Source organism: Amphiprion ocellaris, chromosome 7 (assembly GCF_022539595.1).
Source record: "Amphiprion ocellaris isolate individual 3 ecotype Okinawa chromosome 7, ASM2253959v1, whole genome shotgun sequence".
Taxonomy (NCBI): domain Eukaryota; kingdom Metazoa; phylum Chordata; class Actinopteri; family Pomacentridae; genus Amphiprion; species Amphiprion ocellaris.
This window is the reverse complement of record NC_072772.1, coordinates 357914-429730: the sequence shown is the minus strand read 5'-3', so window position 1 is coordinate 429730 and position 71817 is coordinate 357914. Positions and strand designations below refer to the sequence as shown.

The window sequence follows — 71817 nt, the reverse complement described above, 5'->3', positions numbered from 1 at the left end:
GATTTATTGATTGAGAGAAACTTTCCTGTAGAGGTTAAATTGACTGATGGTGGAGGAAGTGCAGACTCTGCTTAAAGCAACCCGTTTCTGACTCCTTAAAACAGGGTTCTTGTGTTTCTTTCTACACTTTCTGCATGGTTTTGGGTTTTTTTGTTTAACCTGTTTGTGGTTGTTTTCAGTGTCTCTGTGGTCATTTTGCGGCGTTGTGGTCATCTTGTGTTGTTTTGAAGGGCATTCTACCTTGTTGTGCAGACATTTACGTGTCTCTTTGTGATCATTTGCATCTCTTTGTGGTTTTATTGTGCTATTTTGTTGTCATTTTGCGTCTCTTTGTGGCACTTTTTGTCTATGTAGACATTCTACCTTGTTCTGCAGTCATTTTCTTGTCTTTTTGTGAGTGTGCTGCATCTCTTTGTGATCATTTTGGATCCATTGTGGTCATATTGTGTGGTTTTGTGGTTATTATGCATCTGTTTATGTTACTGTCCGTTCTGTCTGTGGTCATTTCATTTGTGGTGGCTTTGTTGTAGTTTTGCATCTCTGTGGTCACTTAGGTCAATTTCTAGACATTGTGCTTTGTTTTGCATTCGTTCTCTTGCCTATTTTTGATCCCCTTGAATTTTTTTCTCAATGATTTTGCATTGCTTTGTGGCCATTTTGAACCTCTTTTCCATCCATTTGTCATCTTATTGTGTTGTCTGAGGTCATTTTACATTTCTTTTTGGTTATTACTGTGGTCTTGTTGCATCTCGTTGTGGTAATTTTGTAATGTTTTGTCATAATTTTTTGTCTGTTTTTGGACATTTGTGTACTTTGTGTACTCATTTTGCATCTTTTTGTGGTCATTTGTGCTGTATGTGTTTACGGTTATTTTACATTGTATTTTGGTCATTTGGAATCTCTGTGGTCATTTTCTCTCTTTGTGATGGTACTGTGTCCATTTGTGTCACTTTGTGGTATTTCTGAGTCTATTTGCTGTCATTTCTTGTTATTTTATGATCGTTTTATAACTGTTTGCAGTCATTTAGTGTCTTTGTGGTCTTTCTGGATCTATTTGTGGTCATATTGTGTTGTTTTTGTCTCACTTTGTGTCTCTCTGTATACACTTCACAAGTAGTTACTCAGGAACCAGATAAACATGGCAAAAACTGCTCCCATTTCTCTGACTCACATTTTCTGTTTGGGTGTGAGGAGCTGCAGCCTGGTGCTGGAGGAGATCCTTTGTGTCTGGTGTGTATCGCTGAAAATGCTGAGTCAAGTGCTTTGCCAACATTTGTGCATCTATACAAATGTAGGTTGTGCGTGAAAGGATGCTCATTAACACGGGAGAGAAGGTTGGTGGTGGCTGACAGTCCTAGCTAACCTTGGCTGTCCTCTGGACTGGAAACTTCTCTCGCAGCTTGAAAGCAGACTTCTCTCATCGAAACCTCCCCATGTTCTGTCATTCACTAAATCAGACTCTGGTGATTTTAGGGGAACAGTAGCTTGGTGTTGAACATGAGACCTCTGCAGTCTTTACACACACCATCACGTACTGCAACACAACATTTTGCATACCATAAATGAGTGTTTTAATGACACAATATCCATATTGTCAATATGTGCATTTTGCTCACTTCCTGCTGACTGAGATGAGTCTGCAGCCAGATTATAGATTTTATTTCTACACAACAGCATCAAAACCAGATTAACAGACACAAAGCTAATGTGTAAAGAGAAATAAAAAGGAAAAACCCAAGATTTTAAGGGAAAGTTTGTCACATGTTCAGGGGAAATGTCAAGTCTGACGTTCTTGCAGCAACAAATGAGCATCCACCCTGTATTAGATTTCACACACATGTAATGTTGTGCTTGTGGCCTCTAGTGGGCAAAACTTGAAAGGATGTTAAATAATGCAAAAATACATGAGTAATGTCTGTATAGGGATGTGTTCATTCACAATTTGTGACCATGAAATGACACTGTTGTATTATATTTGAATAGATTAAATATAAATTTAAAGCAGCTAACACACACACACACACACACACACACACACACACACACACACACACACACAAATATATATATATATAGTTCTGAATGATGTCAGTTTAGTGTTTGTGAAGAGCCAGGTAGAGTATAAGAGGAACATTGGACAAACCTGGAGATTTCTATGAAGGGAGTTCCCCTTTTTATTATATATAAATCTCCAGGACATGAAGGATTTACTTTCTACTGCTCCACAGGCCGCATCTGAATGTCTCCTATCTGAAAGAAAAGGTACGTTTTCTAATTATAAGTAAACCACTGATATTTCTACAAAGAAAGAGCACAGACTGAAAATATGTGGTAAAAAATAAAGCACAATAATAAGAGAAAATCTCATACCTGCACATGTGGAGGGGCACTCAGAACGTACGGAACAGCATTTGCAAGACCTGTTGCTTCCAGAGGCTGTCAGAGAGGTAGAAAGTGCTTAAATACTTTTTTGTTGCAGTAATTATAGTGTGACACACCTAAAATTTGTTGACCACATTTTGTATGATAAGATTTAATTGTACAGTATTCCAGCCAGGACGATATTTTATTTCAAAGAAGAGAGAGGAAAACAGCAGCGGTCTGAGGTGGAACTGTTGACATCGGCACTGTTGCACCGGGGTCACTTTAGGGGGAGGGAAACGACGGCACCCCAGATATAACCTGGAGGACAGAGAGTGCGGAGTGTCTTCATTGCTGCTCATTATCTCCTGTATTTTACAGGTTAGTACGGTTAAAAACTGCTGAATGTGCTACGACTTGTCAAGCTTCAAATGTTAAGTCGCTGTGTATCAGTGAGATGTTGTTTTAAGAGATGAAATATAAAAATAAGGGCGTTAAAAATGCGCGACAACTATGCTCGCGGGCTAGCTGCTAACCGCGGTGTGTGGGTTTTTGCTACCTCAGCATTGTCTGGCAGGGAGATCGTCACCTTCTTTTATACACTCTTTACAGTTTTATTTGGGCTCCTACACCTGTTGTAGTTTTAATCTGGTCTTTAGTAGATGTTTAAGCAAAGAAAACTGTTATCAATTGAGGATATGTTTTATGTTCTAATAGTTTTGATAACAGTAACTCTATAAAATGTTTCTGGTATTATGGTTTTACACGACCTGGAAGTGCCTTTGTCCTTCTATGAGTCTAGACAGCTAAAGGAAGCTTGTTTGAGACGGTGGTTATACTGTATTGATTGAGATGATTGTATCCATCACATTGAAGTATTGGAATGTGAACATCTGTATTAATGGAGAAAAAGAGAGACAATATTGTACTTATAAGGACATTGATACCATGATGTTTGTACAAAATTATGAATGTTTTATGTTCTGTGGAACCAAAATAATAGAGATGTAACCTGGAGGACAGAGAGTGTGCTGAGTGTCATTATTGCTGTGCATTATCTCCTGTATTTTACAGGTATTCATTTTTGTTGCTGTGGTCCTATTCTTGGGGCCCGTAACAATAGCAAGAGTAATCTACAAATGAAGTTCTAATACTTTCACCTTAAATTCAGTGTATGTATCTTGTGATAAATAATAATGGTGATAATGGTACTCATGGAGCTGGTGACGGACTGTGTGAGATTTAAGAATCAGCGCAGTTTTATTTAAATGCCGACAGCCTGAAGTCTTACTGTGGAACGGATGTGGCTCTTGGCCTCATGAAGCTCCTGCCTGAGGCCCTCAGTCAGCGTGGTCACTGCAAACTTGGTGGCTGCGTAGAAATGCATTTCAGCTCTGGGAACTATGGGATGTCCACTCATGCTATAAGAAAAGAGTCAGTAGTACTCTGTTCTGACAGAAGAGCTTACATTAGACTGACAGAGCAGAACATTTTCTGACAGCACAAACAGCAACTTGAAATATTAAAATGTAGTAGTTGGGGTAAACTCAGTGTGAAAAACACATAAACATGAATAAACACATTAATATTCTCTTCTTAGTGTGAATACCAGTGATTTTGTACCTGTTTTTGCAATTATCAACAATTTGCACCTTTCCTGTAAATATCACCAATTTCAGGACCTTATTCTTTCAACCAGCACGATTTGTAGTTTTCTTGCACGTTCTTTTGTACATTGGTTTTCTTATCTTTCTTTAATATAACATATATGAGCTACTGCATACCTTCAATTTCCTCAAGGGGATGAATAAAGTGTCTATCAATCAGCATCTCCTCTGTTGTAATTCTGTCCAAAGGAGAGAAAAATCCTGACTCTGATTTCTCCTGAAATCTGCAGAAATGAAGTTTTCACTTCAGTCCAAACCTGGATTTTGTCCACGTTCCTGGCGCAGCCCACCACCTTCATCCCGCAGCGGACCAGCTCTTTGGCTACGGCCGCCCCGATCCCCACCGAGGCTCCGGTCACCAGAGCCACTCTGCCCCTCCAGCGATCCATCACAGCGATACACCGGTAAGCTGCTGCAGACACACAGGAAGAAGAGAGGACGGAGAGTCTGACAGCCACGGAGCCTGAATGCAGCACACTGGACACGGTGCGTCTCCACCACACTTAAATGCACCACTGTGCTGCGTTCAGGATCCAGGTGCACTGCAGGAAATCAGAGAACGCAGCTCTGTTTCAAGAAGATTGTGAAATACAACCCAACTACCAAACTGTCTCTGTTTTACCCAGTTTTGCCTCACAAGAAATGTCAATTCTAGTCCAAGGTGGTCTGAAAAAAGAGAATGTCCTCCTCTGGGACAACTGGCTTGCAGCGAATCAATGCACAGTGATGCTCATGTTGAAGGCAGAGAGTCTGACTGTCAGCAAACTGGATGTTCTGTTTTTTCCAGATGCACCCGCATTTATTAGAATAGGAGCTTGAAGTTAATCTTTTACAGAGGTTCCATAAATATACACCCTGACTTTATGCAGAGTCCACCTTGTGACTTTGGTATAGAACCGACTTTATTGCCAATGAAACATAAAACTTGAGAAGTTATTTTAATCCCATCAGTTTCCAAAAGCAGACAGCCATGACGTCTTACCGTGGACTGGATGCAACCTCTTCCTCTGGCCCTCCGTCAAGGTAGTCACCATGTTCCTTGGAACAGTGCGATGTCCGCTCATACTGTAACAGGAGATGTACAAGCTGCTACCAATATCTGTATTTACCAACATAGACTGAAGTGATCTCAGGGCAAAGAACTAGAAAAAATGCCCTATGATTAAAGTGACTACTGTTCATTTAAAGCCAGATTTACTGTAAAAGGTTGAAAGTTGTAACAGTTACTGTAGATTGACTGCTAAATCGAGAGCTTCACCTTCCAGGCTCAGCTCCCTCTTCATCACAACATTCTGGTGCAACGCCCTCTTAGCTGCTAATGCTGCACCAAGCTGCCTGTCTCCATCTTCTGGTGAACAAGAGCCCAAATACTTGAACTCCTTTGCTTGTGACAGCAACTCCCTCCAAACCCAGAGGGATCAATCCACCGGTTTCCAGCAGAGAACGATGATCTCAGACTTGGAGGGGCTGACTCGCATCCCAGCTGCTTTACACTTGGCTGCAAACAGTTCCAGAATGTGCTGAAGGTCACGGTCTGAAGCCAACACTACCACTCTGCAGCAAAGATGCAATCCTGAGGTCACACCCACACCCACAAGAAACATGTTTGACTTTGTGGTGAGAATGCGCAAACAGCTTTGGTTGTACAAGGACAGGACGGCTGGAAACTATGACCCCAATAGCCCCCCATACTTCCACAGTGTCCCCACAGGGCCCTTGAAGAGACATGTCATAATGATTTGGTCTCATTTGTCACTATGGAAGCACCAACCCTGATGTCCACGTGACAGTAAAGAGACGTGTCATCTAAGACAGTCCAACAATGTCTCCAGACTTCCACATCTTTGTACAAATCTCCACCACACCTAGTGCCTTACCACCAAACAGCTTCTCGATTACCTCGGCACCCTCTACCACGAATGTGTGTGAAGCTACCCTCAAATCTTCTGGATCTGCTTCCTAAGCAGAGAAACTGTTAATCAGGTTGAGGAGTTCCTCAGTCCTCTTTCCTTCCCTTCCTGAGGCATCAGTTTACCGGAACCTCCTTGAGGCCCACTGAATCTCCTTCTCCATACCTCTCTGAAGTCCTTTCACATGCTGGCCCCTGGTACCTGTCTGGTTTAGGGACACTGGGGGCCCCCTCCAGGAGCCATGTGGGAGGGGTGCTTGCCATTTTGGGCATCTCCTGAAACAGCAGACAAAGTGGGGCTGTTCCTTGTGCACGTTCTCACCAAGGTTCTATAAAGAGCCCTATGAAGAATCGGCACTTCATCGTGGTGGAGGGTTCTGTATGTCTCTGTAATCCCAGGTGATCTTGTAAGTAGTCTCTCTCCTGAGGCAAACTGGTCCCAGAGGAGGGGCCAGGCTAAAAGCAATTCATAGAACCTCCATCTATGTTTGATGCTGGAATTTTTTTTTGTCAGATTTGTTACTGACTTTTTACTGGCATATTAAATAACATAAATGTGAAAGATTTTTAAAGGCATATTTTGAGTTCAATATTTGTGTATTTTAATAGTTTGTGTTGCATGCATTGTTTCCACTATAGGCTGTTGAATAGTGTGATCTGCAACCAGAAATCAAATTTCCTTTTGTATAATAATAAAGCTGGAGTGCAGCAAGTTTCATGTTCCAGTCAGTCGTTTTATTATGTTGATATGAGTAAAATTACAGCACAAGCTTCATAACCAAAGTTATTTCATGATTACATGAAGTTATTACTTTCAGAAATGCGGTGAACAAATAACATGAAGCATTTGTCAAAACAGTAATCCAACTTTTATATAGTGAAACTCTACAACGCCTGCTCCACAGGACGCATCTGAATGTCTCCAATCTAAAAGAAAACTTATGTTATCTAATTATGAATAAACTGCTGATATTTCTACAATTGAACAACAGATGTCAAACATGATAAAATAGAAAGTCATGTACCTGCACATATGGAGGGGCACTCAGAACGTACGTAACAGCATTTGCAAGATCTACTGCTTCCAGAGGCTGTCAGAGAGGTAGAAAGTGCTTAAATACTTTTTAAAATTCCAGTAATTGTTGTAACAGTATTCAAGAAACGTAGAAGTAATGTGTTTACTGTAAATTGAGCGTATGAAGCAGCGGCTCTGTCTGGATCGTGGCTGTAGAGTCGCGGAGCAAATTCTGTCGCTACAACGCCAGGAGAAATGCACTGCAGAGAGAGTGGGTAATATTTCAGGATGTATGTGTTTCAGGATTCATAATTGTGCTGATGGTACTCGTGGAGCTGGTGATGGACTGTGAGTGAATTTAGCATTGGCTTAGTTAAAAAAAGAATAAGTGATAGTTTGGGGCTTTTTAAGCCTTTACTATAGTTGAAAGTGGAGAGACAGGAAACATGGGGAGAAGAATGAGGGAAAGACATGCAGCAAAAGGCCGAGGGTGGGAAACTATAGCCCCTGTTTATGGGTCGCCCGCTCAACCAGCTGAGTTACCCAAACACCCAGCTTAGTTCATGTTTAAATTGCAGACAGCCATGAGGTCTTACTGTGGCTCGGATGTGGCTCTTGGCTTCACGCAGCTCCTGCCTCAGGCCCTCAGTCAGGGCGGTCACTGCAAACTTGGTGGCAGTGTAGAAATGAATATCAGCAGTGGGAATTACACGATGTCCACTCATGCTGCAGCAGAAGATGCACAAGCAACCAGGTCAGCATTCACCAGCATGTACTGAAATAATCTCAGGGTACAGAACAGGAATTCTTTCTAAAGATATATCTTTTACTCATTTAAAGTCATGTTTACTGCATACGGTTCAAGGCTGTAACAACACATCCTGTCATATATATTTTCAGTTATTTGGCAGTACCTGTTTATGTGGATGATGTGGCCGTCATCAACATTTCTTTCCTTCATCAACTGATACGCTTCACGTGTGCAGATGGACAACCCAATAACATTCACCTGGAAGACACCGAGCAGAAAGAAAACCAATTAAGAAAATATCTTTCATTAACACCTCAAACGTCACACGAAGTCACCGCTTCTTTTGCACAAGGAAACACTTTTTCAGTCTCTTTAGGAAACTGGGAATGAAACACCCTGATGGTGTCACAGATATTTCCATATTTATTCAAGAGTTCACAGATCAATTTGTTGCTTGTTCTTGTTTTAAAACAATGTCATGTTTAAACACATTTGACTTGATCGTGTGCTTTTCACTTTTTCCAGTAGGAAAAGTACAGGTTTTAGCATAATTATTCATATTAACTCTTGGTCAAATGTCTCAGTAGGTCTTAAACTCTGATTTCTAAATTAACAACACTGAGTTCTTACATCCAGCATGTTCCTCCAGCCGCTGGTTTTGCCGCCTAACAGCGGCTCTGGATGAGCCAATCCAGCGTTGTTGATGCAAACATCCACACCTTTGTGCTGCTCTTTGATGGTTGCAAACATGGACAGAATCTCCTCCTCTTTGGTTAAGTCACATTTGATCGGCACTAAAACACCGCTGTAGCCTGCTTTCTTACACTCCTCTGCCAGTTCCTGAGATCAGAATGAAAAACATAGCTTCACATTCAACTTTGTAGTTTTAGTAATCTGCCACTTCAATGTTTGATTTTTATTAGTTGATTCTTCTTAAATACATAGTATGGTATTTGGTTAGTTAAAGTGAATCCCTTTACATAAAAAAACAACACGAGGACAACAAAATCTGCCACTGTTTAACCAACATATTATTGCCTTATTATTCTACGTATAAATTTATGAACGACAGTGAAGGCTACTCAGAATTATATGTACACAATGATTTCACAGTGTGGTTGAAAAAAAAGTTTCAGTATTTGCCATTCTTCAGACTGTGTGTGGAACTGAAGAATTTGTGGCTGGGTCAGTTCTCATAAACTTTGAACAAGAGTGAGTGAGTTTGGATTCAGTGTGAACACAGCTGGTTACTGATGAACTAAAAAAACATAGCTTACAGAAGTCTGACAGCAGTAAATGATTTGCACAACTTGAAACATCAAAATGTGTTGTTTGTGTTATGGTTTTATTTGCCTCTAATATCTCATGCTAAGTTTGAGAGACACATTCAAATAGTTTTGCAAATATATTAAAATATCTAGATAGCAACTGTTGATAAATGCAATGTGTAAGTGAGTTTCTGCACCGTCCTGGACTCTGCACAGGATTTCAACATATTCAAATAGAGCTGCATTTATCAGCTGTTTCCTGTTACAGTAACTTCCGCTTGTTTCTCTGAAAGTTTTTCTCTCGGCTGCAGCTTCTCGGTTAGTATTCCTCTCCAAATATAGACTCTGAAATCCGCAGAAATGAAGTTTTCACTTCAGTCCAAACCTGGATTTTGTCCACGTTCCTGGCGCAGCCCACCACCTTCATCCCGCAGCGGACCAGCTCTTTGGCTACGGCCGCCCCGATCCCCACTGAGGCTCCGGTCACCAGAGCCACTCTGCCCCTCCAGCGATCCATCACAGCGATACACCGGTAAGCTGCTGCAGACACACAGGAAGAAGAGAGGACGGAGAGTCTGACAGCCACGGAGCCTGAATGCAGCACACTGGACACGGTGCGTCTCCACCACACTTAAATGCACCACTGTGCGGCGTTCAGGATCCAGGTGCACTGCAGGAAATCAGAGAACGCAGCTCTGTTTCAAGAAGATTGTGAAATACAACCCAACTAACCCAACGCAGCACTCGTGAGACGGTTCATTATCGGCAGCTACTTCCTTCCGCCTTCCTCTTCTTCTTCTACGACTCCTGCGTCTTGTGACAGAGTAAACGCAGCAGAGGCGTGTTGCTGCCGTACAGGTCAGTTTTAGAACTGCAGTGATATGTTGAAATCCTGTGCAGATTCCAGGATGGTGCAGAAACTCAATCACACGTTTTGTTGCTGCATGTAAACGGCTTGTTGCTGCCACCTTCTTGCCTGTTGTTGATTATGGAGATAATGTTTACATGAATGTCCCAACCCCCTCTATGAGACTGTTGGATGCTGCTTATCATGGAGCTCTTAGATTTATAACGGACTGTAAACCTCTCATATCTCTGCTCTTTGTACTCCCTAGTTAACTGATCATCACTGTCCACTCCCAGACTTCTCCACTGGGATCATTTCATTTACAAATCCATCCTTGGTCTGCTGCCCACATATTTATCCTCTTTCATGTCACGTAAACAGTTCAGTCATAGTCTACGTTCCCAGGACTTCATTACTTTCACCGTCCCCTCAGTCCAGTGGTTCTCAAATTTTTTCTGTCGGGCCCTCCTTCTGAGGACAAAAAACTTCCGCGCCCCCCCAATAACTTTGTATATATATAAACTGTGAAAACGTGACTATGCAGGGCTGTGTTATTTAATCTGATTCCATTTTGTTGTTTTTCCCAGTAAAGATCAGGTGTGTCAAACTCATTTTAGTTCAGGGGCCACATTCAGCCCAATCTGATCTCCAGTGGGCCCCACCTGTAAAATCACAGCATAATAACCTATAAATAACCACAACTCCAACTTTCCCCCTTTGTTTTAGTTCAGAAAAAGTACATTCTGAAAATGTTCACATTTAATGAATTATCTTTTTACAAAACACTATGAATCTGCAATTTCTTATGGAAAACAAGTTCAGTTTCAACAGTAGCCTATTATGCCTCAGTTCATCATTTACACATGCATTGTAACTGCCAGACCACAGTTTATCTACAAAAACACAAAACATTCAGTCACAGGGATCTGGAACTGAATAATCACGGTCTAGAAATTATTTTAAATTTACAGATTGACAAATTTACAATTTACAGTTAATGTCGTAATTTTTATCCTGTGTAAAGTCGTCCCGTGGGCCGACATGGACCATCTGGCAGGCCGGTTTTGGCCCGCGGGCCGTATGTTTGACATCGCTGGTAAAAATAATCTGAGTAGATGAGCAGAGTACATGACGAGATCAAGTACGCAGGTGTTCCGACTGCACATTAAGTACAGCTAAACAGTTTTTCAACGTGGAACTCACTACAGCAGAGTCTGAAGCTGTCCAACCTGATTCCCCTGGAGGACTTCAAATGTCTCTTAAACACTATGGAAATATCATCTTTTAGGACCCTTTCTTAGTGTTTTTCCATTTTAACTTCATTGCTTGGCGCTTTGCACATCCATTTCGATGTCTATGGTGTGTTTAGTCATGACCCTGTCTGTCTGGAACTCAGTGTTATATTGTTGTAAATGTTATTATTTAAGGTTTGAGTTCACATAATAAATAAGTTCATGTGGTTTTAATTTAATGTAATAAATAATATTTCATAGCTTGTATGTCCGTGTAGTTTCTCATTCATCCAGGTCATGGTTATCCAAAGTTGTTTACATCAATCCAACTGGACTTTAAGAAGGTTCCTTGAAGACGTTTCACCTCTCATCCAAGAGGCTTCTTCAGTTCTGGTAGTGGTTGATGTTGCCTCGGCTTATAACCTCTGTGAGGTGTGGTCAGTGTTATTCACATTCTGACGACCATTGCCAAGGCCTACCTGGCTCCTCAACGATGGTCGTTGGGAGCCAGGGAGTGACAAAGGGGGTCGTTGAAATGCGAGTTTCACCGAGCCCTCATATGCTAATGGTGGTCGTTAGCATGAGCCACCTCACCTGAGTCATTCTGCCGAGTAGTTCTTTTGGGGAGTTTAGAAAGGACCTGATTGTAAAATGGCGAAAGATGATGTCACAGACCACCCCCCCCAGTTCAGAGATGGCTTCTCCACTTTGACATGGATGGCTTCTTTCACGCCTCTCTCAAACCATCTGTCCTCCCTGTCCAAAATCTGAACATTGGTTTCCTGAAAAGAGTGTCCCTCTTCCTTGAGGTGAAGGAAGACCGCCGAATCCTGTCCTGAGGAACTGGCTCTTCTTCAGGACACCAATGTTCAGATTTTGGACAGGGAGGACAGATGGTTTCTTCGTGGGACCTTTGTAGCAAGGACCCAATGCGAGGTCCAGCGGAGCAGATAGACCTTGTCTGTGTGTCCGGTCCTGTCTGGTCCTGTCTTTGGTTGCCTGGTTACAGACGCTGCTGCTCCCGCGCATTTAAAAATGTCTACCCCCGAAACTCCACCGCGTCTAAAGAAGCAGAAACGTTTGCAAATGTACAGACTTGAGTGGGAAGAGTGGAACCCCTGGCAATGGGTAAAAGGCAAACTGTGTTTTCTGTTGCTCATGGACTGGCTGAAGTAAGGCAGCATCAGGAGACCAACATGTAAGAAACATGAGAACAGAGAGAACCCAACCAGCAGGTCACAGTTTATCATCATCTAATCATCTCCTGAAGTCCATATGGTGAGAGACATCAGTATCTGGTTGTTAATTTACCAGAGGATGCTTATAATCATGCTGATGTGGTCTATAATCTACAGTAGTTTAGTGACTCAATAAATGCCTAAGTTGTTCTTTAATTTTTAATGCTTTATAGTTTTCAATAAACATTTATTTAACAGCATATATGTGATCAATAAACGGCCTTTGCCTATCTAAAGAAAAACTCAGAACTCTGATATGTTAACAGTACTAAATAAATCAATCAGTACATGCATACACACATAAATAAGTTAATACATTAACTGTGTTAAGATAAGATTTACATTTAAATGAAAGAAAAATATCTCTGGAATTTCTTTATCCAGTATTTTGCGTTCAGTTTTTTATGTTTTTGCAGAATCCAGTATTGCACACTGGTTGGTTACATTTTATTAGTATGGTTTCACTGTTTAAAGTGATGCCACTTCTTTTCATGCAGAACCTGTGATCACAAAACAATACAAAATTCTTAGTTTCCTGTTAATAAGGCACTTAAAGCATTAAGTATGGCTAAATGCTTTTTTCAAAAATATATGGCCCTCTGGGTGATAGTGGCCCCGAGTTCAGTAAAGTTGGAAAGATATTCACAGATTCAAACTTCTGGCATCAATAACTCATTAAATATATGTTGTCAAAACAAAAACGATGCCTCTTTCCCATCACTGTAAGCTACACAATGTGCTACAAGCCCAGTTTAATCAAAAGTCGCTGTCTTTCCAGTTGCAGAAATAACACTGATGTATATGAGCAGCCGGCTGTGCAACGAGTGAACAGGGACCGTCTGCAAAATGCACAACTGCTGCGACAGCGAAGAGAGACACAGATATTCAGTAACTTCACTCTGATACACTGTAGTGTCACCAAAATCACCGCAGCCATCCACTGGTTCCTGTTGACACCAATGTTATTCCTGCAGCTTGAAAGACAGCTACTGTTGATAAAACTGGGCTTGTAGCACATTGTCTAATTTCACTGAACTGTGGCTTCTGAGGAGCCGTGGTGGCTGTCCTTTATTTTCATTTCTGAAAGGTGGCAACCCTACGTGTGAGGATGAAATCACTCCAAGGACTGTCATGAATAAACGCCCGTTCCAAAAGAACTACCTGTGTCTGTCATGGAGAGAGTTATAATTATTATATTGTCTAGTAAGGTCCCTTAGTGTTGTTTGTCAGTCACTCAGTGTTGTTGTGTTTTTGAGGACAGGTCTCTCTTGAGAATGAGACCCAGTGTCTCAATGAGACTACCTGTATAAATAAAGGATATATATATATATATATCCTTTATTTATACAGGTAGTATACCCAGATCTGATTGGTCAAGTTTAGCCTGACTTACTGAATGTAGAATGTAGGTACATTAGTTCTGAGTTCTTTTGTGCAGACATAGAATGAGTAGATAGATGTTATTTACCTTACTTGACAGTTTCTGCGAACACTCTCACCTTCCTCAGAAGCGTCTCACCAACAGTGTGACGTGTCAGCCGGCAGGTTTTGACAACTGGTGTTTGCGGCCCAGTAGGGTCGCCAGATTCGCCAGCCCAACACGCCCACACCGTAATGGCATGTCATAGTGAGCCCAACGGACCCGACCATCCCACCAGACATGCTGCATCCCCCCATTTTCTCAGTGCAGAAACTAACAGTGACGTCACGGGTGCTACGTCCATCTTTATATACAGTCTATGGTCTGAACAGAAGAACTCAAAACTAATGTACTAACAAGAAGACATAATGAACGTTTTTGAGTTAGACTGCAGGTAGCTTTGGCCTGAGCTTCATCATACATTGCATCCTTTTTTTTTTTACTGTATCTACTACAGCTGATCTCACAAAGTACTTATTGTTTCATGCAGTATGCATATGTAACAGTGTATATGCGGTAAATAATTCCACTTGCTGTAATTTGGTTGTATTTATTGTTGTTGGCTCAATAGCACCCTCTCTGGAGCTGTAGTCTGCAACTGGAGTTGGTGACACACTGTAAATTCCTGAGAGCATAGACTGTATATACAGTTTATATGTATTTATATACAGTCTGTGCCTGAGAGGCGTGCACGAGGTAGGTGAGGGGCGTGCACGAGGTAGGTGAGGGGCGTGCACGAGGTAGGTGAGGGGCGTGCACGAGGTAGGTGAGGGGCGTGCACGAGGTAGGTGTGAGGGCTCAGCATGGCTCATAAATGGCTTCTTTCTTGTTGTCCTTTTGTTTATTTTATGAGTATATGTACACTATGATCTATCCAGATGTTGATTGGAGCGTGTTGACATAATTGTAATGTTTTTATTTGTTTAAATATGTAATTAGTGAGTCTGAGACACTCCATGAGCTAGCTACTCAGCTCACTCATTAGACTAACAAACGTGCTGCTCCCTTTTCAGTGTGCACGAGACGCCTGAGCGCGCTTGTAATATTCTGACAAGAATATGTATTATTTTGCCTTATGCATCATTTAATTATAAATGTAGCCACCTAATTGGATAATGGTGTCACATGGTTAAGGAAGCACTGTATTGTGACGTATTAGCTCCACCTACCTGTTTTGCTGTACTTATTACAAGCTCTGCTCAGTAAAGCGCCCTTTTTCTCTCCTGCTAAACGTGATACCTGCCTCCCTCGTTTATGTACGCACTGTACACCCTCAGAAACACAACAGCGCTGACCAGTTTTTCTTACATTTACCAGAATAAAGGGCACAAAGAAGACGTCTCAGCCTTCCGACTTCTTTAGTTGAGGATTTTGAACCAGCCAGTGACAGTGTGACTGCATGGTTACGTATACAACTGGAACATACTACTTAGACAGTAATAATGAGTCTTTAAATGAGATGTCATCTGCCTGAGCGATCTCAATAGCTCAAATTTGTTCATAATCGTACATATAATGACATATCTGACTAACTGTGCAGAGGATTGCGAGTCAGAATATCCAGAAATGCATGCTGGATTAAATACAGCAAATTTCAACTGGAAGTAGGACGTCCTGGTAGTTTTGGCATACTACATTTGGCACACTGTGCTGGGACATACTGAATCTTTTCTGGCATACTATATAGTAAGTGTGGATATTAGAATGTACTGTTCCTCTTTCACTGTCTGTGAGTTACTGTTTTCTTCCTTCCATGAAACATCAACAAGCTCCAAGCAGCAACCAATTGTGCTGAAAATATGAAGTTCTGCAGAGGATTTGGAACAATGCAGTCAGGCAGCCCTGCCAGTTTAGTTTTTGTTTTTGTTCCAGTGGATTATCCATTTTGTCCACAGAGCTCAGGGTCTCCCTGCATGCAATGTTCCAAACAATTCCACCGTTCACTATTTTAAGGGAACACTGAAGCTGCATTCTTTGTTTAGCCGCATCCATGAAAACTGTAATTGGTCTACAGAAATACAAACAAGCCAAAGCCTTTTTTTCCTTATTGTAGAATACTACCAAGATACATCCACATCATTATGTTCTAAAGAATGCACTGGCAAAGTGAGATTATTTCAAGTTCTTTCACTGATCTCCACACAGACCTCAAAATATTACGAAGGGCTGATGACATTTGTTGCTTCCAGTTGTTTGCAGGAGTCTTTCCTCTGAGTACTAATTTATACGCTCTATATTTATATAACAGTCATATGTTTGTTGCGCTGTTTGACGTTGTTGTCCTCGTTTTGTGTTCCTGTGTGTTTGTTGTTGTGTGGAAGGGCATAACTAAATTTCAATCATGCTGTTTCATCATTATTCAGATACCCATTGCCATATTTTGATAGTTAATTTAATGATTACAGAGGTTACATTCTGCAACACACCTCTGTGGATTAATGTCACTGCTGTAAATTGTGAAATGGAAAAATCGACTCAGTAAAGAACCCTGAAATGACAGAATTTTTTTTTTTTTTAATTTTAGGCTTCAACTTAATGACAAACTGTGACTTTGTGTGTAACAAAGGAAAGTACACAGAGTTTCTTACTGTTAGATCCTGATTATTCCTGTCTCCATGTTAGTGACAATTTATACAAGTAATGAATGAAGTTACTGCTGTTGTTTCATTAAATTTGTGCAACTTTGCTCTTTGGAGATGCTCATATCAATGCTGCGGTCACTTTTACATTTCGTGGAGCTTGGGCCTTGGAGTTTCAGTGAATATTTTTGAAATATCAGACCTGTAGTGGCCACAGGAATTTCCAATGAGATTTCAGTGTCCCTATCTGACCCTCTGTGGCCCTCTTGTGGAGACAATTTCATGTGTTTTTTTTTTCGCGTTCTTGTGCTGTGTTTTCATGGTTGTAATTTGAACTGCTTATCTGCACAGCTTTTGCACACAGCAGGCATTCCTTTAGGAACACCATACAGCTGCTGCTGAGATGATCTTGATGAGATGATGGAAACATTCCTGCTCCGTGTTGGAATAATACATCATTTATTTCTGCAAATGGTCAACAGCAACACATAGCAGGCATTCAAATCATGACTGATCAGTCTTATAAAGCCCAGAGTGTGCCTAGAAAACATTCCCACCAACATTAGTGGCAGCAGCTTTGACACACGGCAGGTTAGGTACATGAATTCATGATGCCAAAATCATCTGCAGCCATAGCAGAACTGGAAAGCGATCAACCAAGAAACATTTCTCTAGTATTCAACCGTCCAGTGTTACTGAGCCAGAGATTTCCTGAGATGCTTTGTTTCTGATCTCTGTCTTTAACGAGGCTTTTCCATGTGCAGAACGGCAGTTTAATGGATGTGTTTAGTTCCTTCTCATTCTGAGTAAGCTGCGGGGAATGTTGTGGGGAAAATCCAAGAGATTAGCAGTTTCATAAACACTCAGCTCAGCCCATCTGTCACTAACAGTCATGCCACAGTCAAATTCACTAGGATCTCATATTTTGGGCTGTTATGACTGATGTGAACATTAAACTGCAATGGCAGAATATTAGGTACTGCAGCCACACAGTTGCAGTTTAGTTAGTTGCACGTATTAGCAGGTGTTCTTCAGAAAGTGCTCAGTCAACAGACGTGTGACTGTCAGATATTCTGCATGTTCACTCCTGATTTTTAATTGTTTGTATTCGTTTATTTGATATGTACCAAGCATGTTGGGCACAAAACAATCTCAGCTGATCATATGAATAACATGAATTTATCTTCATAGTGCATTTCTGTATTTGTGTATGCACATTTCATCAGCCACCCTTGCCACCAACACCTCCATTATTGCTGCTTCTAATCGATGACAACAAACTTGAAAGTCTCGCTGAAACGGTTTGAAATGTTGCATTATCACAAACACACCATGCCCATCATGAAGTATGGTGGTGGCAGCATTGTTGTGGGGATGCTGGAAGCAATGGAAGAATTGTACAGATGGATGAAAATGCCCCCATCCAGAGGGCATCAGAGGGTCTCTGAATGGTTTAATGGAAATGATACACATCTTATGGCCTCTGCCTCTATCTAGTTCAACACCTAGGGGAGATTTTGGAGTGGCATGTTAGACAGTGCTTTCCAACACAATCATCAAAATACCAAACGAGAAGATATCTGTTGGAAGAATGGTGTTGATCCCTCCTACTTGGAGGATCAGTGCCATAGGTGCATTGCAGTTGTTTCAGCAGCATGTTTACTAAGACACTCTAGGTTGGTTTTAAGTGAGTCACCCGTCTGTATGTTTTCCACTATAGCATTGCTGAATAGTGTGATCTGTGGTTACACATCACACCATCTTCTTTATAGCAGTAAAGCTGAAGTGCAACAAGTTTAATGTTTCAGTCATTTTATTGTATGAAGAAGAGCAATTTAGTGTTTCAATTGTTTGACCAAAGTGAGTCCACGATAATATGAAATTATTACTTTCATAGCTGCAGTGAAGTATTCACATGAAGAATTTGTCAGCTGTCACACACTACATCACTGGAATGCAGATTCCACAGGAGCGACCGTGAGTTCTCCAATCTGAAAGAAAAGCAAAGTTAATGAATTATGAGTAAACTGTTCACATTTATGTCAAAAGTGTAATAAAAATGAACACCGAGAAAATCAAATACCTGCACATGTGGAGGAGCACCGAGGACGTACAAAACAGTCTCTGCAATGTCCCTTCCAGACAGATTCTGTCAGAGAAGCATAACGTGTTTAAACACAGTTTTGTACTGGTAATTACATCAGCAGAACAATCAGAACAGTATTTGTACCTTATGTTGAGAGTACAGCATTTTAGCCTTTTCTGGTTCTTGGCTGTAGGCTCGATAAGCAAATTCAGTCTCCACAACACCCGGAGAAATACTCTGTAGAAAAAGCAAACTTCAGTTACAAGCATCATATATTCATTAATAATGATGTTAATGCTACTGGTTTAGAATCTAAGCCACTACAGTCCATCATCTAAACTTCATATGACAGACTGTAGGAGATTTACAGAAGCACAAAGCAGGCTGAATGGGCAGCAGCTATTTTTCTGAAGGCTGACACCATGAGGTCTTACTGTGGCTCGGATGTGGCTCTTGGCTTCACGCAGCTCCTGCCTCAGGCCCTCAGTCAGGGCGGTCACTGCAAACTTGGTGCCAGTGTAGAAATGTCCTTCACTAAAAGGATATACAGAATGTCCAACAACACTGCAACAGAAAAAGATGTACAAGTTGTTAACCAGGTCAGCATTTACCAACATGTATAGAAGTGATATCAGAGCACAGAACTAGAAAAATGCCTAATGACCCAAGTGTTGGTTGATACTTTACAGTCATGTTTACTGTACAAGGTCAAACGCTGTAACAATTAGTTAATAATTCATGGGCAGAAAACTGCACCTGTTGAGGTTGATGATGTGGCCGTCATCAACATTTCTTTTCTTCATCGACTGATAGGCTTCACGTGCACAGATGGACAACCCAATAACATTTAGCTGCATGACACCAAGCAGAAAGAAAACCAGTGAGGAAAATATCTGCCAAATTTCACACTAATTCTTTTCTTGTGCACAAAGAAACATGTTTTTATTGTCTTGAAAAACTTCAAATAAGTCAGTCTAAAAGTAGCTGTGACATTTCCATGTTTATTTGAGATTTTACAGTCCACTTTGATGCATGTTCCTGTAGTATAATGATGTCATGCTTAATCATTTTTGACTTGGTGAAGTGTGTTTGACTTGTCACTGTATGAGGCACTAACATTATAACATTAATGACATTAAGTCTTGATCAAATATCACTGTAGGTCATGAGCTGTGCTTTCTAAAATAAAAACACTGAGTTCTTACATCCAGCATGTTCCTCCAGTTGCTGGTTTTACCGCTTAATAACGGCTCCGGAAGCATCAGTCCAGCGTTGTTGATGCAAACATCCACACCTTTGTGCTGCTCTTTGATGGTTGCAAACATGGACAGAATCTCCTCCTCTTTGGTTAAGTCACATTTGATCGGCACTAAAACACCGCTGTAGCCTGCTTTCTTACACTCCTCTGCCAGTTCCTGAGATCAGAATGAAAAACAACATACGATTAGCTTCACAGTCAAATTTTTTCTTCAGAAATTCTTCAATGACTGCAGATTTCATTGAAACTGCATGTTAATGTGACTAAAACACACGTTCCATGTGAGCTTTATAATAATAATAATAATAATAATAATAATAATAATACATTTTATTTATAAAGCGCTTTTCCAAAAACTCAAAGACGCTGTACATAAAATACAATAAGATAAAACAAAACTGTTAATTAAAATCAGTAGATAGTAAAACAAGTTCAAGCTTTACATAATCTTTTTAGGCTAACTCAACAAATTCTGATTTTTTGGTTCATTGTATTGAGATTTATAAAGCCTAAACTGTTTAAGTTCACTTAACACATTCTCTGTGCACTTGTTTCTACATCATTTTTAAATGCAGTGTTTCTGTGTAATTTTCCTTCTCAATACAATGAGTTATTTGTGTTCAAAATACTACATACTTGTAAAAGTTGGTTTCTAAGTATAGACACACTTATTTAATTGCATTGTTATCATTCATGATGCAAATTTAAATTAAAATTTTATTCTAAATGTTCAGAACTGTCAAAATGACCTGGAAACCTGCCTGTTTATGTGATACAAAAACATACTGCATGGCATGTTAAGTGAACAAGTTTTGATTTTTGGAGTCATTGTATCACAATTTATTTATGTTCAATGAACAATATTTCAGGAACTGATTAATTTTTTTAAAAAGCAGTTGTGCGTTTTGATGTGATTTTCTAGCTCAGTAATATGAATCCTTTGTGTTCACTTTGCATACAATTCCAATAAAACAACAAGATCTGCAGTGTTTTCCTGTGTACATTTTTATTTATTTATTTATTTTTGTGCTGCTTTTACATTTAATTAAAGACTAGTGGAAGCTCTGTGGGATTCTCAGTACAAAAACACGTTTTTTCCAATTGTGTGATAGAGGTTTAGTTGACTCATGACTCAATAGTCAAACTTCATGTCTCAGATATTTCCAGTAAACTTTTAAATGGAGCAGTTGTGTTTGGATTTACAGTGAAGATGGATGATGTATTATTTTATAACAGAGGAGGATCAATGCCATAAATGGAGGTTTGTTGGCAGAGAAACTAACCGGACCTCCCCTTCATCTTCTGATTACATAAGTCTGATACAGCAAAAAATATCTGTATAAAAGTATTGATAAACATCAAAATGTAGTAAAGACATAGTTTATGTTACAGTTGCGTTCATCGGCTGTAGTTAACTTACTGTGAGAAACACATAAAAATGCCTTTTGTATCTCCAAGAGCTACTTTCACTTGTTTTTCTTGTGTACAGTGTTTATCTGTGTGCAAAAAAGAAAAGTAAAAAAAAGAAAAAAATCGATCTGACCCTCTGATTTCTCCTGAAAACTGCAGAAATTAAAATAATAATAATTTAGTGTCTATCAATCAGCGTCTCTGTTGTAATTCTGTCCAAAGCAGAGAAAAATCCTGACTCTGATTTCTCCTGAAATCCGCAGAAATGAAGTTTTCACTTCAGTCCAAACCTGGATTTTGTCCACGTTCCTGGCGCAGCCCACCACCTTCATCCCGCAGCGGACCAGCTCTTTGGCTACGGCCGCCCCGATCCCCACCGAGGCTCCGGTCACCAGAGCCACTCTGCCCCTCCAGCGATCCATCACAGCGATACACCGGTAAGCTGCTGCAGACACACAGGAAGAAGAGAGGACGGAGAGTCTGACAGCCACGGAGCCTGAATGCAGCACACTGGACACGGTGCGTCTCCACCACACTTAAATGCACCACTGTGCTGCGTTCAGGATCCAGGTGCACTGCAGGAAATCAGAGGACGCAGCTCCACCTGCAGATCGCTGCAAAGAATTCAAACTTTCTCTGTCTTACACGGTGTTTTCTCATGAATTATCTCCATGTTTATCCCTGTTGGCCGCAAACGTGATGCATAATTTCTTCCTTTTTGGACAAATGGCTCTTTAGTTTTAACTTTGGAAAACAAATGCCCTCCACTTAGGGGTTACATCAGATCGTATCCACAGTGGTGCGTTCAGGTGCAGAATGACGGCAGAGCAATGAAATCCAGGTCAGATGTCAACTACAACTGAATTAACTAGAACTTCATTTCTGCAGTTTGAGGTGGAATCAGAGCCGGAGTTCATCTTTCATAGCTTTTCTAGAACTTTTATCAAAGAGAAACAGGTGAAAGTCACTGTTACAGGAGGCAACAGCTGAAAATGTATTTTTATCTGTCTCTCACACAAAGTTAAATGAATCTATTAAAACAAATAAAAGCACAATGCAAAGTGGAAATGCAAAGTAAAACCCTTCATTATTTATATTTGCTTTTTGCTATCATTTCAGTTTCTGCTGTGTCACTCTGATGTAAGCAAAAGAGGAAGGGCGTGTACGGTCACAGACTATTTACATTCAACCTCTTGTCTGTTCTAAAATAACACATCATCCATCGTGTCCAATGATGCAAATACCAGAGTCAAAGAACTCGTCTGACTGAACATTCCTGCTGGTTCATTCCAGAATCTGACCATAAAATCATTGTTGGTCACTATATTGAATCCCAGCAGCAATAAATTGATTTTAAAATTGCATTACTTTGATATAAAGGCAGCAAAAAACATTATGTTTAGGAGGAACATTGCAGATCTTGCTGTCATAATTGAATTTTCTGTAAAGTGAACCAAAAGAATTCATGATACTGAGTAAGAAAATTATCGCAAAACAATGCATTTCTTGACAATTAAACTTGAACAAATGAGGATTTGTAAATCTTAATGCAATGAATTCAAAGATCAGAACTTGTTGAATTAACCTAAAAAGACTATGTAAAGCTCTTAAGGGTTGTGTTTGTGTCACATAAACACAGCTTTAATGTGCACACTAACACAAAAATTGTATCATGCATGATAAAATAAAAACACTCCCACTGACATTGTAAAATAAATGTGAGTAGAGGTTACCTGCAACCAGAAAACAATAAAATGAGTAAACAGAGATATAATGAACAGAGAATTAATCTCTTAGTTGTCAGCTATCAAATTAATCATCAACTATTTTAACAATCATCCAACTACGTGGAGAATAAAAAAAAAAAAACAACTCTAAATGATCTGATTCCAGCATCTTAAATGTGAATATTTTCTGACTTCTTTCCTCCTCTATGACAGAAAACTGAACATCTTTAGTTGATAATTTCTTGGGATTTAATCTGTAATAAATTGTCCAGAGTTTAAATGAAATCAACAGTTTTCTGAGAAATTTCTCCCAAAGCACACAATAAAACTTCACCCCTCAAAATAAAGACTTATTTCATCAAAAACTGTAAATACTAAACAGTTATACTAACAGTTATTTTAAAAATGGTGTTCGGAGACTTTCTCCAAATCTACTAATTTGTAGTTCTGTTAATGTCAAAGTCAAGTTCAAAGTTTATTGTGAAGTCGATGGTTGTGATTTTTTATTCTGATTTCAGAGTGCAGGTTGACTGGTTCACAGTATTTAAAGTGGTTAAAAACATGTTTTGTTGTGCACAAGAAGCAATGATTTCGTGTGATGTTTGGGGTGTGAATGCATGAGGCTTTATATATTTTTTGACTTTTCTGCTCGGTGTTTTGCAGGTGGACGTTCCTGAAAGCAATGATGATGATGGAGACATCTTCAGCATGAACAGGTGCAGTTTTATTTACTGTTGAGGTACAAGATCGTACAATGGACTTGTCCTGTTTTAACAGATATCTGTGGTAAATGATAAAATGATCACCGTTAAAATTTCAGTTGCAACTAGAATTTGAAAATGTTTTGCAGGAAAATCTGGTGTAACTACAAACGTATATGATGTCTCTGTTCCACTAAATATTGCAGAAATCCTCTCTAGTGATCCAACATGCACAATGTTTATTTAATCTTTCCTCCCCTTGACTTAATATCTGCTGTGAAAAAGCTCTACAGAGTTCAGGATTTCCTCATCACGCTGGAATTCCAACATTTAGGAAGCTAAATAATGGATCACCTATTACTAGAGCTGACTAGGGCCACTAATCAATATTTTCATTCCTGGTTAATTGTTGAATCAAAGTTGTACAAATATAGTTAAACAACACTTCCTATGCATCAAACAGCAATGGGAATATGTGCGGGGAAAGAAGAACATTCGCTGGAGCAAAAAAAGGTCATCTCAAAGGTAAATTTGAGCACAAATTTGATAAAAATCATTTGGCCTTTAACTTTTTTGATGCAGTGCATGCTGTCTGTACTGTAAAACGAGGACATCAGAGGACTAAAGTTCAGCGTTCAACCCAGTCATCTCCACTGTATTAACAGAAAAACTCCTTGTATTGAACACTGCCACGCCTCAGCATTGTGCTCTCAGTCTCATGCTGGTCAGACTCGACAGCTACAACTGAGCTGCAGCAAATGGTCTAATTCACATTCTTAAATCTGCAGACAGAACAGCAGCAGTGGGTCTCAACTGCAACCACAGTGAGACTCTTTTGCTCATATGTTCAACGTTACGTCCCTCAGTTCATACAGGGCGATCTTAACTTTTCTTTTTCTGCACTGTAAATGTTGCACATTCTTTTTGTCAACCCTGTAAGACCCAAATGTACAAAAAAAGTAATAATTTTTGCAGCAGTGGGTTTTGCAGGGTTAATGGAGTTTCTTCTTCTGTACATAACCTCTGTGCACAGTTCGATAAATGACTCACTGAATTCTGTACAGAGGTTCATCTTTGCACTTGGCAGAAACACAGAACAAACAACTTAATTGCACTATTAGCTAAGCAAAGCTTCTGAATCCTATAAACCCTCTGATTCCTGGGTCTTTATCTCTGATCTGACTTTGGCTCTCACTGGCGGTTTTGTGGTCGAACTGCTGTCTGTCTTGTTTTCAGAGCTGGACTTCATGCTTGCATTTCTCACACAGATATCTCAGGTTTGTTCAGGGGTGTGTCCCCAACACCTGGTATTTGCATTGTGCCCGTGTCAGGTGGATATCGATGTGTGCACAAGGGGCAGCAAAATAGGTGGAATGTCTGCCCACGCTAGCTTTGTTAAAAACACTGAATGGCAGTGAATTGTCAGTTTGAGTCATGTTATTAATGCCACATTTATGCTCAAAATCTTTCTTACTGCAGTTTTAAAGACAACAACTGCTGTGATTGTTGCCTGCATTTACATGAGGGGAAGAAAAACTTTCACTGGAGCAAAACAATGTCATGTCAAAGGTGAATTTTGTCACAGATTTGAGAAGAAATCATTTGTCTGTTCACTTTTTTTAGTAGTTTGTAGTGAATGCCGTCTGTACTGGAAAATGAGGACATCAGAACACTATTAGAGGACTAAAGTTCAGCGTTCAACCCAGTCATCTCCACTGTATTAACAGAAAAACTCCTTGTATTGAACACTGCCACGCCTCAGCATTGTGCTCTCAGTCTCATGCTGTACAGACTCGACAGCTACAACTGAGCTGCAGCAAATGGTCTAATTCAGGGCGTCCTTATCAGAGAATGAAGTCCCTCTGTCTGTGTTTGAGTGAGAGGGACTTCATTCTCTGAAAACGACGCCCTTGTGTCTTCACATAGCAACTTTTCGCTTCTCAGTTAATGCTATATTTATGCTCAAAATCTTTGTTGCTGCAGTTTTAAAGACAACAGCTGCTGCGATTTATCCCTATATTTACATGTAAAATGATCCCTCAGAGAGGAAAGTAGAAGCAGCAGGATTGTTTTCAGATCTGAAACAGCACAAAGCCTCCGTCTGCTACTGATAAACATCTGCGGAACTGAGCTGCTCGTTCAGAAGCTAAACAAAGACGATAATGGATAGAAAAACAAAGTTCTTTGCATGATTAAAATATTTGAATGATTTTAACTCAATGCTCTTTCCCACACTGCTGGATCCAGAAAAGAAGCAAGACGTTGGGCTGCAACACCAGGAAGTGTCAAGATGGAAAATGTCGTGTAGATTCTTTCTCATCCAGGTAACATAGCAAACGCATTTGATTACAGTTATTTGCTTTAGCATTGCATCGTCACAAAGACACATTTTTGTCACTACATACACAAAGTTATGCGTATTTGCACAGTAGGACTGTTGAATTATGATAAAGCAGCTGTCGATGGCTCTCAGAAATACACAACCAGTCAAAAGTTTGGACACATCTTCTTTTTCAGCAGTTTTTATTTAATTAATTTGTACATTGTAGATTAATACTGAAGACATCAAAACTCTAAAATAATACACATGAAATTATGTTGTAAACACAAATGTGTAAGTCCTCCGTATTAATCTAGAATGTAGAAAATAATAGAAATAAATAAAAAGCATCATAAACTATGGAACATAACTATTATTAAAATGGTAACTGTAAAATACTAGCTTGATATATCCAGTACATTCTGAGATTTTTTTAACTACCCGTCAACCCACTTTCAGCATTCTTGTTTTGACAGTTGAAATTTGAAGTTATATTTGAATAACAACATCTGAGGAACTGCTGAAGATGAAAGCCTGAAGGTTTTACTGTTATTTCTCATTGTGTCGTTGATTTAGAATCTGCAGTTTATTGGACAAGTTGATCAAAAATTTATGATTATTGTGACTTTTAATATATAATAAAGGCTAAGCAGTTAAAAAAAAAAGTCTCATTTCTGAGCACATTTGAGCAGAACTCGACTGGTGGTGTTTTCTGAAGCACATATAGCTGCATGTCAGAATAAAACTAAAAACAAATGAAATACTTCTTAATATGAATAAGTGGTCACAAACATGGAAAAAAAGTTGTTTTCATTGAACTTTCATAACTGATTGAGCAGGTATGACAACTTGTAGCACAAAAACTAAAATATCACTAGATTGCCTAATATTTTTTTAAAATTTATCTTGGGAAGTAATATATTTTAAGCTGAAGTTTCACAAATATATTTATGCATATTCATATTTTATGGTAAAATGTTTTTTTTAAATCAGAGATGACCGAGTAGAAATTTTTCTACAATGAAGTGACCCAGATACTTATAGATTAGGCAATACAGCTTTGATTAAATGTCCAGTTACCAAACCCACTTCAAAGATAAGAAACACTCGTTTAGAGTCAGCAAAGGTCACATTCTGGACAGAGAAGATACCTGGTTTGAGAGAGAAATGAAGGACGGCATCTATGTTAAATGGAAACAGCCATTTCCAAACAGAGGAGAAGTTCAGTGACGCCACTAATCAGGTACTTATAACACAGTCTGGAGGTTCCTCTGCAGAAACTTTCACTGCTATTAGCGCCTTCAGTGGTTCCTGATTTGGAAGGTTCACATTCATTCAAGGCATGTAAAGGTAGGTTGACGATGGGACATTTGTCATGTGAACTAGAGTAAAAATACATATCTGTAATTATTAAGATAACAACATATTTAAGCACATTTTACTTCTCTGACAGAATCTATCTGGACTGGATGTTGCTGGGGCTGTTATGTACGCCCTCGGTACTCCTCCACATGTGCAGACTTTCTCTCTTATTTTCCTTTTTTATTTTATTTTATGATATCTAGTTTTTGACATTTGCTCTTTTATTTGACATGAATCTAAATATTTAGCAATAGTCCACAAAAGAGAAGGTCCAGGCACTCATCGTTTGCAAATATGAGGATTTTTAATGGAGGGCCAGGAACATTAAAAAGCACACCAACGCGTTGGTGTGCTTTTTAATGTTCCTGGCCCTCCATTAAAAATCCTCATATTTGCAAACGATGAGTGCCTGGACCTTCTCTTTTGTGGACTATTACTATTGCCGTTTCCCATGAGCACCTTCGTATTGCAGGATACCAGAAGCTCCCTGTTATTTCTTTTCTAAATATTTAGCAGTTTGCTCACAGTTTGATAGCATAACTTTCCTTTCAGATCGGAGACATTGTGCTCCGTCCTGTGGAGGAGTCCTTCTAATAATTTACTAATTTTTTTTTTTTTAAATTTTTTAATTTTATTTATTTGATCCATGGGACAGCGCACAAACAACATTAACCCCGTGGGGAGAGATGCATTATGCCAGGTTATAGCACAAGTGCTAATTTCCACCTGTAGTCCCAGAGCAGGCCAAAGATGTGTTGGGTTACATCAATGTTAAAAGAAAAAAGACACAAGATTAAACATTTCAAACATTAAACACAAATAATTCATAAGATCAAACTCCAAAGCCTCTACAAAAAAGTGCTGACACCAAAGCACCTTCAAAATCATCATTAATGGGTACAAGATTGATCCGAGAGCAGCCATCGCTTCAGCAAGCGTGAAAACTCATTGAAGTGCTTACATTTTAAAAGCTCTGTGGGTAATTTGTTCCATTGGTTCATTGCAACATAGGAGAACACTGATCTTCCAAAAGCGGAGTCGAGTTTTCGTATATAACACTCGCCCCGAAGAGAAGTCCGAGTGTCTCGAGAAGAGACTTCAGAACACAGGGGGATAAAAGTCTTTAGCGGTGGCGCAACAGTGCCATGAATTATCCTAAACAATAAGCATAGATTAGAATATCTAATACAATTTTCAAAGCTTAAAATACCATGTTTAGTTAGAATTTTGCAATGATGATATATTCGTGGTTTTTTATCATGAATTTTAAGAGAAGTTTTGTATAAAGATTCAAGAGGCTTAAGAGTAGTAACACATGCCTGTGACCAAGTTGTCATACAGTATCGTAAATGTGGTAAAATCATAGCATTTAAATACACATATGATGCTTCAGTGGTTAACGAATTTCTAATATACCGATAGGTTGAAAGATTAAATTTTAAAGTATTTGTTAACCTTTTAATATGTTTCTTAAAGTTTAAGTTTGGATCTAGAATTATACCTAAATACTTGTATTGTTCGACATTTTGAATAGGTTGACCTTCTATCATGACTTTAGGACAATTCTGTAATTTAAAACTTTTTGTAAAAAACATAGAAACCGTTTTTTCAACATTTAAAGTTAGGCAAGAGTTTTTTAACCAGTTTGATACTTTTCTCATCTCTATTGTAAGTTTTTGAGCCACCTCTTCCACAGTATCACCATGTGTATACACTACAGTATCATCGGCATACATTATTATTTTGGCATTGCAGATGTTTGGAAGGTCATTAATATATAGTGTGAACAGCAGTGGCCCAAGAATAGAGCCCTGCGGTACACCTATGCTGCAGGCTTGCAGTGGAGATGTTTCATTGTTAACTGTGACACACTGTTGTCTGTCGCAGAGATATGACTGAATCCAGTTTATTGTATTTTCATGTAAGCAAAATTGTGATAATTTGTTTATTAATACTTTATGGTTAACGGTGTCGAATGCCTTACGCAAGTCAAGAAAGACAGCTCCTACCACTCCTCCCCCATCAAGTCTGGACTTGATCTCCTCCGTTAGATAGCAGCAGGCAGTCTCTGTGGAATATTGTTTTCTAAACCCAAACTGGAGTGGGTGTAACATCTCCAGTGAATTAAGATGATCCATGAGCTGCTCTGCTACTACTTTTTCCAAGACTTTTGAGATTGAGGGAAGAATGCTTATTGGCCGATAGTTTGAGACCTGAAGCTTGTCTCCTGACTTGTGTATAGGCTTGATTATGGCTGTTTTTAAAACTGTGGGAAAGGTGCTCTCAAGTATAGACTGGTTAATCATTTTGGTTAAAGGTGGTGTGAAAGTTTCCTTATGTTCTTTTAAAAATACTGTATCTATACCAAAAATATCCTTAGTTTTACTGCTATTTAGCATAGATATACATTTTAAAACATTGCTTTGATCAACTGTGTGCAATTTTAAAAAAGACTCATCACACTGAAATTTAGAGACACAGCTTATTTGAGAGAATGAGCCTGCCAAATCCAATGCACAGTTAAGAAAATATTGGTTAAAATATAATGCTAGCTCTGTGTTATTGTTTAGGATGGATCCATTTACTTTAAGTTGTAGAGACTCAAAACTCTTATTTTTCCTACCAGATAGGTTGTCCATACTTTTCCATAATAGCTTGGTATTTCCTTTTGCATCTTTTATCATATTTAAGTAGAAATTTGCTTTTGCACTTCTAAGCTGTGTAATGACTTTATTTCGTAAGAATTTATATGTATAGAAATCCGTATTAAGTTTAGATTTAAAGAACCTTTTAAAAGCAAGGTCTCTCTGTTTCATAAGGTCCCAGAGAGTACTATTAAACCAAGGCAGTAGCTTTTTATTGCTTTTTTTAGATTTGAGTTGTGTATATTTATCAATGATCTGTTTTATAGCGGATAAAATATTTTTACAGAAGAGGTTGCAACAATTGTCAGTTTTGCCACACCAGTCCATTTATTTAATATCTCGCTCTAGAAGAGCTCGATTTTTCTTGGAGATATATGGGAATTTCAAATTATTTATTTTTTGCTCGTTTTTATAGCGTGATTTATTTAACTTTCGAACTACCAAGGTGAGATTATGGTCAGACAATCCCACAATGAAATTGTAGGTTTTGGATATTCTATCTTTTTTATTAGTAAATATTAAATCGATTAATGTTTGAGATGTTTTTCCAATTCTGGTTGGGACCACTGACCACTGACAAATCATTCATCCGATTTCTTCACTGCAGTTGTATCTTCATATAATCATGAACTAAATTTGGTTTTAGAAATTTGAACTGTAGTTTCCCCACTTAAACAAACAATAAAATGTCTGAATGGAATCTGACACTTGCTGCAGTTCGGCCTTTTTCTTATTCAGAAGAAAGTTTGATTGTAGCTAAACATCTCACTCCAACAATGTACAGTGGAAAACATAGTGATGAATGAAGGGAAAACGACAGAAAGTGTCCTGGTTAAGTGTTGAGCCACAACATCCCACCAGAACACCGTTGGTCTTGACATTGAAAAGTCTGTTGAACCCCACAGGAGGGACTAACATGATTCTTACAAAAGATATTCCTTCATCTCCATCATTGCACATGGAAATTAGCTTAAAGCTAACTCTGGTGCAATACATCAAATGGAAACATTTATGTTTAATATTGTACACGGTCCCTTTTTAAATAAACTGATAATAATAACAAATAATAATAATCTGATATTGTGTTTAAGCATGTGAAGCTGGTATGGTGTTATGATGGTGTAAGTAGTGTGTAATAGTATACTATGTCGAAAAAAAATGCGATATTTCAACATGTTGTAAAAACGTGCCATATGATGAAATAATGTAAAGGAGGGCGTGAAAAACACTCCAGAAAGGTTTTCTTTGAAAAAAAAATCATCATGAATTTTGGCGCAAAAAAACGCCATAGTATGTCATCCAAAATTTGATCAAAAACATCATAGTATAGTTTGTTGTCAAAATTTGATCAAAATCGTCATAGTATAGCATGTCGCTCTAAAAACGTCATAGTATAGCCTTTAGTCCACAGCTGTCAGTAGGTGAGGAGCAACACAAAAACAGTCCAAATGCTGGTTTGCAGAGGGTTAGATGAGAATTTATTTGAAAGAGTAAGTTTACAACAACACAACATGTGAGGGGGTTAAAAACAAATGGGTGTTAGTAAAATAAAAATAAATAAACAGAATTAAAGTGAACTTCATGTTGACATTGATGGACATTCCAACCAGGAACAAAGTAAAAGATAATCAATACAAAAAAAACCTCTTCCTGTTCACCTCTTAAAACCCAAAAACACACCCTAAACTAAAACTACCAATGGCTTCCCTGTTTTCCTTTGTGAACAATTCAAAGGTCCCTCTCTATCTCCCCACACATCCACCAACCACTGGAACACATCTCCAAAGTTCTGCCAGGCCAGCTCAGCTTCCCCTCAGAAGAAGTGGTGCCACCTGCCAGATGAAGGAGCCTTTTGAGAGGCAGCTGGCATCGTGATTGGACTGTACTTTGGTCTGTTCCAATCCAGCTTCAGCTCCAGAGACGGCAGGCGGGACGAGTCAACGGAGGCCGGGTGGACGAAGGCATGCAGCTGAGTACAATCCAGAAAACAACTGAGGAGGAGTGCAGCAACCCAGGGCCAGAACAACCAGAGTAGCATCGTATGTCTCTTAGAAAATATCATAGTATAGCCTCTGGTATGAAAAAACACCATCATATACATCGTATATTGTAGAAATAAAGTCAAAGGAAAGAGACATACATTGTAGAATTGTAGTAATTGTGGGCTGACTGATTTACTGATTATCAGTAGTTTATTTTTTACTGATTTACGGTAATAAATACATTTAAAAATGGCACTACTTTGGCTCTGAACCTTTATCTACCTGTGGTCGCTCTGTCTTCTGGAGTGATTTGATTGGTTACACGTCACGAATAAAACTCCTTTAACTTAACATCTGTAAACAAAACAAAAAACGTATCAACAAAGTTTTCTGTTAGAGTTTGTGTTCTTCTAAGTTTAATTCCAAGGTTTTAAATACTTTGATTTACTGCAAATGAATATCTACTCCAAATGTCTCACTAATAATCATTATCAGCCTTAAAAATCCACAAAACACCCCTCTATACTGGACCACACTTAGTACAGTCTGGTTCCCCCTTCTATAAATCTGCTTGGAATCATCCACTTCCTGTTTGTCAAAGTGGCCTTCTACCTGGACAGGTTTTGTTGGAGCTCATGCAGCAAACATTTTAGGTAACTGCACTTTAATATGGATGGATGACACTGAATTAGAGTCTGTTTTAATGAGACTGAGTTAAGATGTGTAGCTCTGTCATTAAATAGGAAATTATTTCTCAGAATTCACAGAGAAAAGTCTGAAATGTTTGCTAGGTTAGCGTCCCACATGTTCTTTGGCTCAGCTAAAGCTAACTCTCTCCAACTTCTGGATCTCTTGAGTTACTTGTTGTTAAAATATCTTGCTTGAGGTGCTGAAGCTCAGAAAGTCTGAGATGTTTGTTCAGAATAAGCTCATTCTCAAGTCTGATCTGAACTGTCCTCTTTTGTTTGAACTTTCTCTAAACTTAGGAGTTAATGACAGAGCAGCACATCCAGACTCAGTCTCATTTATGTAGAGATTAAACTTCAGTGTCATTCATTGATGTTAAAGTGCAGTTTTTCAAATGTTTGTTGCACATGCTCCCGACCAAACCAGTCCAGGTGGAAGACGATGTGAAGAGAAAGCTCCAGAGGATGAATATCACACATTTACGTTGGAAATAAATGTCCTTTAATTAGACATTGTCATGCAAAAGTTGGATTTCCCTTTAATGATGTTCAAATCTTTGTTGAGTGTTTTGTTGATGTTGGTTCCTAAATGTTTTCTGACACTCGGCCCCAAAGATTAAAACTTTTTACGGCTCAAAAGCTGCAACAATTCACACATTATCAACTATCTTTCTGACTAAACTAAGATAACAAGTGAAAAACTGCCTGATTCCTGCATCATGAATGTAAATCTTTTTGGTTTTTATGACAGTAAACTGAATATATCTGGGTTTGACATTTTATAAACCAACACAAGAAATGAATTAGTGGAGAAAACAATCAACAGATTAATGGTCAAAGAAAATGTGTTTTCCAACATATATGGCTGAATTACTCCAACATTATAAGATACATACAATTTTAATTCAATTTTATTTACATAACGCCAGTTACAGGTCAAATTGTCTTAAGACGCATTATTTTTACATTTTTTTGTCATATTAAAAATATGACAAAGTAAGAAATTTAAACCTCTTGACTAATCCAATTTATTATTTGGTTTTTAAGAGACTAATGGACAATTAAAACAAGTTTCTCCACTAAAACTAATAAACATGAGGTCAAATAGAAGGAAGAGTTTTAAATACTGCAGTCCCACGACGACAAAAACAAAGTTTGTCTAAAAACTAAATATGCTGGTGGATTCGATTAAAGTCCTAATAAATGATAATAAAGTGTGATACTAAAGGTTTGTGGTGCTAAAAATCTCCAAGTAAAGATATGAAGTTGAACATCTGGATGGAGGTTGATAAAAGTTGATCTCCCTTCATTTCTCTGGAGCGACTCCATGGATTTTCTGGATGGTGGTTAAAGACCTGCTCTTCTAGTGGTCTTCCTTCTCGTCGCTGTAAAAAGTCAGTCCATCCTGACCGACTTCAACACCTCTTCATGACAACTTGTTCTGCCTCTGACCTGGTGGAAACTCCAGAAACTGGGGAAAACCTGTGGAGACTCGAAGAACTCGTGGGGCGGGGGAAGGTGTGGTGGGTGGTGGGGGGAGGTGGGGGAGTAGAGGGGGGAGGCTGCCACCCACCTCCCCGCCTACTCTCCGCCCTGACTCCACCCAGTCTCCGCCTTGGCTCCACCCATGTGGTGACTTCAGAAACTACGATGCCAAAGGGACGACGAATTTATTTCTTTGTATCTGACCTGTAGCTCAGTGAGTTAAGGATTTGCCTATGGAGCTGCAGGTCGCTGGTTCAAAACCAGACACATCTTAAATTTTATCAAAATCCTGACAAAGACAAAGAAAGAAAAAGGCCAGTGGTGGGTCTTGAACCTGCGACCTTCCAGTCTGTAGTCTCTCCTCTTATCCCCCTGAGCTACTCGCTCAGATACCAATTCTTCTTTTTTTTGCGCATTTATCATCTATTTTTTGTCATTTTCGAGTTTTTTTTTTTAACTCGAGTCTCGACTTGACCGTTTTTCTCAGGAGGTTGGACTTCAGCCTTTGTGCTGGAGGGTGGAACCCTCAGTTCCAAGACTTTCCAAAGCTTCTAGACCTCCTGAGTCCTCAGGACCTGAGCTTTCACACAGTCTGAGGGCTGAAATTTTCTAAGTCCCACAGTAGTTCTCTGTTAGTTTGAACCTTCAGACAGTCTGAGGACTGAAATCTTCTAAGTTCCTGAGTAGTTCTCTGTTAGTTTGAACCTTCAGACAGTCTGAGGGCTGAAATTTTCTAAGTCCCACAGTAGTCCTCTGTTAGATTGAACTTTTGGACAGTCCAAGGACTGATATCTTCTAAGTTCCTGAGTAGTTCTCTGTTAGTTTGAACCTTCAGACAGTCTGAGGACTGAAAACCTAAAAGTTCTTGAGTAGTTCTCTGTTAATTTGAACCTTCAGACAGTCTGAGGACTGAAGTTTTAAAAGTTTCTCAGTACTTCTCTGTTAGTTTGAACTTTTTGGTTAACAGAAGCCTTAAAACTTGTGACCATGAGTCTTGATTTCACATTTAGATCATCCATCTGAGTTCTTCTCAGACCTTCACCTGTGGGTTTTTTTAGAAATCCTCAACAAACTTTGATTCTCTTCACTGAACAGTAAAGTTTGTGGAGATCAGAAGGTAACATTAGTTTGATCAATGCCTTCAACTACTAGTAGACTTTATCTGGAAAGCAGTTTTCTGAAATGAGTTCTTAGTAAATCTGTCCACAATCAAACCAAGAACATAGAAAGAGGAAATGTTTGAAGAAACAACTTGATGTTTTCATTTCAGAATAGAAAATGCTTTAAGACTTTATCTGTTTTTGCTCTTTTTGATCATTTTATTGTCTCTTCTGTTTAATTTGATCTTCTAAAGTCTAACTGGTGTCTTTTCAAATGTTTTGTCTTTAGTTTAATTCTTCTTAAATGTTTAGTTTTGCTCTTTTCTCACCTTTTATTCTTTTCTAATGTCTGATTTGATTTCCAAATGTTTTGTCTTTTTAATGTTTAACTGTTGTTTTTTCAAATGTTTTATCAGCTTGTTTGAAAATTGTCCTTTTCTTTCCCAATGTTTAATTTTTCGATTAAATCTTCAAGGTTTTTCTTTTTAAATGTTTTACCATCTTTTAATATTTAATTTTCTTTTTAAATGCTTCATTGCATTTTCTGTTTAATTCCTATTTAAAGTTTTATTGTCTTTAAGATTTAATTTTCTAATTAAACATTTAATTATTTAATTAAATGTTTTGTCTTTTTAAAGGTTTAATAATCTAATTAAATGTTTTGTATTTTTTTGAATGTTTAATATTCTTCTTGTTTAATTGGATTTTTTAAATGTTTAATTATCTAAAATATTTCATCTCAAATGTTTAATATTTTTGTTTAAAAATTTTGTTTAATTTCATAATTACATGTTTTGTATCTTCTGTTTAATTATCTAATTAAATATTTTGTCTGTTTAATATCATTTAATTGTATTTAATGTTTAATTTTCTTTTTAAAAGTTTTATTGTATTAAATGTTTTTTACTTTGATCTAATTGCTTTTTTCAAATGTAGTTTATTTCTTTAATTTTTTTTCTGTCAAGATTCTAACTCCAACCTTAAAAATGAAACAAACCCTTAAATCACAATGAAAATACTTCTGTTGTCACAATCATGAGTTAGTCAATTATTCAGTTCATCACTTCAACTTTATTTGTTTAACACCTTTCACACAGATGAAAAAACTAAACAAGCAAAGAGAAGAAACTATGATTAAAACTATGATTAAAACTCAAAAACATATTTGAAAGAAAAAAGATTTAACATGGTAATAAAATGTGTTGTGTCCAGGGGATGGAGGGAGTTTATTGAAGTCTTCTTGGGCTCACATGGGAAATCATTTAAAATATAAACTTGATATTTAGTCTAAGGAAACTGCAGAGCGACAGAAGAACCAACAATATCTCCTGTTTTCTCCTTTAATGAGTCGACTCTTCTTGTGCTTTCAGACCAAAGAACTACAGACTCTTCACAACCTGCTCAAACTCTTGGTACAGGACCTCACCACACAGGTCAAGAAGGTTTCCATCTCATTTCTACTCTGAAGCTCACCTTCTCCTGCTCAAACTGCTGACAAATGTTTCTGCTGCTCTAAAGTCTGCTCTCCAGAACTTCCTAAAAACTCTCAAAGTCTCTTCTGCTGCAGGTTGCTTTGTAGAACTGTTCCAGAAAACCTCACTAAACCACATGGAGGAGCCTCAAGATAGTCGTCCAAATGAAACCTGACAAAAACCAAACTAGCACAACCCAAACGCTAAAGTCTCCTGCAGCCTACCAGAGAACCTCTGAGAACAGAGAATCAGGACAGGAACTCTTACCTTCTGGACAACCAACGCTGGTTCTCAAACAAGAATACAGAATGTGTCTGACCAAAAACCTCTAAAGACTCACTACAGCCAAGATAAAGACACAACTCAGCTGCACCAAATCCACTAATCACTGCACACATTAGCACCATGTGCTAACTGTGGCTAAAGAACCACATTTACCAAGACAACTATCCAGTACAAAGCCCTAAAACACACCAAGAAACACATTAAAGACGATTTTACTGCTGGAAGCTGCAAGCCAACGCCTAAAGAACAAACTAAAGCAATGGAGCCAAACCCGGTTCACTGGTGAAGAGAAGCAGAGGAAATGTTTGTCTGCAGCCAAATAAAGCAGGAAGACACTGAGCTGCTCAGGTGTTCCTGATAACACCAAGCAGCCACCTGGACAGCCAATAGGAACACAGCTTCCTGGAAGTCCAGAGGGCTGGCTTAGTGAAGGAAATTTAGTTTAAAGTTGAAGCAGAAAGTTAACAAAGAAAGTTGAAAACCACCTTCTGATACCTGAAATCTCTGAGTTTTCACACAAAGAACACCTGAACATGTCAAACTGGTTCCATAGTAGAACCATCATTGTAAAAACGTCATAGTATGGTGTGTTGCTCAAAAAACATTAGGACCCGGCTGTCTAGGGTCGCCGAGGAGCAACACAAAAACAGGACAAACGCTGGTTTCCAGGGGGTTAGGAGGATATTTATTTGAAAGAGTAAGTTTACAACAACACAACATGTGAGCAGAAAAATCACAAAGTCTGTCTTTAGTTCAGCTGAAAATACTAGTTTTTGTCTTTTTTATTGACCAAACTTTTCAGGAAGTGGATGAAGAATAATTAAAGCTCTCATGTAGAAGTCCAACTTATTTTGGATCCTTGTGGAGAGTTTAATCTTAGAGTTTGTAAAGCTGTTGAGTTTTTAGAGTCACATGGATTGTTTTGACATTTAATAACTGAGTCCTGAAATAAAATTACAGTTGTGGATTTCTGTCATTTAGTCTGGACTAAACAAGTAACAGCAGCATAAATCTCAAACGTCATTATAAGGAGTCTGGATTGAGATTTCTCACTTGATAATGATCAAGACATGAAATTTAGGTTGGTTTAAAGGAATATTCCACCTTAAATCTTTGAATGTTGACCTAAAAGGTTGGTTTCAGGAAGTATTCCACCTACAAGGTCCTCAAACATCCACCTTAAAGGAACATTCCACCAAAAATCCTTGGACATGCACCTAAAATGTTGCTTTAACCGAGTATTCCATCCAAAATCCTCAAAGAGACGTGAGGGGCTGGTTAAAAGGAATATTCCACCTAAAACCTCAAATATAGACCCCAAAGGGTGGTTTAGAAAAAATCCTTCAATGTAGACCAAAAAAGTTAGTATGGAGGAATATTCCACCTGAAATGTAGACCTGAGAAGTTGGTTTGGAAGAATATACCATCCTAAACATCCTTAAATGTAGACTAAAAGATGGTTTGGAAGAAAATTCCACCTAAAATCCTCCAATGTAGACCTAAAAGGTGAGTTTAATGGTATATTCCACCTAAAATTCACTACTGTAGACCTTGGAGGTTGGTCTGATGGTATATTCCACCCAACATCTTTGAACATAAACTTAAAAAGTTTGTTCAAAGGAATATTCCACCTAAAATCCTTCAATGTAGACCAAAAAATCTTGGTGTGAAGGAATATTCCACCTTAAATGTAGACCTAAAGGATGGTTTGGAGTAATATTCTACTCTAAAATCTGTCGTACAAAATGTGACAAAAACGTCCAAAATGTGGAAAATAAGTCATAGTTTAGTATGTCGCTCAAAATATCACTAAAACATCATAGTATAGTATGTCGTCCAAAATATCACCAAAAATGTCATAGTATAGTATGCCATCCAGCACTTCACAAAAATGGTATAGGATAATATGTAATTGAATTTACAATGAATGAATGTAATTATAGGATAATATTCTCCTGGAGAATTATTTATTTATACTGTTTGTGCAGACGCAGCCATTCATAAAATTAAGTTCAAATTGAGTTAAAATATTCTTTTGAAACGAGTTTTGGAATGTCTGGCAGCAGGTACCAGTAGAAGCCTGAGATGACAACATGTAAACCATACATACATACATACAAGTTATGGGAGTGATTTATTCCAGGATGCAGGTTGAGTGCACTACACTTCCTGAAGAGGACACACAATTGTTTTTAATAGCAAAATAAGGAGATCAAACAAACCAGCAGAAAGAAGAAAACAACAAAAGAAAACAAAACAAAAAACAGCGTGGTAAAATTACACTGACGGTGCCATCATCTGTGAAACTCCTCGACTATTACATTGGAATATCATAATCCCCACTTCCCCTTTAGTTGAAAGGGACATCGATACAATGACAACACATCACTAGAAAACTAAGAACAAGTTGAACATGAGCAGAATATGTACAAAAGATGAATTAAGGTGTAAACCAGAGCGAGTGAATCTGCTGTGTCAAATACAGGATGAACCCAAGGGTGATCTTGGTGATAATGTTAGCATTGGTAGTCTGTAGAGGCCTTTCAATCCAAAAGGTAATTTTTGGGTAATGAATTGTGAGGTAAGATTCCCTCTTTGGGACATCTTTCCCAGGTTGTGGGGGAAGAGGCTCCTTTTTAAAATTTTATATTTACTTGAATAATAACAAAGTTGTATTCCTTCAGGATTTATTTTTCCTCTAAATGTGTTCCAGTGAGCATACACGTTTTGCATATATTATAGTGATGTTTAAAATATCTGTATTTTAAAGGAAAATGGACGTTCTTCTCCTAGTTTTCCCTGTAATAAAGAAATCCTTCTTTTGCAATTACCCTGTGGACTGTAATTGTTAAAATATAACCCCCATGAAGGAAATATAGTCCATTTGATGCACTATTAACATTTTAGACCCAATGTAGGGCAACAGTCCCTTTCTGGCAAGACTGAAACTACATTATAAGAGGTGAATTAGGGTCTTAAAGTATTGTACTGGTAAAAGGAAGTGGACTGGTTATAAAGTAGGGCACAGGGCAGATAAGGACAACTGCTGCCCCTGACTACAATGAGGTTTTGGAATACACCTGCTCAGTTTAACCCCTTAGTGGAAGTCATTGCAATACATTTATAAGTCGTTTGTCTTTCTGAGTAAAAAAACAAAATCTACATCTTTTACTAAACATCTGCAACTGAAATTGACATTTTTATGACCAAAGGCCGAGAAAGTTTGAAAGTTGGATTTTATCGCAACAATCCGTTGATAACAGAACGAGTTAATCGGATTTCCTGCAGCACACGGGTCATAAACGCAGCGTAGTGTTGAACCGTCTCCAGTGTGCTGCGTTCAGGGCTCCGTGGCTGTCAGAATCTCCGTCCGCTCTTCTTCTGTCTGCAACAGGTTTCCGATGTATCGCTGTGATGGACCACTTTTGCTTACATCAGAGTGACACAGCAGAAACTGATCTGATAGCAAAAAGCAAATATAAATAATGAAGGGTTTTACTTTGCATTTCCACTTTGCATTGTGCTTTTATTTGTTTTAATAGATTCATTTAACTTTGTGTGAGAGACAGATAAAAATACATTTTCAGCTATTGCCTCCTGTAACAGTGACTTTCACCTGTTTCTCTTTGATAAAAGTTCTAGAAAAGCTATGAAAGATGAACTCCGGCTCTGATTCCACCTCAAACTGCAGAAATGAAGTTCTAGTTAATTCAGTTGTAGTTGACATCTGACCTGGATTTCATTGCTCTGCCGTCATTCTGCACCTGAACGCACCACTGTGGATACGATCTGATGTAACCCCTAAGTGGAGGGCATTTGTTTTCCAAAGTTAAAACTAAAGAGCCATTTGTCCAAAAAGGAAGAAATTATGCATCACGTTTGCGGCCAACAGGGATAAACATGGAGATAATTCATGAGAAAACACCGTGTAAGACAGAGAAAGTTTGAATTCTTTGCAGCGATCTGCAGGTGGAGCTGCGTCCTCTGATTTCCTGCAGTGCACCTGGATCCTGAACGCAGCACAGTGGTGCATTTAAGTGTGGTGGAGACGCACCGTGTCCAGTGTGCTGCATTCAGGCTCCGTGGCTGTCAGACTCTCCGTCCTCTCTTCTTCCTGTGTGTCTGCAGCAGCTTACCGGTGTATCGCTGTGATGGATCGCTGGAGGGGCAGAGTGGCTCTGGTGACCGGAGCCTCGGTGGGGATCGGGGCGGCCGTAGCCAAAGAGCTGGTCCGCTGCGGGATGAAGGTGGTGGGCTGCGCCAGGAACGTGGACAAAATCCAGGTTTGGACTGAAGTGAAAACTTCATTTCTGCGGATTTCAGGAGAAATCAGAGTCAGGATTTTTCTCTGCTTTGGACAGAATTACAACAGAGACGCTGATTGATAGACACTAAATTATTATTATTTTAATTTCTGCAGTTTTCAGGCGAAATCAGAGTCAGATTTTAGCTTTGGAGAGAAACACAAACCCAAACCCAAACCCAGGAGATGTTTGTTCAAACTTTCTGAGTTTTAGAGGCAAGGCAGTCTTATAAAAGATGATTCAGAAGGTAGACATTAAAAGCATGTGTTAAAATCACAGAAATAAAACACGAGTTAAGCAATATAATTAGGGCTGGGACTTTTACGCGTTAATTGAGATTAATTACAACACAAATAACGAACTTAATGAACGCATTTTATTGCACCTTTCTCAGTTCCCTAATTTGTGGCACACTAGTAACTGATGAACACTCCAGCCCAGTAGGTGGCGCGAATGAACCTAAAGTCTGTCTGCAGCTGCGATGAAGAAGCACAGGAAGCAGTGAGTGACGTCAGCGCTCTGGGGAACAGCGGAGGAAGATCAGATTGAGCTCGTTGGGAGGAAAGTTTTCTTGTAAAAATCTTCCTGATGGCAGCTTGGATAAAAGCCTGGTTGTTTCCTGATCACCTCAATGTAAAACATGTTGCTGTTAGCACCAGAGCTAACGTTAGCTACCACCGTCCTGCTAACGGTGTAGCCATCCCATAATAGACCACTTTTCTAGACAGTGCTTGTGTTTACAGAAAGTCTTAAAATGTTGAATAAAATCGCTATAATTGCACTTAGATTTGCAATAATCTGTGAATGTAGCAGACAGATGAAAAATGCAGATAAATAGAAATGAAACAAACATTTTTATTAAGTTTATACTCTGTCGAGGCTCTGCCTCCTTGGAGGAGGAATAACTGCAACAACAAAAATATCTGTCTTTTAATAAGTTAATTATAAACTTTGTTCATAAAAAATTACATAAATAAAAATTGATATTCCTAAAAAAAGAACCATGAAAACGACACCATTTATCAGACCCAGAAACTATGAAAACAGAATGAATCTGTGGATTTTCAACTCTCTAAAGCTCCTTGAACTACTTCTGCTGATGTTATGTGCCATACAGTGGAAAAAACAACTGAATCCAGGCTTTAAATTATCGAAATCACTTTTTTCTACAAGTCCCACTTTAAAATTTTTATAAACTTTAAATTATAAACATATATATGTCTATTCATTGATTCAACTGTCAACCACAATTTTATTTGAATTGAAAACCTTCACTTATTGTTTCAAATATTGCTATTTGACAAAAGTGCGATTAATTGCAATTAATTACAAAGCCTGTAATTAATTAGATACATTTTTGAATCGCGTCCCACCACTAAATATAATCAACACAAAATTTTATGATCATAAAAACAGAGAAACTAAAACTCAGATAAAAAGAGAGAGAAAATAAAATCACTTTAAAAGTTACAATGCAGTGCTGATATTAAGGCAGTTGTTGTTTCTCAGACATGGAGGATGTGCAGATGTTGAAGAAAACGTCCGCTGACACTGACTTGTTTGCACAAAGATCAGTTTTTTTAGAAAGAAGACCAGCGGAGCATTCTCAGCCGATGGGAATAACTCAGCTTGAATCACAGAGACAGCTCACTTTTATAGGTTTAGTCTCATCAGTAACAGGTCCTCACTTCCTCCACATTAGGACAACATTCCAACATGTCCAGGAACAAGGATCTCTTCCATCTAAACACAAACAGTCCAGGACTAGCAGAAACCACTCCTCAACTATTATTTAAACAACATTTCAGCCATAGATGGGTTCTGGAACACGTCCTGAGAACCTGAACTGCAATCGGCAGCATACAAATGAAACTGAACACATATCTGTGGTCGGACACTACACAGTCATTAGTCAAAGGCAACACTAAATAATTAACTCTTTAATCTTGGTTTATTAGAGCTGAGCGTTTCAGCAGACCTGCAGTTTTCTGGAAGTTTGTTCCAGATGTGGAGCATAGAAACTGAAAGCTGCTTCTCCATTTTTGGTTCCGACTCATTTTATTTTTTCGTAGAAGAGAAACAAGGGAAAGTTAGTGTTACATAAGGATGAAAATGGATTTTAGTGTGCCTCTCACTTTAAATGAACTATTCCATGTCGATATTTAAAGTTGCTGTTTGTGCTGTAATATTCTGCTGTCAGTCTAATGAAACCATCAGAGGAAGGGCAGGTCTGACTCATGAAATCAACAACTAAACCTTAAATGGACACATCTTCCATCTTCACACTGCAAACACAAACTCACCTGCTCTACTTGAGTTTATTTGAAACTTTTAGTTTTGTGTAGAATCATAATGTTTGATGCAAATTGGTCTGACTGGTATTTACTGCCAGTTTAAGACATAAGAGGTTTCATTGTCATTTTACAACTGTTGGCAGCCATGACAGCAAAATTACAGAAGGACTCAAATCTAAAAAGAAATCTAAAATACAATAAGTAGGTCTATAAATAAATTTAGAAAGCAAAGAAACACGGTATTGCATAGTCCTCCACAGCGTAGCCTAGTATGTGTAGCATTGCATGGTATTATACAGAATAGAATTACACTGAAGTATTTCTGTATTGTGCCATAACTAAACTTATATTCACACTTAAATACTTGAGTCCATACAAACCTGCATCACTTGAAATAGAACATCATAAAAGTTGCAGTTTTATGTCAAGACGACAAAATATTTGTGTGTTTAGCAGAACACTGCAGATCACAACTTAATTTTAGATAAAGTGAACACAAATGATTAATTGCACTGAGTAAGAAACTCACATAGAAACAGTGCATTTTTAAAAAGAACTATTGAAAGAAGTGCAGTGAATGTGTTGAACTTGACAAATTTGGTTCATTATTATTAAATCTTAATTCAATAAATGCCTCAAAAGTTTTGCAAAATAATTGTTATGCTTTAAAAGGCAGAGATGTGATTTCACACAGAAAATGCAGTTAAATGAGTTTGACTAAACAGATCAAGAGATGAAATGCACTGAGAGCTGCACGATTAATCGATTTGAGAAACTAAAAAAAGTCTTAAATCCTCTGATTTCAGCTGCATACATGTGAGTATTTTCTGATTTCTTTCCTCTTCTATGACAGCAAACTGAATGTCTTTGGTTTGTGGTCATTTGAGGACATTATCTTGGACTTTGAAAAATGTTGTTTGCCATTTTTCTCTTTTTTCTGACATTTTATAGATGAAGCAACTAATCGATTAATTGAGAAAATAATCGATGAGTGAATTGAAAGTTAAAATAGTCATTAGTTGCAGCCTAAGTGGCTTACTAATACTACCTTCAGTGGACAATTCCCTGGGATAACACCTGTCATAAATTGTTCAGAGTTTCTCTGAAATCAGCAGTTTGCTTTAGAATTCATGAATAAAAGCTATGACAGATCGATCTTCCAAAATAAAGGCTCACCTTATAAAAAAAAAATATAAATGCTAAAGACAGTATTTGCAAACTTATATTCCCCAAATCTACACATTTCAATCAAAATCAACCATTTGAGTGGCAGGTTGCTAAAACCACAGACTTGATTGTGAAGCTGAACGTCTTTTATGTTTTTAATTCTCATTTCAGGAGCTGGCAGCGGAATGTAAGAAAGCAGGCTACACTGGGGTTTTGGTGCCAATCAAGTGTGATTTAACCAAAGAGGACGACATCCTGGCCATGTTTGCAACCATCAAACAGCAGCACAAAGGCGTAGATGTTTTAATCAACAATGCTGGATTGGCTCATCCTGACCCGCTGCTGAGCGGCAAAACCAGCGGCTGGAGGAACATGCTGGATGTAAGAACTCAGTTTCATTACCGAGACATTTGAACAAGAGTTAATGCTATTAATGTTATGAAACCTGTGCCTTTCTCTACTTTCCTTCTGCTCGGCGTCTTCCAGGTGAACGTTCTGGCCTTGTCCATCTGTGCACGTGAAGCGTATCAGTCGATGAAGGAAAGAAACGTTGATGACGGCCACATCATCAACCTGAACAGGTGCAGTTTTATTTACTGATGATCTTTTCTGTTGAGTCAGCAAATCATCACCATTCAAAGTGTGAGGATTATTTTCATGACCGGTTAACTGTCTGATCAGATTTGTGCAAATATAGTCAAACTAAACTTCCCCTATGCCCTTTTGTTTGCAGTTCCGTCTTCATATTTGTCACCGGTCGGACTTTTGTCCTCATTGGCAGCTTTGTGGTTCCGTGACAGTTCCTTTTTTGAACTGCTGGACTTCCTGTCTGCTGTTCTCACACAAACCTCTCAGGTTGTTTTCAATGAGTGTATCTCCATTGAGTTTTGGAGTTCTAGCTTATTAGAGTGAGTGAAACCTGGTTCATTCCCGAGTCCTGCATGTTAACTGGCAGTCACTTGTTCAACCTGCTGCTCTGCACAACTTAACTCTGGCATGTCAGACCAAACAAAAGCCGTGTCGGCTCCACCAGAGGCAGCCAAAAGGAATCCAGCCCAGGATAGCATTGCAAAACACTCAACACCTGCAGGGAGTTGTCAACTCGAGTACCGTTATCTCCACTTTATCTGCTAATGTTTGTTCTGCTCCATATAAGTCTTATTTCCACCGTCCATCGGACCGGAGTAGATCATATGTGGAAACAGACACAAGTAGAAAAGGACTACCAAATACAGCATCAAAACAGTAGTGGAGACTGAGCTGAAAAAATCGAGTGCACATAAATTAGGTAAATAACATGAATAAAATACTTGATTTTTAAAAATTATAGCGGTGTTGACTTTGTTAACTTTAACAGTTAGAAAGTGCTTTACAATAAAATAAATGTCTAATTACTAAAATACTCAAAACCAATTAAAAAAAGATCCTAAGCATGCCGTATAGCAAGATAAAATAGTTAAATCAAGTTTTATTTTTTTGTTTTATAAAGCATGTTGAAGATAACAGCTACTGCACCAATGTGCTCCCCTAGCAAAAAGGACCGGAATGCAGCTAGTGTAAATATCATCCATGGTGTGATTTTTTTTTTTTTTTTTACCTTTTGCTTTTTGCTTATATTGTCAATCTGAGTCAGGAGTTAATCTGCAGATGACTTTTTTTTAAAGTAATTGATCTGAGAAGTGAAAAATGTCCATCACAGTATCCTCTGTCTTGTCCTCAAATTGCTTGCATCAGCCAACCAGCATTAGTTGAATTCAGTTCAGTGACTAATTGTTACAACTTGAGACCAAACACAGTAAACGTGACTTTAAAGTAGCAGCAGAATTCATCATTAGGGATTTTTTAGGTCTATGCCCTGAGATTACTTCAGTACATGCTGGTAAATTCTGACCTGGTAAATCTTCTGTTACAGCGTGGCAGGACACGTGGTACATCCTATTTCTGGTGCACATTTCTACGCTGGCACCAAGCATACAGTGACCGCCCTGACCGAGGGCCTGAGGCAGGAGCTGCATGAAGCCAAGAGCCACATCCGAGCCACCGTAAGGCTTCACTGCTGTCTGCATTTGAAATATAGTTGATACTCATTCATCCTGCTTTCTGATCCTAAGATCTCCCACAATCCATCTCCAGCTCCACAATTAACACCAATATTAAAGCTGAAGTTTACTTTCCCTGCAGAGTATTTCTCCTGGTTTCGTGGAGACTGAATTTGCTGACCGATACTTACAAGACAAAAACCTAGCCCAACAGATGCTCTCTCAACAAAAGGTAAAAACAGTGTTCCTATGTTAGTTAAAAGTCCCGTTGATATAATTAAAAGAATTTAAAAGAAAACTAATTAAGCACTTTTCACTTCTCTGACAGAATCTGACTGCAGGGGACATTGCAGAAACTGTTGTGTACGTCCTTGGTGCTCCTCCACATGTGCAGGTGTGGTTTTTAATAACTTTTTTTAATTTTCCTGATGCCGACTTCTGTCCTTTTACTGTTAAAATATCAGCAGTTTTCTCACAATCTGATAACTTTTTTTTTTCAGATCGGAGAACTCCTGATCCGTCCTGTGGAGCAGCAGATGTAATGATGCCCTGTGTGGCAGCCAACACACACTCCACCTGATTTCTTCACTACAGTCACAAAACAAATGGTTTTCCACTCAAGCATACAATAAAACATCGTCTGATTTAACATGAAACTTGCCGCCTTTTTGTTACACGGAAGAGAATCTGATTCGTAGCTGAATGCCACGTCAGTAACTTGGACAGCCGGGTAGTTAATGGATCCTTTGTAGGAAGTTACTTTGGTACAGCAGCTACAATCACTGAACATTACACTATTTAAACAGACTGACATGCACACACACACGCACACACACACACACACACACACACACACACACACACACACACACACACACACACACACACACACACACACACACACACACACACACACACACACACACACACACACAAAAACATGCCCGATATATAGAAATAAGTGTTGCTGTCCCACATATGATTGTTACACATTCAAATCAATGAATACTAACTTAGAATACTGCATATATCATGTATAAATATTATGGTAATGTAAAAATTAAAGCTGAAAAAGCACACGTACATGTGTAATACAGAGAGTTAAACATCTTGCTCACTTGCTAATTCATTCAATTATTCAATCAGTAATTGTGTAGCTACAAGAGCTTCAGTAAATGCATCGTTCCAGAATTAGAGGGTATTTTACATCCCATCCATCCAATTTCAAATAATCCATGTACAAAATCCTAAAACATGCAGTTGTTGCGTAAATTTAAGAAAATAAAACGAGGGGAAAAGAAGGTTTGAAAATAGTTTTAAAAATACCTAATAGGTCTGGAGTTCCCCCTAAAATGCAGTTTTTCTCTTGTCCCAGCCCTCTGATGACCAAATTAAACCTCAAATAAAACTGTTAAAATGAAATTTAAATCTCCTTTTTTGGTATTATTTTTTTTCATTGATGTCTCTTGTAATTGTGGGAACATTTTTTTAATCAGCATAATATTTTAAATACTTATTATGTATGCAGCGTGTCCAACAACAACAACCCTGTTAGCAGAACCTTTTCAGCTGGTAGAAGAAGAAAACAGCGAATCACATGAAACGCTGGAATTAACATCCAACTGCGTCCTACAGAATGGGTAGAGCAAAGCTGTGTCCTCTCTTCTGTTTTTCATATTTTCATCCCATTGTCAGCCTCGATTGAATGTCTCCCTCTGGCTCATATTATCAGGATAAAATTAATTCTTTTTTACCTTTTTCTTGACTGTTTTCCATCAGTCAGTTTGTCCTCTTGGTCAGCAGTAGCAGCTAGCTAAATATCTAGCTTCTACTGCAGCATGGATCAGAGTAGGGTTAGCAAACAACACAGAAAACATGCAAGAAAAATGCTGCCACTGATGTGGAAGCTGAGCCAATCATACCTTTGACAGTTTTTAACTTATTGTTGATAAATATGGAACAGAAAATAGTAAAAGGTGCATTTTTTAAAAATTTGAAGCCCAAATGTCCTCCAATTCTGGAATGACCCAAACGTTCATGTCAAACATAACAGGGAAAGCTGTGTGATGTGTGAATATATGTGAGCGACACGACTGATCTGAGTGTTTCTGCTCGGTTGGAGGGCTCCCCGCTCACCAGATCTGAATCCTAACCTTTGGTCTGTGCTCGAATGAGACACTGGCAGCTGTCAGAAATATGTGATGAATTCTACCAACATGAAGCAGAATGCCACAGGACTCTTTCCATCTTCTCTACAACAGAAGCAGTTTCAGAGAAAAAGGAGGTCTGAGCCACTGTGGTGTTCCTAATATAGTGGCCACTGAGTACAAACGCTGTGCAGATAATGGTACTGTGATTTACAAACATGGAAATGGAGACGAATGCATGAACTCTACGGCTGTGGGTGATTTAAGTGTGAAATTGAACTGAACCTTTATTACTTATTATACTAGCCTGTAAAAATACATTAAGTTTGTAAAACTGCTCACCTGAGTTTCTTCCTTGCTGCAGCCATCTTGTCCTGGGGGGGGGGGGGTGGCGTGTCTCCAAAGCAGCTGTTTTATTGGTTCCCTGAGTAGGTGGGACCTCAGATATGATTGGATAAAAGCTGTGTCCTAATTGGCCACTTTTTTTTTTGCCAGCATTCTTTTTTATTGATTTTAGTTTGTTTTTCAGTTACACACAAACAAACAAACAACCGAACAATGAACTTACATGATGAAAGTTTCACTTGGGGAATTTACACCTTATACATTTACAATTTTAAATAAAATGTTAATTGAAAATTAACATTTTTTTTTAATATAATCATTAGGGCTGCAGCAAACGATTATCTTGATAATCGATTTATCTGTTAAACATCCCTTGACTAACCAAGTAATCACGAGACTGCGAAAGGTGTGCAAATATGGCATTTTGACGAAATTTGAACTGCATAAAGCTGAAAAATATGCCATTATAGAGCCTATGAACTGAGTAGATTTACAAATAAACAGTTTTCTCATGGGATGTTAAGTTTGTGCATTACCCCAATAATCATACAATGTCACTGCAGAGGGCTACTTTTAAAATTACTCAGTATTCTCAATTACATCTGTAAGATCTGTTTTTGCAATGTATTCAATAAATGGATCCCAAATTTGATGAAATAAATGCATTTTATGTTTAATTGTATAGGTAATTTTCTCTAAAGGCAATGTTGTAGAAAGCTCTGATAGCCATCTTCCTATACTTGGTCTATTAATATCCTTCCAGCTAATTGCCACTAATCTCTTTGCCAGTAAAATACCTAAATCTAATAATATCTTTTGGCTTTTTCTAATTTTTAATGTGCTTGGATCTGATTGGCCACTTTAAACTGGAAGGCAGCCCCTCTGCCCAGTATAAGTGAGTGTAATTGACCTAAAAACACCCAAATTTTCCATTCATCACCAGTTAAAAGTAAAATTCGAGGCTGTTATTTTAATGTGACTATACTTGAGAAAAGCTGAAAAGTTTTTTTTAGTGGAAATTAATTGAAAGTTTGTAACTTAAAAGTACCAGAAAGCAATAAAACTTTTTAAGGGTTACCACTTAAAATCAAATCAATTCTGTCATACTGTTTGAAACATTTCAAAGATTTAGAATGGCAACATAAAATCCTTCAAGACATTTTATTGTTCCAACTCTGTTCAGAGACACGAAGCAACAGTTTACCACCCAGACACTTCTGAACATTCTCATATACTTTAAGACTTCATTCAACCAGTAATGAAACTCTGTGTAGCAGCGCCATTTAAACCAAATCATCTGATTTATGCTGTTCTACTTTTTACAAATATGTCCTTCCAGCTTGCTTACTAATGCTTCATTCTTTCATTTAAGGACTACAAACCTGCAAATAAGAAATATTCTTCCCTTATTAAAGCTCTGAAATATATCACATCACCTGCCATGAAAAACATCATAAATGTGCCGCTGCTTGTTTCAGCCTTGAGCAGAATTAAGATGGGAAAAAACAATGTCATAAAACACCTTTCCTTCACCTCTACAATAAATCAACTAGCTGTTGCCTTGAACTTATTTATTGTCTAATAATGGATCTCTTGCTGATTTATTTGTCTTGTTAGTATTTCATGAAACCAGCCCACAGCACCGTCCTGAAGGGAGTTATCCCTCGACATGTTTATTCCTCCTCTGAAGAATCTGAACAGGTGCTTTTGTTATTATGGTTCCCTCATTAACCTGGACTGAGCTGAAGCTGTCGTCTGGAGCCTGTTTGAAAATACAGCTTCTCTCAGCAGGAAAACTATTTTCACAGCTCTGTTTACCCAGAAAAGGAAAGTAACCAGAACATTTACTGAACTCTAACAAACGTACCCGACAGCTGTACATTGAGACGCAGATTCAGGTTTTACATTCAACATGAAATAAACTCCATTTAATATAAACATTTCAGGAAGAATTCACAAAAAAAAGTCCTTTATCTGATCAAAAAGCTTGAAAATCCTCCCAAAACTAGAGAAACAAGATTTCCAAATTTCCATTTTTGGAACTGTTTTTTGAGATTTATGTCATTAATGCACTAACACATTTAAATAATCGGGACCAATTTATACTTTTGACACATCTTACTTTCTCTGTACTTTAAAGTGTTTTTTAAACACCATTTTACATTAATAATACCTCAAATGGTAATGTGACAACACTCCTAGAGTGTTATTGTGAGTTTCATCTCATTATTTAGCTGTGTTGATCCACTCTGAATGTTTTTTATTCATTTATTTGATCAGGGACCATGCAATTAACACAGAACACATCTGATGTACTACATATAGAGTGAATAGCATTAAGCAAATTTTCAACTCCCGTCCCTGGTTGGGCTTTTCAGTAAAAGTAGTCAGAGGACAAACAACACCGATAAAAACAGCACAGAAGCATTATAAACCTATAACCCCCACCCACCCACATAGATAAACAAATAAATAAATAAAACATTGCATGTCATTTGGCCATTTACTGCAGCTGTTTTCAGTCAAATATAGTTAAAACCCACTGAAATTCCCTCAGCATAGTTCCAAATACAACTCATAGGAGCATGGGTATATTTAGGGAAAGATTATAAGTACTTTGTTAAAGTTAGAGGATCTTTGTCCTCATATTACTGTAATCCACTCACACTTGAGGTGATAGAGCAGTCATGGGTAAAAGAAGCAGCATTAATTGTTGGTTTGAAATGCAAACAAACAGAAATATAGGCCAAAGTTTTGTCAACCCATCTATCCACCCCAGCCTCCTATTTACGTCACTCAACTTCCTCCTTTTAAGATACAAATAAACTTCAATACTTATTTGGACTTAGTGTTTGCTGACTTTCAACAGGGAAGGGCTCTAAACTCCATGATTGATTACCAATATCAGAATATAGAGTTACTTTCATATCCAGAGTTAACAGTAGTACTTATAATACAGACATAACTCTGAGTTATACTAGAACAAGGAATGCAAAGAGGGAAAACATCCCTCTTGCCAAGAATAGACAGTCTCAGTGCACAAGGTTTCTGGTAAATGCAAGAAAGATTTTTGTACATAATTACTCACAATAGATTAATCCACATCTTATATGATGACAGCTGGTCTGTGTTGATCTTCTGACGCTCCTCACTAACATAAAACACATTAGAAGCTGTTGTTTCATAGCTTCATGCAATCATAGATGATTGTTTTATTGTTATTATTCTGTGGATATAATAAAATCAACTCTCTTTACCCTAATGATTATCCAAATAAAGAATAGTCAGTTGAAAAATGAAGATTTTCACCCCCCAAAGCTGGATTTTGTCAGTGTCACCTCCTCGTCCATCCACTAAGCGGCAGCAGTGAGCAGCTCTGTTTAAATGACGGGTAGCAGCTGCAAACTGCACATAAAGTGTTTTTTAAAAGTGCTTGAATCTCCTCAGACAATTGTTTTCCATCTTTACAAGTCTTGTGGAGGTTTTTCTGTCATTTTAAGCCTTGATAAGAAACCTTCAGACATGATGTGATGAGTAAGTTGGACGTTTGAGTGAAGAGAAACAGGAATTGTGGTGTTTTGGTGTCAGCGTGAACATAAGTTTGATAGATTCATTTCCAGTTGGGTGCCTTTAAATGCTCTGAATGACATTTTTTAATTGAATAAATGACTTCAAAGGCCTGAGATCAGTCGTCAAAGGTAAAACATAATTCAATCAGTGACTTTGGAAGTTAATACTTCTTGATGTCATTAGATGCTGCGCTTGTTTCTGGCACCTGGACGCTATCTATATCACTCTAAGTACTGGAAGAGATCACTGTGTATATAATCCCATGTCTAACAGGAATAGATGTCTGATGCAAGCGCAGCTTCAAGTACAACAGTGCTGAGATAATCTGCAGGATGCACCGTCATGCTGCCGGCTGCACAGCTTCATTTCTCGTTTTCTTGGACGAAACACACACAGGGACACATTAGACAACTTTTTACACGTGTGTTCATGTGTCATTCGCCTTTTTATGTCTTATATCTTACAGCAAATTGAACTTTTTGTCAACTCCTACATTCGAATTATCATCTACATTACCATCTGCTTGTCTTTTCTTTTTTTTCCTCTAACAAGGACATCTTTTCTCGGTTTGTGGCTGCCGCCCTTCCCCCACTTCCTCTTATTTCACTTGGTGTGACTCTGAGGTTTTGGGTTGTCGTGGCAACGGACAGAGGCACGTCTCTATTCTGTTTGCAAAGTTTCTGTTGTTGCAAGCATATTGCAAACTTGGCTGCTGGGACAAGGGAAGAGCCTCGCACTGCCACCATCCCCCACCAACACCTTCGTCACACACAAGCAGGCGTGAAGCAGTTCTCAGAAAAATAAACGAGATATGAAGCTCTTCCTGTAACCTGTAAAAGATTTCAGACATATCTGACATTTTGGAGGACAGAGCTGAGGAGCTGCATCCTCTCAATGCCGACATGAACGTTTAAGAGCTCACTCCACTAATGAATCTTTGATTTATTTTAATCTTTTATCATTAGTAAGTAATCAATAGCGGTAATCAGTGTTACTATAAAGTCTGGGTTCAAATATCTGCACTTTTACTCACTTATTTTAATTCATTTCCTCTCGGTTTTATTATAAGTTTATATCTTGACTGCTTTAACATTTTTCAAACAACCTTTGTAGCGGTTTTAGTCAGTAAGTCTTAAATATTTTATAAATCCCTGTGCACTTTATTCAACTTGTCTGTGCTGTTTTATATTATTTTCTTTGATTGGATTTTTGAAATAAAGCACACTTCCTAAAATTGAAGTAAAATTTTGAGGTAATTTAAGGTTGTGAAACTACATTTCTGTCGAGTAAAACCACACATTTTCTTATATTTAATTATATATATATATATTCTTTTTACATCGGCCTGTGAAGCACCTGGAGCTACCTGTGTGTATAATAAGGTGCTACATAAATGAAGTTGTTGCTTGTATTATATGTTGACATTTCAGTCAATCCTGATACTGAATACTGAGATAATTAGTGCAAATAAATCCTTATTAAGATCAATATTCATCTACTTGAGACAGGTTTTAGAAGCAGGTGCCACCTCGTAACTTTATGTCCTTAAAAGGGATGAGATCACACTTAGCGGCAGCTGTGATGCAGTTGGCCAAGACTTCGTGTGTGTAGCTTCAAATTTGCATGTGTGTTTGTGTGTGTGTGTGTGTGTGTGTGTGTGTGTGTGTGTGTGTGTGTGTGTGTGTGTGTATGTGCAGATGTGGAAAATACACTTCCTAAAAGTGAAGTTACATTCTGATATCGTTTAGGTTGTGGATCTACATTTGTACTCAGTGAAAGTAGACTCAATAAATGTGCAATATTGTAAAATATAATGTACAATCAGCTCAGAAAGTGTATGAAGTCGGTCAAATATACAGTAAATCCAGGTTCATATATATTATAAATTTTAAAAAATGTCTATAAAATCATGATATTTTAAAACAACGTTTACTAAAAGGACATGTTCACATATTTAAATGTGCTGTGCATTTCTGCCTACACTTGTCTATGCGTGTGTGTGTGTGTGTGGGCGTGTGTGTGTGTGCGTGTGTGTGTGTGTGTGTGTGTGTGTGTGTGTGTGTGTGTGTGTGTGTGTGTGTGTGTGTGTGTGTGTGTGTGTGTGTGTGTGTGTGTGTGTGTGCGCGCGTGCCACTGTTGGAGTGCTTCCTGTGTGAACCACGTGGCTCAGATGGGGTTAATAAAAGATCACGCTCACTTCTGGGTTTTCTCTCTTCTCTGGAGTCCAAACGCTGGTAAGACCCCGACAGCAGGTACATTTATTTAAAAGTCTGACACTCGCTGCTTTTTGTTTGTTGAATCTTAACATACAGGAGTTCCTACACTATGATGGCATAATATTAATAACGTTTTGTGTAAAATTTTGTTTGGTGTTTTCATTTCTTGGCTGATTTCTGATTTCTTAAAGGATGTTCAGTTGGACTTGTGAAAACCTGCCGTCATTCTTCAGGTTTTGTGTTGGATCAAGCAGAAGCTACCGATGTACAGTGTTGTCACCCATAAAGTAGAAAGCACTACTAAACTTCATTACACAGTGTAGTGTTTCCTACTTTATGGATGAGTGTACTGTTGGCTGCAGAGGAAAGTACGAGAAGAAACCCGAAGGACTGGAACGTTTAAAACCTGCCTGCTTTTGTCATTTAACTTTGTTTTGTGTTTATTTAATATAAATTGACAGGATAATTAATTATTGTAGTAGAATCCTACACAAAGACAAACAAACAGCTGTAAGAAAGCAGGTAAGCGCTCTAAGAATTCAAGATGTTTTATTCCATTTTTTGCACGATTAAAACACTAATTGTTTCCTGAATACAAAGTTTCGGTTATGATTTATTGTTTTGCTTCATAAAAATTGCTACAAAACTCAAAAACAAAGGAATATAAATGAGCCAGTTGTAGAAAATATGTAATTAGCATATAAGGCAAAAATGAACGTACTACATTAATACACTGTGGTCTGTAAAACTCTGAGATTTAAACTGGATTATTAAGGCTAACATAATCTATCCGTTGCCATCATGTATTTTAATTTGTTAATTCCATCGTTGCTTTTTGTGAAGGCCCAGAAAGCGGAAACAAAATTATAGTAAAATGTTCTTTTTAACATAGTTTTTGATTTTTAAAATACACACTATTTGTATATTTTTGTATTTTTTAGTACAAAATGATTTGTAATTTGTGTTAAATTTTTTGAATAAAGAAAATATCTGGCAATCATTTGCAGCATCATGATCATTACTGGTAACACTGGGGTCATTAGCCTCATTTACTCACAATCTAAAGCAGATGCAGGGCCATACTATGGTATAAAAATATAAAAATACATATTTTTTGACACATAAAATGTCCTTTTAGCTATTCTTTAAATAAAATTAGCTGATATCTCACTGTGTCTGAGACTTGGCATTTGCAGCAAACATCTTAGCACGGGGTTTTCTTCTACTCCCAGGGTAACGGCTGCAGAAAGTTCGACGGAACCAAACCTCGTCGTCCGTGAAGGTCGCCCTAAAAAGAGATGAAAGTTAAACTTGTGTGCAAACCTTAGCGGAAGAATTAAGCATCTGAAAAATAAAAGAATTGTTGGACCAACTTAAATGATTTGCCTTATTTTGTAACAGGCAATTAGATTCATACACGGTGAAGTTTCCCCACTGTGGAATCAATCAAGTTAATCCTATTTTATCTTAAATAAGTTAACAAGTAATATCAATGCAACTTGATCAAGTTAGATGTACTTACATCATTTTATTATTCTCAAATAAACAGTTGCTGTAACTTAATCTTAAGAAAAGTCAACTTAAAGTTTCCTTGCTTGCTTTGTCCCAACATAAAATGTAAAATATGATTTTGTCTTTGGACTCTTTTTCTTTACTTTCTAATCCTATTTAAAGAAAAAGGCAGTTCAGTTGCATCAGTTAAGTCTTTGCAGAAACATGAATGTCAAACGTTCATTGCTAACGGAGCAGCTAACCTAATTTTCACACTTTAGCTGAATGTCAAGTTTAAAGTGACCACAAAAGCAGCATTGCCTGTACAAAGTCAGAAAGATAAGTAAAACTAATTCAAACCAGTACTTTGCTTCAGCTTCATTTAAATGCACGTTTTACAGCACAACCACAAAGAAAACACTCACATAGTAAAATCCATCCTGGTCCATGTTACCCAGCACATATATGATGTCTCCGGACCGAAAGCCGAGTTCAACCTGCGAGAGAAAGAAAGTCTGGGTCACCTTTCGTAAAACGGCGGCATGATCTTGATATTAAATGTTTTATTAATATATTAATGAGATTTTTTCGTGCTTACTTCACTGTCCATGTTGGGCGAACTCTCCCACGGATCGTAGTCAAATAAGGCCACCATTCGTCGAACAACCACATCGTCGGGGATGCTGGCCACGTCACTCAGACTTGGCATTAGAGACATACCTGAGGGGCAAAATATGGAAGTACACCTTTGAAAATGTAATGCTAACACTAACACAAAGGTCACACACCTGAGCAAGGACCTTCTGTAAGAGTTGACACATTTGCACATGCACTTTTCGAAATAATTTATTTAATAATTTGACTTTTCCTTCTCCTTATTGATTGTGGTGTCTTTTTAAAGCCTCCATAAAGGAGAAGCTTGGTGCAAACAGCCTCTGCAGATGATTTCTGAGCACCTGAAGACTGTAAATGTTGAAGGCTGACAGTTTTCTCTTGATTTTCTGTATATTTTCGTCTACGTTACTGCTCTGTTAGTGTGTTCCAGCAGTAACTGAGGGTTGCTACCTGTGTGGTCGACAGGGAGGAACCCCTGCTGCATGAGTAAATGCTTCAGGTACTCGTCGTCCACGGGGATTTCAGCCACCATGTTACCTGGTACATAACCGGAGAGACCACCGGACTCACCGTGATAGAAACCATCAGCATCTGTGTCCCCAAACACCTGATAACAAACACACAGACTGTTAGTTTTATGGCTTTATTTTAGGTCAGAGGAGGTGAAGAGTGTGAGCACTTTGCAGCAGCAGACGGATTGAGAGAAAAAGGCGGTAAAACACATGAGAGCAGCTTCTTTCTCCGTACGAACGCAGCACAAGCAGGAAACAGCAGCAGGTTCAACTTGTGAAGTGAGGAAATCACTCGAGTCAAACAAACAGAACAGACGCTCCTTACCTTGATTATCTGGCCTGGCACGAAGGGCAGCTCCTCTGCAGCCGTCTCAGGGTTGGGGGACATGGCAGCAGGATTGTAGGGGTAAAGAGCCACGAACAGCCGGACGGTCGGTATGGACACCTGGCTGGCCGTCTCCAGCTCCCAGTCCCTCACATCCTCCGGAGTAGCAACCCTCACTTCATCTGGATAAATCAGAACATCCAACTCAAGCCTTGTCTCCATTTACAGCAGCAGTGAGCGCTCGACTGTCCACTCGGCAGACAGATGGCCTGTAGACAGCACACCTCTCCTTACCCTCATCCTAATTTGAGGTAACTAAGCTAGGCAGAAGGAGCAGTAATCCTCTTTGAAGCAAGTGGATAGATTCATGAGCTCAGCATGACCTGAGCACTGCAAGGATCTTCTACACCGAGTAGTGGGAGGGGTGGCTTTAAAAGAAGGCATTATTTATATTAAATGCAACAATTTCCAGAATAAACTAAAGCTGCTTGTGACATTTAAGTAGTTTCTGTAAAATATTCTGCAGCAGAAATGGAGGTTTTCCAAGCATGTATAGGAAAATAATCAACTCAACTCCTTGTATTGGAATACAAATGCAGAAAAAGAACTTCTAAACCCTCGATTTCCTCAAAAATTACCATTTGAGTAAAGAGAAATGAAGAGAAACAATGACGCTGAAGCTTAAACTGTAAAAATTCAACAAAACTATCCATTATTTACAATTTAATTTTCTTTCTATTTATTTTCACATTGGTTCTGGTCTCCCAAAACTCATTTCATCTACTTGATAAGAGAAAAAATGACAAAGCAACCACAAAATAGAATAAAAAATATACAAAACAAAGGTTTTCTGTACAGCTCTTCAAATGCCACAACATACTGCAACACTGGCTTTCTCTTTATAACTTTTATGTACAATTCCACATATTGTGTGTGTGTATATATATATATATATATATATATATATATATATATATATATATATATATATATATATATATATATATATATATATATATATATATTGCATTTTACAAACAAAAAGTCTGTGTTTTTCTACCCACATGTTAGACATTTTATTGTATATTTGCCATTGTGTTTATTTTTTGTAAAATTACACCATAATGTGGGGGAAAAAAATCTAAAATCTAATCTCTTGTATGTCCTTCAGTTTGGGTACAATTCTTCACCATGTCATATCTGAACAGGTGGAAGTGGTAAATATTATATTTTTCTCCTTATAGTTATCTTTATTCTACTTTTTTGGTGTTGTTTCCTATGCTTCATTTTATCTTGAATTTTCCCAGTGAGAGATCAATAAAGTTTAAGATAAGATAAGATAAGATAAGATAAAGTTCTTTATTTCTCCCCACTCCAGGGGAAATTTACATTGTTACAGCAGCTTTATTTACAATATATACAAGGGATCTTATCAGTTTCATGTGATTTCACACATTTCAGCGTACTCTGTGTATATTTTTACTCAGCCAAGGAATGGCGGAGTTATGTGACGATCGGCGTACATTTGTCTGTGAATCTGTCTGTCTTCCTGTGTGAAATATTACTGAAAAACGGAGCAACAGATTTGGATGAAATTTTCAGAGAAGGTCAGAAATGACACAAGGACCAAGTGATTAGATTTTGGCATTGATGCGGCTTATGGTCTGGATCTACAGCTTTGTTAAAGATTTCCCATTGGGAGATATAGCAGCCGGCACGGCATCACTGTAACCATGATGTGAACACTGTGTCAGTTACCTGCTGACGATCACATGATTGCATCCTACTACAGACTGACTGTGATTTATCAGTTGGAAATCATACAAGGAACTAATGATTAAACTGTGGGCTGTTTCTGAGTCCCATCAGTTCCTGCCGTCCGCTACATATTTAGGTCACGTATGCAGCAAACCCCAGCCAGACATGTTAAGTTCAGCCGTCAGCCTTATTTTGAACACAAATTCACCTTTCTGTCCTTCACTCATTCCTTCACAGTAAGAGCTTGTCTCCATTCCAGCTGCTTCTAAGTTTAGACACATCCTTTGCTAGACAGCAACAGCTGGAACCGTTGTCTTTCATCTTTATTTGAATTTTCGGACTTTTCAGCAGCATCTTCGTCATGTCAAGAAACCGCTTCTTAGAGAATCACTTCCTGTGCTGCTGGCATGGTGACAAAATACAAGCCCGCAACATTAAATATACATCTTCAAAATAAAAGCATGGAAGGAACGGTTACTTTAACAGTAGCAAAACAAAGGTTTGCCAAAAGTGATGAACTGATCAACAGACTTTTATAACAGTAATTTACATGCAATTTGGTATTCATACATAACATGCACATGCATAACACATGCTTGTGCTCAGCGCAAGGTCATTTTTTATTAAAGATTTCATCCGTCGGAAATGATACGTCAAATGAACAGCCTTGGAGGAGTACTGCACTCTCTGAGTGCTTTTCTAGTTTTAAGAAGTTGTAGTCGTGTTTTTCCTCCTCTTCCTCCTGACATGACTTGACCCAGTTTACGTGCCGCTGAAAGTCAACACTTCCTGTTTGTCCCTCTGGCCAGGTCAGCAGGTGCTAATCTGCTCCCTCAGAGGGAAAGAAAGCTTTAACAATTATCTCTGTTTGTGTACACTGATCAGCACTAAAAACTGCTGCCTGATGTTCCCGATGTCCCTCTTTGACCCGTTGAGGCACGAAAGTGTTCAGACGTCAGCAGCAGCAGATGACGTGAACACTTTCATGGATCAGACGTGTTTTTCCAGTGTCATCCCACAGATGCTAGATTGGATTGAAATCTGAGGATTCTGGAGGCAGAGTTCCTCAGGATCGATGTTTGCAGTGTGGCAGGGAGCATTTTCCTGCTGTTTTAAGACAATACTGTTGTCATGAAGGGTTGGTGTTGCTCTGTAAGTGTTTAGGTAGGTGGTGTCGAAGCAAAATCCGAATGAAAGTCCAAGGTTTCCTAGCAGAACATTGTTCGGAGCGTCACACTGCTTTTAGCTTGCTGTCTTCTCATCCTGCTGCCATATTTTCCCAACAACACAAACACACATCCAGCTGTCTAAGTAGTTTAAAAGAGAACATGGTTCAGGTGACAAAGTGGGTGACAACTTTCCATTGTCCCCTGGACACTGTCGAAACATCACACTCTATACTGTTTTCTTCATGTGTGTTTTTCTTTTTGTTGAATGTTTTTGTATGAAAAGGCATCATTCAGGAGCGACTCCCCATGTCGAGCTTTAAGGGAGACATTTAGAAATAGTTTGTAGTGTGTACAGTGATGATGTTTTTGTCAGTGTTTTGTTCTAGAGAAGTCCCCCCATGCTGTTTAATGGTAGGGCTGAAGTGATGAAGGCGTTAACTGAGCTCCATATATCAGGAGTAGAGATTTTGCTCCCTCCAGAGTCAGGTGAGGCGTCGCTGATGAAATGTGCCAGTTTTGGGAATAGCTATGGGTTTATTTTGAAACTATTTTATTTTCTTGAATTGTTTTGTCACTGGTGTTGCCCAGTGGTTCAGTGGTTAGCACTGTCGCCTTGCAAATAGAAGATCCCCGGTTCATGTCCCGGCCTTCCTGGGATCTTCCTGCATGGAGTCTCCATGTTCTGCTGTACATGTGTGGGTTTTCTCCAGGTTCTCCAAGTTCCTCCCACAGTCCAGAAACATACTGAGGTCAATTGGTGATTCTAGATTGTCTGTAAGTGTGAATGTGAGTGTGACTATTTGTGTCCATGTGTAGCCCTGTGATAGACTGTTACCTGTCCAGGTGTCTCCTGCCTTCATCCTCAGTCAGCTGGGATAGACTGCCAGCAGCACGAAACCCTACAGAGGATTAAGCAGCGTAAACATGATGGATGGATGGATGGATGTTTTGTCACCATAAAGTAAAATCTTCTGCCTGCCGACTGCCGTTGTTGACCTTTTGGCCGGTTCATCAGACCAGGTCACCTTCTTCTACTGATTCATGTCACAGTTCTGAAGCTCATGTGTCCATTATGGATGTTTTCAGCGGTGGATAGATGACTGGTCTGCAGCTGCACAGCCCCAAATCATATCCTAGCAGCACTGAGGTTTGTGCTACAGTAGTTCATCTGTAGCAGCCAGCATTTGGGTTCAGTCCATACAAACCACTACGCACCAGAACCAGAACCAGAACAAGGTCTGCAGTTGAGATGTTCTGACCTTGTAGTCAATGTCAGAGTCACTCTGATCCTCAGAGTTTTGCTGCTCCAACGCTTCTCCTTCAAGAACTGACTGTTCAGTATTTGCTGCCTGATGTCCACTTGACTGTAACGAGATAATCAATGTTATTCGCTTCACCTGTCAGTGGTTTAATGATGCAGCTGATCGGTGCATTTTTGTGGGAGACAAAGAGGAAAACAGTCAGGAAGAAATCTGGTCAGGTATGGAGTGAACACATCTGAGCCATTTTCAGATAAATATACATGTTAGTGTTGTTATTGTTTAAACCTCTGACCAGCGAGCAGCTTCCTGGTTTGGATAATTGAAGGTTAATCTGCTTCAGGTGTTGCTGATTGGTGAAGATTTTGTGTCATTTGGAAAACAGTGTTGAAGAATATTGGAAGAGTAGTGTTTTTAAAATTCTTATTAATAAAAACACTCATTACAAATCACACTATTTTTTTAAAATCACCTTTATAAAAATCATGTCACATTTCCTCACTGCTCGGCCATCACATGTTTTATGGATTTTTGTTTTAATTCTTTAGGTAAAATTCTCTATGTGTCAGCTAACAAATCTCCATAAACATACTTCACATTTTTGAGAAATACACCAATTTCCATGAAATGTGAGATATTGATAATTAAAACATGAACCAATGAAACTTTTCTTCTTGTTAAGTGGTAATCAGATGTTTATTTTTAAAAGGATCTGTTTCTGTTTTAGATATTTATGTTTTATGTATCAATTAAAAATTGTATCTTAAATTTATTGATTGTTTCATGTGAGCTTTTGTGCTTCTGTCTTCTGCATTTGATGATTTTTCACAGCATTAAATGAAGTTCAGTTCATTTAATGTTGTACTCATTAAGCTTGCACTCATTCATGCAAGTTTCAGTGGACAGCTCAGTGATTTCAGAAGAACAAAAAAAAAAACTGATTATCTCATCTCCATTTGTTCATTTCACTCTTGTCCAGAAGAGGGAGCTGACAACAGATGAACCATGAAACACAAGTTCATGAGACATTCAAACTGAATTTATAGATGCTATGACATAAACCTGCAGTCTCATTAAAAGTACCAGAACCTCAGTTTAAAATTCTTCGTTAGAAAATAAAAGTCCTGTAATAAAAGTGGTATTTAAGTAAAAGTCTAATTAGCAAAATGCACTTAAAGCATCAAAAGTAGATGAAGTTGCTGCTGACAAAAATAATCTGATTTTATTACGCCTGTATCTACATTTAAGCTTAATTTATCTCTCGTTTTCAGCTCAGATGGAGATTATTTTATACAGGGCTGCAACTAATTCATATTTTTATTACAGATCAATCTCTTGAGTATTTATTTCTTTTATTTTTGTTGGCTTGTAAAACATAAGAAAATGGTGAGAAATGCCCGACTTACACAGAGATTTAAAGGATGCCTTGTTTTTATATTTTAAATAGTTACATTTACTGTAATTTAAGACAAATATGAACATGTAAAAATGTAATAGTTCCAACAGTTTTCAGTTATCAAAACAGTTGTTAATATTTTTAAAGATAAATTACTAATCTGTTAATCAGCACACTATTGGGAAGCTTCACTTATTACAACAAATCATGATTTTAACATCATTTATAGGTTCTGTGTGTAAAATCTTGATTTGTAAAGTCACTTGTGACTAAGACTGTCAGATGACATTCTCCTTCTCAACTCAGAAATGTATAATAAACTAGACTTACTGCGTAAATTTAAAGACCGTCTTTTTTGAAGCGTGACACTGTTCGGCTTTAAGGTCTGCAATTTATTATGGAGACGTTCTGCTCCGTCACAGTTCATCAGCCTTCATCACCGGAGACAACATACATCCTCATCATCGTTCTCTGTGTCACTGTGGAGTGTGAAAAGTGACTTTGGCTTAAATAAATAAAAGCAGAAATAAAAAAATTAAATACATAAATAATCCATTTTTTATTGAGACTTCAAAATACATGCTGATAACCAGAAAGGATATAATTACATTCCTGTGTTGGATCCTGTTTTCTCTAGTTCTTTACATTATCTCTTATTTAGGGTACTTTGGTAAATCTAGTGTATTTATTTCTGTATTTCTGTGTCTGTTGTTGTGTGTAAGTAAATAGAAGTTTAGCATAACTAGCTTGTGTCATTTGATAGGAATTGTTTGTCAATTCTGCTTTAGACTGAAGTTAGGACCACAAAAATAACATAAAAGCACAGAGACAGAAATAAACACAAAGAAGAAAAGAAATAGACAAAATACACATTATTATAAGGAAATGTCGATAAATCCAAGAGATTCATTTAACTATATGATTTCTTATTACCAACAGACATGCATTTTTATCATTGATTTATTTATTTGATTATTTATTTATGCATAAGACTTTTTTTTAACCTTCCATCTATCTTTCAAACTACAAAAAAAATCAAAAAATCATTCTGTAACTCCTGATTCTTGCTCACTTTTAAAAGGTCTGACCTGCAAGCTGGATTTTCTCCACACCTGCTGGGAACATCATGTTCTTATGACTCCTTGAACTCTTCATTTTGATTATGAATGTTTCATGTTTGCAGGTCTCGGGTTTAGAAATGTAAATGTATTGGAGTAAAACGTGCAACGTGTCTCTCTGGGCTGCAGTGGAGAATAACGTACAGATACCTTTAGGTTGAAGCTCAGTAAATGAGTAAATACTGATGTTCCATCAGTGCTGTTACTGTTCTGTTCTTGGTTTTCTTCTAATGAAGCTGCACAAATTCAGCCTCGCCAGCAGAGTTTACCCTTTGCGTCGCTCACTACAGAGGACAGGAAACTCTGGGATCTCAGATTACAGCTCAGGGACGCCCTGAAAAAAGGGACAATGTCAGGATTAAAAAAACACAGGAGACATGAAATTGTGAGGTTTAGTGATGTTTGCCAGAAAACTGATGTGACATTTAACACACTCAAATCAAAATTAGCTTTATCTGAACCATATCCAGAAAATCTAAATTTTTCTGACAGATTTTGTGATTTTTTTTTTCTTGACATATGTTTTTTTAAGTCAGGCTTCAGGTGAATATTCACTATGTAATAAATTTAAAACTTGTGATGAGGCATTTCCACATGAAAAACCGTTTTTAAAAAAAAATGACTGTCGGTCAAAGAAAAAAATCAAGGAAACACTATGATTTAACCTCTGGGTCAATGCGCAGCTTCAACCACATAATATGTGTTGATCGATGGGCAGCATAAATAACTTTTTACAAGTTTCAATCTGCTCTAATTAGATAAAATTGAAGTACAGCATTAGTTTCTTTATTTAATGGCCACAACTCGTATATCTTGAATTTCAGCTTCAGTGATTCGCTAATTGAATTGTTTCAAATAGTAATTTTGATACAAAAATTATTAATTGTTTTTTGACGGATCCAGGAAAGGAAGGAAACGTTTTTAATATTTTGCCCCATTTGATCAAATTTGACAAAATATCACTGAATCTTTGTTGTTTTCTTTTTAGTCCTTTTATATATATATATATATATATATATATATAGATATATATATATATATATATATATATATATATATATATATATATATATATATATATATATATATATATATATATATACATATATATTTATCATTAAGGCCCCGAAGTGTTCAAATTGTCCTTGATATTAGTTAAGCAGAGCCGGAAAACAACACAAACTCTTTGCTGAGCACTGAAATGACATGATAAGATGAAATAATGATAGACTTCTAATAATCCTTAGGGAAATTCTTGTGACAGATTTTGCTCAGAAAAAAAACAAGAAATAAAACAAGAAAAATAAATCCTGGCAGTGAAGCTGAAGTAATAAAGAAATATTGCACCTGATGATGAAGTGATACTAAAACAGATATTGCACATACAGTTGATAAAAATAGTATTGCAAATGAACTGATTAAATGATTATTGTTAAGGATCCAATGTTTCAGCTGTTATTCCTCCAGGAGGGGAAGGAGTTTTAAAATTTAATGGTAGAAAAGACGGTTCTGTGCTGCAACTCTCAGTAGAGACATTGTCCATTACACTTAATAGTTTCTTCAGCATCCTCCACTAAAGACTCCAGCTCTGATCCCAGTACAGAACAAGATGCTGGCCACCAACGCATGTTAAAACATTTGCAGCAGGGTCCTACAGATGTTTGGGTCCCCTAATTATAAGCACTTGCTTCTCTGGGGTTCCCTTTCATGTACATCCGTTGTAAACTACTTTGTTAGAGTATATTTTTCTTTCTCTGTGCATGAATAAAAATATATCTGAATCTGAATCTGAATGTTAAAAGATCTCAGCCTCCTGAGGAAAAATAGGTGAAGAGCTTCAATGGGAATTCAACTATATTAAAACAGTATGTATGAGCACAGAGAGCAGGACAGAAGCTAACAGATAAAAACATTGGCTGAGTTTTGGCAGCACTGAAGCTCAACAGTGGACATGAAAACACATCAACCCTCCCACAGTCTGTGTTTATTGGTTTCATATCTGCCTTACGTTTCCACAGAGCTCTAGTCTGTGAACATATGAACAAAGCTAACATTAGCCACATTAGTCCCAAAACACACTAAGGATGCTTCTATTGTTGTGGTACCATGACCATCAAATATATCAGAAAGGCCCTGCATATTCAGTTCCTCTGATGCTGGGACTGCATGAAGGCTCTTGTGTTCACTCTTGCAGCAGAACATTTGGTTTGCTTTGCTTGTGGCAGAGACATTTTAGAGTTAGCAGAAGCAGCACTAGAAAGTACATAGATTTGGTGCACTGTGAGGAAAGTCCACCAAGCTGTAACATCTGCAGCATGGCCCTGCAGATGTTAAAAGCTCTCGGGGCGACCCATGAACAGGGGCTATAGTCCCTGACGTAGTGGGGTTCGATTCCAGCTTATGGGCCTTTGCTGCAGGTCTTCTCCCTACTTTCTTGTCTGCCTCTCGACCCTGTCCAGTGAAGCCAACAAAAAGGCCAAAAAATAACTTAAAAGATCTCAGTGTCCTGAGAAAAAAATAGGTGACTCTTACCTTTCTTGCACAGAGCCTCCATGCTTGTCATCCACTAAAGCTATCTAAGTGGACATTGAGGTACTTATAATCCTCGACAAAGTCCACTTGGGTTTCCTTGGTGCTGATCGTGTTATAAGTGGTCCTAACCCTAACTAACCCTAGTACCTCCTGCAATCCACAACCACGAACCATGATGCTGACTTGTAGGTGGTTGAGCTCACATCACTCCACAAATCTGTTCACCCGGCCTCCTGTCTCCTGCTGATACAACGTGAAAACTTGTGCAGATGGTAGAACTGTGGGGAGAATCTGAAGTCAGAGGTGTAGAAAGAGAGCAGGATGGGAGAAAGAAGTTTCTACACATCGCTTTGTAGCCTCACAAACTGTAGTCCACCTGCAGCTTATTCCATTTCTATGGTTTCAAAAGCCCTGAAAAAGTCAAATGCCATGACTCTCACAGTGCTGCTGCCTCTTCCAGGTGAGAGTAAGTTTTGTGCGGCAAAAACATGACGGCATCTTCACTCCAATGTGAGGCTGATACTGAAAGGTGACGTCTTGACTGTGGAGCAGATTTGCTTCAGGAAACATGAAAAACCAGAGCTGCAGAGCAACATTTACTTCAGTAATTAAATTATACCCACACACTGCACTTCTGTGAGAGTTTGAGCTCAACCTTCATCTCTCTCGTTGTTGCCTCGAGCTGCATTTTGCAGATCCCTTTGTGCCATCTGCAGTTTTCTGTGTCTTTCTGACATCCTGTAATCCCATTGTAACCTCCTGCTCTACAAGTGAACTGAAGGGCTCCAAATCAGGAGACAATTTTCAAGTTTTACCAGATATTAGTGTAGAGATGACTATGAACACATATTGTTTAGCATGTTTAGAGAGGCCTACAAATGAAAACAACTTTGAAAATGCATTCTACATAATATTATCCATACACTTGTTCTAATAACAAAAAACAGACTTCCTGTGTGACCAACCTCAGGAAAAACTGCAGTAGGATGAATGCTGCAGCTGCACCGACCCTAAGACAGCAAAACCCTTTAATCTACTGAGCAGTACTGTCAGAAAATCAATAGAGCAGAAAAATGTCTATAAGCTAGAACAATTCCAAAGTGTTTTTAAGGTCAACCTACATGAAGGAAACATTCATTTCTACCGTAATGGTCAGTTTAGTCCATCATAAGCTCACTGTACAGGGCACAGTATCTCCTGTTCTCCCCTGAAGAGCACTTCACGGTGTGTTTTTGTTCATTGAAAGGGTGCTCATTAATGCATGATGTTTTAATCATGTGTTTGTTTTCATGGAAAGGGCACCAATCCTGCGCTACAGTGTGTTATTGCCGCCCTAAATGGCACTTTTTTCCCAGTCTTTCTTCATGAGAACTGCGCCCTTACAGAACCTCCAGCTCATTACAGTGACAGCTGAGTTCCATCTTCACTCCAAGGCTCTTTATCATGTTTACTCACTTGTGAGGGTACTTTACAGGCTGCTATCACATTTTCTTCCACTAAAAGGGCCCCAATGAAGGCACTCCAATCCACATTACTGCATATAGAAGCACTTTATAGGACAGTTCATCCTGATCCATCCGAACTGAGACAGTCATTGCAGAAGATTGTTGGAGTTTCTCCTTTATGTAGACACTTAGTGTTTCATCCACTGTGGAGGAACCTTAGACAGTTAGCTTCCACTGCAGAAACTCAGGGCAGCACAAGGTGGTGTTTATCGGAAGACAGTCATTGTAGTGCAACTTCAACCACAGTGTTCACTTTGTGTGTACCAAACCATGACATAAGCATGAGCACATTGGAAATAAATCAATACAGGTTTGTTTTGTTAGCCAAAATTTTAAATTTTATGTTGTTGCTGGTCCTGAATTTTATGCTGTTGCTTGTCCTGAAAGAGGCTTGATAGGAGCCGTTTTGGTGGTTCAAATGTATTCCCCTTCAGAAAGAAGACTCTCTCTGTAACTAGGATAGACAGCGCAGAGTAAAACAGTTGAATGCACAGCAATAACTGTGTGAGACCAGGAATTTATATTGTTGTTGTTTTTAACTCATCTCTATGGTGAGTTTGCCAAATGAATTTATGGTTATTTTATCAATATTTTGCTGCTTGGAAAATGGCTCTTGAGTGACAGCTGGTTAGCATATAGTCTTCATGCTCACTTTTCATACTTGTTCTACTTTCTGACAGTAAAAACAGAAAAATATGTAAATGAGAAGAACTTTACTGAGAATTCGGCCATCAGAAATAACAGAAACACCCTGAATCTTCTGTTCCTCTGATGCTGGGACTGCATGAAGACTCTTGTGTTCACTCTTGCAGCCAGCAGCAGAACATTTGAAGTGATTTGCTTGTGGCTGAGACATTTTAGCAAAAGCAGCTCTAGAAAGTATGTAAACGTGGTGGAGTGTGAGGCAGCCGCCCTTTCTGAATGAATCACATGGAACCAGTGGGCAGTCCGGGGGCAGAATTATGCAAAATTTGGGCTAGAAGACTTTTGTGTCTTCACGTGGAACATAGTAGATCAGTAAAAGTCTTTCTGGTTTGTAAAGCTGGGAGGCTAACTAGTTGTGGGGGGCTTGAGGAATGGAAGAAGTAAATGTATTCGTATCTGAACAGCCTTTTAGATTATAACAACCTCAGTTTGTTTTCACCATATGGGAACTTAAAATTCTTTGATGAAGGCTGGTGGCCCAGCATGCTTCTAAGAAAGTTTGTAGTTGTTTTCGTGTTTTCTGTTGTGGAAACAGAATGTTTTTTTTAATGGTGAGGGGAAATGTTGCATATTAGCGTGTTTTAGGGTCCTCTTTAGAGAAACAGTAGGTCTTTTTTGTAACGGCATGGATGCACAATCAATCAGACTGTCCAGGCTATTTTGCTCCAACATGCAGCCTTCCCCCTTGAGGACTCAATTTCACAGAAGGCCCCTCTCCCAGCTCCGCTCCCATCCATCCCTGCAGGCCTCTGGTTCCCATGTATGGAGTGTTACATCATTGGCATAGACTCCTATCTCTCCGAGTGATGACGCAGCCAAGGGAGGAGGAGGAGGAGGAAGGCAGGGAGGAGGGAGGAGAGGGTGTCCCGTCTGCACGGAGCTCAGACAGACAGCAAGGAACAGCTGCAGCATTAGGTTCGCATAGGATTTCACTGCGTTGCCATTTCCAAATTATCCATCATTTCATCCCCAAAACCCGAGTAGAGCAGCTCGACCAAGCGACCAAATATTAAAAAATGGTTGATCGCGAGCAGCTGGTGCAGAAAGCCAGGCTGGCTGAACAGGCTGAGAGATATGATGATATGGCAGCTGCTATGAAATCGGTAAGTTCATTCAAAATTAAAGAAAAAAAAGATGATAAATGTGCCTTTTACATGTGTGCGGATGATTTTTTTGTGGCGCTGCTCCGTTGTGCGTAAAAGGCGCGTCCCGCAATGTCGACTGTGTGGGCTGGAAATGTGCACTTTCTGTGCCTCGATATTTCTACACTCCGAGCAGGACTCACTGTAAAGTAAAATTTAACGTGTTTATTATCCTGTCGCCGGTTCACCGACACCTCAGAGCCCGTCTTTTTCTGAGCCGAGTCCAAATCGCCTGCTCCTTGGGCGGTGCCTTTCTGTCGGCCGTGGCGCTCAATGAAGGGATTTTACAATGAAATGCATGCAGGCCGAGCTTCATCTTTCTGCTAATAAGAGCCTCGGATCTTATAATGGCTTTGCTCTGTTGCATTTGCTGCTTTTTTCCTCTCTCCTCCTGTTTTTTCACCAGCCCATCTCCCCTTCCTCCATTATGCTGAATTTCTCAGAGCTTCTGCTGCTGGGAGCCATCTGAGGTAGCTCGGAAAAAGCCTCCTCCTCCTCCTCTTCTTCCTCCCTTTGTCACATAAATTAAAATATTAATGACAATGACCCAAAACTGCTCATTTTAATGCTACAATACGTGGCTGAAAGGCATCATTTGAGCATGATTGCTTTGGAAAAATGCCCCGATAAAGAGCTGATATTTCCTCTAAACACACGTAGGAGGCAGCAGAATCTCTCTAGAATATTCTTTGTCATATTGCAGTGAGTCAATATGATCAGGTTTGATTACAGGCGTAGTTTTCTCCCTCCCTCTCCTCCTCATTGCTCATGTGTCCTCCTGTGTCGATGTGTGCATGTGCTGTTTGAGTGCCAGGGCTGATTTCAGGCAGCAATTTCAAGTCATTTTGGGTTAACAGGAGCTGAAGAAGTGGTGGAATATTGGATGTGAGGGATGACACGGCTGGCCTGCCTCACAATAGCTTTCTCAGCTCTTATTGGCTGGATCTGAGGACAGAGCCTTTTGTCTGCTGTTCCTTCTTCCTTTTTTTTTTTTTTTTTTTTTTGTCTCACTCTCGCTGGCCTCTTAAGAAATTCTGGGAACTGGATTCAACAGTAGGGTTAAAAAAAAACTGCTGTGTCACACCGGCTCACACTGGAACCAGCAGCAGCAGCATCCTGGAAGTCGAGCCTGTGTTGAGCTCAGACATTAAAACTTTTTAAAACGAGGTACATTTAGTGTTATATTCCTCCAGAGAGATGGAACAATTTTTTTTCTTCTTCTCCCCCCTCCCCAGTGGATCGTTTGTCATCAAGAGTTTCTGGTTGCAGGAGGTGGATGATGTGTGCAGGGAGGGATTCCTTTCCCTTTAAACAATCTGCCATGTCAGTGCGGTCCAAACGGGGCCCTTTTTGCTGGGGTGGGTGCTCTCGCTCTTTAATCAAAGGGAATCCCTTTTCATTG

General features: G+C 38.5%; 4 protein-coding genes and 1 long non-coding RNA gene across 6 annotated transcripts in view; 3 read left to right on the top strand and 2 right to left on the bottom strand.

Moving 5' to 3' along the window:
- The first annotated feature begins 2625 nt into the window (after nucleotides 1–2625).
- Nucleotides 2626–21444, top strand: LOC129349222 (uncharacterized). The gene is made up of 3 exons (XR_008602142.1): nucleotides 2626–2742; nucleotides 4259–9503; nucleotides 21305–21444. It is a non-coding gene; the product is annotated as an uncharacterized LOC129349222 (long non-coding RNA).
- On the bottom strand, nucleotides 18083–21464 carry LOC111567499 (dehydrogenase/reductase SDR family member 11-like). Its single transcript, XM_023268664.3, has 7 exons — nucleotides 21332–21464; nucleotides 19579–19788; nucleotides 19130–19224; nucleotides 18808–18937; nucleotides 18518–18610; nucleotides 18371–18436; nucleotides 18083–18278 (listed from the first exon to the last, which is right to left on the bottom strand). Exons 1-7 carry the CDS (start codon nucleotides 21461–21463, stop codon nucleotides 18234–18236), a joined length of 771 nt encoding a protein of 256 aa, XP_023124432.1. The 5' UTR covers nucleotide 21464; the 3' UTR covers nucleotides 18083–18233.
- Nucleotides 21465–40863: 19399 nt separating this feature from the next.
- LOC129349221 (dehydrogenase/reductase SDR family member 11-like) lies at nucleotides 40864–47266 on the top strand. Its single transcript, XM_055011876.1, has 7 exons — nucleotides 40864–41089; nucleotides 44743–44952; nucleotides 45058–45152; nucleotides 46484–46613; nucleotides 46753–46842; nucleotides 46939–47004; nucleotides 47111–47266. Exons 1-7 carry the CDS (start codon nucleotides 40958–40960, stop codon nucleotides 47150–47152), a joined length of 765 nt encoding a protein of 254 aa, XP_054867851.1. The 5' UTR covers nucleotides 40864–40957; the 3' UTR covers nucleotides 47153–47266.
- Nucleotides 47267–55420: 8154 nt separating this feature from the next.
- si:ch211-105f12.2 (RIMS-binding protein 2-like) lies at nucleotides 55421–58141 on the bottom strand. 2 transcript variants are annotated; one of them, XM_035949986.2, is made up of 5 exons: nucleotides 57832–58141; nucleotides 57565–57601; nucleotides 56978–57099; nucleotides 56805–56876; nucleotides 55421–56176 (listed from the first exon to the last, which is right to left on the bottom strand). In XM_035949986.2, the coding sequence occupies exons 1-5, from the start codon at nucleotides 58051–58053 to the stop codon at nucleotides 56111–56113; spliced, it is 519 nt and encodes a 172-aa protein (XP_035805879.1). In that variant the 5' UTR covers nucleotides 58054–58141; the 3' UTR covers nucleotides 55421–56110. The 2 variants fall into 2 exon arrangements, with proteins under 2 accessions (XP_035805879.1, XP_023130024.2); XM_023274256.3 differs by having other exon boundaries at nucleotides 57445–57601; nucleotides 57832–58137.
- Nucleotides 58142–70127: 11986 nt separating this feature from the next.
- The window catches only part of ywhag2 (3-monooxygenase/tryptophan 5-monooxygenase activation protein, gamma polypeptide 2), a 6598-nt gene continuing 4908 nt past the window's right edge, over nucleotides 70128–71817 (top strand). Inside the window, exon 1 of the mRNA XM_023274255.3 lies at nucleotides 70128–70376. Within this exon, the coding sequence (XP_023130023.1) occupies nucleotides 70290–70376 (87 nt within the window). The 5' untranslated portion in view covers nucleotides 70128–70289. The remainder of the gene's footprint in view (nucleotides 70377–71817) is intronic.

Excerpts from the sequence above, each read along its gene's own strand:
- LOC111567499 (XM_023268664.3), bottom strand. The coding sequence starts at position 21,463 with ATGGATCGCTGGAGGGGCAGAGTGGCTCTGGTGACCGGAGCCTCGGTG. Across the intron at positions 18,938-19,129 it reads CACATCATCAACCTCAACAG|TGTTGTTGGACATTCTGTAT; the intron begins GTGCAGTTTTCT and ends TTTCTGTTGCAG. Across the intron at positions 18,437-18,517 it reads TGCTGTACTCTCAACATAAG|AATCTGTCTGGAAGGGACAT; the intron begins GTACAAATACTG and ends CTTCTCTGACAG.
- LOC129349221 (XM_055011876.1), top strand. The coding sequence starts at position 40,958 with ATGGATCGCTGGAGGGGCAGAGTGGCTCTGGTGACCGGAGCCTCGGTG. Across the intron at positions 41,090-44,742 it reads GGAACGTGGACAAAATCCAG|GAGCTGGCAGCGGAATGTAA; the intron begins GTTTGGACTGAA and ends TTCTCATTTCAG. Across the intron at positions 44,953-45,057 it reads GCTGGAGGAACATGCTGGAT|GTGAACGTTCTGGCCTTGTC; the intron begins GTAAGAACTCAG and ends GGCGTCTTCCAG.
- si:ch211-105f12.2 (XM_023274256.3), bottom strand. The coding sequence starts at position 58,053 with ATGGAGACAAGGCTTGAGTTGGATGTTCTGATTTATCCAGATGAAGTG. Across the intron at positions 57,602-57,831 it reads TGCCAGGCCAGATAATCAAG|GTGTTTGGGGACACAGATGC; the intron begins GTAAGGAGCGTC and ends GTTTGTTATCAG. Across the intron at positions 57,100-57,444 it reads CCTCCCTGTCGACCACACAG|GTATGTCTCTAATGCCAAGT; the intron begins GTAGCAACCCTC and ends TTTGCCCCTCAG.